The 69583-nt window shown below is 49.8% G+C and overlaps 8 protein-coding genes across 8 annotated transcripts in view; 3 read left to right on the top strand and 5 right to left on the bottom strand.

The window, feature by feature from the left end:
• COCSUDRAFT_21073 (RIO1-domain-containing protein) overlaps positions 1-676 on the top strand; it is a gene marked incomplete at both ends in the record, with an annotated part of 2874 nt that extends 2198 nt beyond the window's left edge. The window contains 2 exons of the mRNA XM_005642500.1: positions 1-23; positions 392-676. The exon at positions 1-23 is cut by the window's left edge and continues 85 nt beyond it. Coding sequence (XP_005642557.1) covers positions 1-23; positions 392-676 — 308 coding nt within the window. The remainder of the gene's footprint in view (positions 24-391) is intronic.
• Positions 677-3699: 3023 nt separating this feature from the next.
• Positions 3700-5917, bottom strand: COCSUDRAFT_68433 (hypothetical protein). The gene is made up of 4 exons (XM_005642499.1): positions 5881-5917; positions 5175-5394; positions 4606-4804; positions 3700-4252 (listed from the first exon to the last, which is right to left on the bottom strand). The coding sequence occupies exons 2-4, from the start codon at positions 5378-5380 to the stop codon at positions 4076-4078; spliced, it is 582 nt and encodes a 193-aa protein (XP_005642556.1). The 5' UTR covers positions 5381-5394; positions 5881-5917; the 3' UTR covers positions 3700-4075.
• A 4669-nt stretch (positions 5918-10586) lies between these two features.
• COCSUDRAFT_34655 (hypothetical protein) lies at positions 10587-11289 on the bottom strand. Its single transcript, XM_005642498.1, has one exon. It carries the CDS (start codon positions 11013-11015, stop codon positions 10815-10817), a length of 201 nt encoding a protein of 66 aa, XP_005642555.1. The 5' UTR covers positions 11016-11289; the 3' UTR covers positions 10587-10814.
• Positions 11290-11355: 66 nt separating this feature from the next.
• Positions 11356-14661, bottom strand: COCSUDRAFT_31894 (hypothetical protein; the record flags this gene model as incomplete). Its single annotated transcript, XM_005642497.1, has 7 exons — positions 14378-14661; positions 13945-14145; positions 13579-13679; positions 13235-13402; positions 12733-13038; positions 12258-12428; positions 11356-11535 (listed from the first exon to the last, which is right to left on the bottom strand). Exons 1-7 carry the CDS (start codon positions 14472-14474, stop codon positions 11356-11358), a joined length of 1224 nt encoding a protein of 407 aa, XP_005642554.1. The 5' UTR covers positions 14475-14661.
• A 1580-nt stretch (positions 14662-16241) lies between these two features.
• On the bottom strand, positions 16242-19516 carry COCSUDRAFT_21059 (hypothetical protein; the record flags this gene model as incomplete). The annotated part of the gene is made up of 7 exons (XM_005642496.1): positions 16242-16360; positions 16630-16771; positions 17145-17313; positions 17658-17815; positions 18613-18778; positions 19193-19299; positions 19424-19516. The coding sequence occupies 7 exons, from the start codon at positions 19514-19516 to the stop codon at positions 16242-16244; spliced, it is 954 nt and encodes a 317-aa protein (XP_005642553.1).
• Positions 19517-21379: 1863 nt separating this feature from the next.
• On the top strand, positions 21380-23602 carry COCSUDRAFT_68429 (hypothetical protein; the record flags this gene model as incomplete). Its single annotated transcript, XM_005642495.1, has 3 exons — positions 21380-22397; positions 23115-23220; positions 23530-23602. The coding sequence occupies exons 1-3, from the start codon at positions 22211-22213 to the stop codon at positions 23600-23602; spliced, it is 366 nt and encodes a 121-aa protein (XP_005642552.1). The 5' UTR covers positions 21380-22210.
• Positions 23603-24627: 1025 nt separating this feature from the next.
• COCSUDRAFT_60635 (hypothetical protein) lies at positions 24628-31611 on the top strand (the record flags this gene model as incomplete). Its single annotated transcript, XM_005642494.1, has 4 exons — positions 24628-25001; positions 25064-25196; positions 31079-31177; positions 31465-31611. The coding sequence occupies 4 exons, from the start codon at positions 24628-24630 to the stop codon at positions 31609-31611; spliced, it is 753 nt and encodes a 250-aa protein (XP_005642551.1).
• Positions 31612-39880: 8269 nt separating this feature from the next.
• Positions 39881-59480, bottom strand: COCSUDRAFT_55049 (putative pleiotropic drug resistance protein 3; the record flags this gene model as incomplete). Its single annotated transcript, XM_005642493.1, has 38 exons — positions 39881-40321; positions 40524-40546; positions 40759-40830; positions 41145-41239; positions 41416-41456; positions 42065-42160; positions 42468-42590; positions 42892-42957; positions 43103-43167; positions 43383-43479; positions 43859-43932; positions 44430-44585; positions 45067-45176; positions 45719-45872; positions 46295-46402; positions 46680-46765; positions 47205-47340; positions 47834-47961; positions 49310-49483; positions 50012-50101; positions 50507-50667; positions 51367-51479; positions 52224-52300; positions 52509-52527; positions 52680-52857; positions 53405-53462; positions 53622-53706; positions 54470-54597; positions 54870-54948; positions 55226-55344; positions 55630-55705; positions 56111-56256; positions 56883-56964; positions 57140-57217; positions 57593-57688; positions 58627-58747; positions 59128-59191; positions 59423-59480. 38 exons carry the CDS (start codon positions 59478-59480, stop codon positions 40075-40077), a joined length of 3879 nt encoding a protein of 1292 aa, XP_005642550.1. The 3' UTR covers positions 39881-40074.
• Between the last annotated feature and the right edge of the window lie 10103 nt (positions 59481-69583).

The raw sequence follows: 69583 nt of genomic DNA, 5'->3' as shown, positions 1-69583 counted from the left end.
ACTTTAACGAATTCAACATCCTGGTATGCAACCCTCCTCCAGTGCTGTGCAATCGTTCTTCTTGTGACTGGGGTGGCATATAGCTAAACTTGCAGCACATGAGCAGGTTCACACATGGTGACATATGCCGTTTGCATTGATTGATATGATTGTCCCTCCCTGACAATCTGGACTCTTGCTGGTCTAGATCCACCTGCAGCTATTTTCTGTATTCAATCTTCGAATGGCATCCCTTCCTTTACTGCTCATGTTTATGTTCTGTCATGTGCATCTCTTAAGCTGGTTATTTTGTTGCAGAGGCATTTCCCCTTACCTACAGGCAGTCAAAATCAGCCCAGTATTTGTCGATATGCGCAATGGTCACCGACTAATGTCTCTGCCTTCCATGCAGGTGGACGAGCAGGGCGGTGTGACGCTGATAGACTTTCCCCAGATGGTGTCAACCAGCCACGCCAATGCAGAGGAGCTGTTTGATCGCGACATCGACTGCGTCATCCGCTTCTTCAACAAGAAACTTGGCTACGTCTCCGAACAGGACGCCTCCCTGCCCTACCTGCGCCCAGACTTCAAGGCGTGCCCCCATTCTTTCAGTTCCTTTGCGGGCCTTGTGCAGTCGTATGTATCAAGTGGATCAGGTCTCCTTGTGGGCGTGAATAGCACTCCTGCAGGCACTTAAAGATATTTGAATTTGAGGTTGGGAGGCCGTTAGGGAGCAAGTAAAGCAGAGCTGAACGGGCTCCTTAATGCATGCTGTGCTGTACTGTGCTGTACTGCTGCTGCAGTGACGTGGATTGTCTTTAGCATGATCTTTGGGCTTTCCGTTAGGGGAAGATGCGGCTCCTTTTCAGATAAGCAACTTTCCCTAGGTTGTCATCAGGTGGTCGTTCAGCTATTCAAGGGCTTTTTACATGTATAATCGGAACACTGCAGAGCAGATCCAGACATGTTGCGGTATGCATGGCCTTCTGTCCGTTCTCTGCGTTGCCTCATGTGGAAGCCTGATAAGGTGTGCTGGCTTGCTGCAGGAAGCAACAGCGGCAGCTGCGGAGAAACTGGATGTGAAGCTGTCCGCATCCGGCTTCAAGAAGGAGCACTTCAGCGCTCTGGATAGCTATGTGAGCGCCCTGCAGGGCATGGTTGCACCGCGCGACGGCCCCAGCAGCAGCGAAGAAGACAGCGAGTCAGACGATGCTTCCAGCGAATCTGATGGTTCTGGCGAGGACGGCAGCTCTGAGGACGAGGGTGAGGACAGCGAATCTGGGGAGCGATCGGGTGAGGTCAGCAAAGGGGAGGAGGGCGGAAGCGCGGCTGATGTCAGCAGGGCTGAAGCGACGTCAGCATGCGGGGGGTCTGACCAGTGGACTTGTCAAACAGGTGCAGGGCAAGATGAAGAATCATGGGGCACTGAGGTTGATCTGGGCGAGCTGAAGGTAACAGAGGATATAGCGGGTAGAAAAGACACGTGCATGCAGCAAGAGCAGAATCAGCGGCAGGAAGAAACTGATAGCAAAGGGGTCACCACGGTGCCCGTCACAATTACCGACCCTTAGGGCTTTTACAAGATTTGGAATCGAGTGCAGGTTGCACTATGCAGTGCAACAATGGACTTTGATGAACAGAGCTACATGCCTGCAGCCTGCAATATCAACTGATTGGCATGTAACTTGCTGATGATCACAGTAAGGTATCAGGGTAAAAACAGTCCACTGCGAGTGGCCAAAGCTTAGCAGAGCTTAAGATGCCATGGTGGGCTCATCACTTAGTAACTGCATCCAGTCATGCCAGCATGTACGGTGGCCTCTGTATAAGTAAGATCTACTCTGCACCGCACATGACATGACCTCTGAAATGAAAGGTTGTTGCAAAGCTCTACATTATGCTCATACCGATTACTGAGACGAGAAGGACCCCACTGTGCCTGTAAAAATCTACACCTCTTCAGGAAATGGGTACACTGTGTCACCCCTGGAAAGGCATTCTGAACAGCATCGGCAATTGCACTTGACATCATCCAGATGAGCATCCGCTGGGTAGTAGAAGACTCTGGCCATCTCGTCACTGACATCAAAAATGCGAATGAACCATTGGGCACCTGGGAAACGCTCTGATAGTTCCCTTCGCTACCAGCACAGGAGCGCCTTTGCAAACAAGCAATGTGCCAAAACAGCTAAACTGTTCCAGCTGTGCACACAAGGCTTGCTGATCTTCAAATTGCAAGGATAGGGACTTGTCAGTGTCAATGCTCAGGCTAGTCAACTTTGCTGAAGTTGCAATACGCAAGCAAGCTGTCTGGCACTTGACCCACAGGGTGTTCAGCTCAGAAAGCAAGGCACCATCCACCAGCATCAGACATCCTGGGGTACCCACGGCTGGTGCCCTCAGCGACAAAGTTGTCAGATTGAGAGACTGCGGGACACCGTACCATGTCTTACCAAACAGAATCCTGTAGCATGGCCAATCCACAGACTCAAACAGGTGATCCACATGCAAGTGAGCAATGTGGCACTGCTTCATACAGGATGCCCTATTCACCACATGCTTGGCTGAGCAATTGATGGCATTGGAGCATGCCTCAGGAACGCGGACCACAAAGGAAGCATGGTGGCAAAGCACACACTCTGCAGCTGCACACAGCCACGCATGTTCACAACATACTCCTGACCCTTCCACAACTCGGAGCACCACGACCTTGAGCCCTCCACCAGAAGTGTTTGCAGGCATGGCAGGGAGCTTAGGCTGCTCCAGCATTCATCAGATATCATCTCCCTGGTCTTGAGCAGGAGGTGCTTGAGCTGGAGCATAGGCGGGGCCAGATCAAGTGCTCCAATGCTCAAAGACAGCCCTCTAAGCTTGGCAGAGTGCTCAAAAAGGATGGCGTTGACCCATTTATTTATGATGCTGCTGCACTCAGCTCTGGAAAATGGCGGGCAGCAATTGATCAGCTGCAGCAGGTTTGGCAGCTTAGGAATGCTGCCAGGGACTGACACAGACTTTTCCAGTTCATCAGAACTGTCGTCATTGACATTGAGGTAGATGGAAAGCACTCCTATGTCGAAAAAGTGCAAAGCCAACCACTTGGCCGCCATTCCTGTCTTTATGGCCACGCTGAGAGTTTGGCCATTTAGCTGCACCTGTTCACCCACGCCTTATTGATTTAAAGCTCTCCGGCATGCCTACCGTTTGGAGAATTTCTGAATCCAACACAGATCTGTCATATTACCTTTCGGAATGCCTTGCACACACATTGTGCTTTCGCCCAATACTGCAGAGGAGTCTTGCTTGCTATGAGGGCCCAAACCTCACTCGGCAGGGCAGGACGACTTGCTCGTGCCTTCATCACGAAGATTTCGACACTGCTTCAGCATCTCTTTCTTCAAAACAGGCGTCTGAACCATCCGCAAACTTCATGAGCAGCAGGTCATGGACTCCAGCTGATCCCCAGCTGGTTGAATTATCGATAGAGTAACTCCCTCGTCATGCCTAAACAGAATGTAAGCCTCTGATTTCTTGTGGCTGCTTGCAATATGCGGCACTCCAAGGGCACAGATAATATCCACGTTCTGGCGCTGGCCCCCTCTGCACCTGTGAGGATTCTCCCACCCCCTCCTTCAGCCCTGGCTAAATATGGTATGGCAACCGTTGCCGGCAGACGGTGACCGTTGCAACTCAATTGACAGTTCGGACACGTGCCAGCATAAGTAGATTTGCAGTTGATAATTTTGCATGCCATGCAAGCAACTTTTGAATCAGCAATGTGTTTACCCTCAATTTCTAGCTGCCAAGTACCAGAGGTGGCTCAAATCATTTGTGAAAGGACCACCCAGTTCAGCCGTAGTACTACTATAGTACCCACTGCCAGTGTCACACTACATCCATGCCAACGAGCTCGTTAAAAGTCTCACCGAGGCTCTGTCAAAGGCGCAGCTGCCCAAAATGTCAAGTGATCGATCAGATATCTCAGTGCAGATGCCTGTGCAGCTGCTTTGCGCACAGCAGTCAGCTGATCACGTCTTTACGCATGACAACAATTGTCATTATGCACTTTGCAATCAAACATGCGGACTGCTTGACCCTCTCAGCTGCCTTCCTTGTTTTCTTCCCCACCCTCCTGCTCTTCCTCTTCCAATTCCTCTATTTCCATAGGCTCCCCGTCGTCCGTGTACAGAGTCTCGTACTCGCACACAAAGCTCCCGCACGCCCTCAGCTCGCTGCAGTGCTGCACCTTGCCCGCAGCCTCCAGCCTCGCCATCTCCTGCAACCACCATTGCAGGGCAACCCGTCACAAACAGCGCAAAATAGATCATGCATGCTATGCATGGACTCTGCACCCTGCAGTCACAGCCATTGGGTGCCGATTCTACTAGCCATGCTCTGAAGTCCGATCTGCAAATTGCATTAAACTTGTCTTAGCTGCCGCAGGCAAGGAATGTCTGAGCACTGCTACATTTGGAGAAGGGCATCTGCCATTCCACCTGTGCTCGCGCAGTGCCCATATGCGTCTTGCATTAATTGTTTCAACTAGCAGTAGTCTTGGCCTCAGGAGTCCAAGGTGCCCTCGAACCCAAACTCATGTTCAAAATCAAAGTGGGAGAGAACGCTGCGCACCTGATGCCAGACGGGCACGCGGTCGACCTGCTCCCGGCAGGTGTGCTGCGCGACTAACCCCATGCCCCAGGCAGGTGCGCGGCCCTCCGCGGCACATGCCGCCATGTTGGCGCAGCTGCACTGGCAGCCCCCATTACGGGCCCAGCTGACGTTCCCGTAACGGAACGGCTCCTTCGCCGGCGAGTCAAACACCACCCACCTGATCCACCCAAGAGACACCCATGCGCTCACTCTCACTTTCTAGCTTGGGTAATTCACTTGTCTGATCAACACGGCAACATCACTTGAGAGACTGACTGCCTGTGCAGTGCCCATGTTCCAAATGCAGCTCCTATGCAGGGAACGACATTTTCTATACTGTTGCATACTGCAACAGGCTGCATGTAATGTGAGCCACCAAAGCCAACTGGTGCACACCTAAGATCCTCTGACCTAGTGATCAGCAATGGATCTCTAGTACAGATTCTCTAGAGTCCACTGCAGAAGTCTCGACTTTGAAGCACACACAGCGGCCTTCCAGTTAGAAACTTCCAAACAAACCAGGCATACAGAGTTAAAGCTGTGCGCGCCTTCGGCGGTCGTTCTTGGGGGTGAGGTCGGAATAGTAGATGCTCAAGTAGTGGTCAATCTTTATATCCTCGCCGTCCAGCTGCCAGGCAGTTGTGTGGAAGTCGTCCGTGGGATGGCGTGCCCGCGCCACCATCAACTCAGCCGTCAGCGCCATGCGCTCGGCCTGCCTCGCGTTGATTATGTAAGCGTGGGTCCCCCACGGCATCGCCTCGGGCGCCACTGCATGCGACAAGCATGACTCAGCTCAGTCCAACCCACTGAGTTGTGTATTCAAATGGAACTACCCACTCAACCAGAGAAATTGAAAGTTGGGGTCATGCGCTCCCGCTGTGCACATTCATGAACTCTTTGCTGAACCAGCCCGTTTGCAAGCCAATGAGAGACTCACTGCCCTGGTGCAGTCACACGTGCAGTCACAAAGACCTGGCTGCTGTGCATGCTAGTCCTGCAGCAGCTTTGTGACAGAGGGCTCAAGAGCTTCACCGGCCAGAGCTGTCAACAATAAGCAAAGTGTCTGCAGTGGTGAATCACCAAGCTCTGAATGATAGTCAGGTGCAACTGCTGGCTTCCCATCGCGTGAGGGTCTCTCACTGCTTCCCTTCACTCAGCTCTGGCCTACAATGATTTGCCGACACGATTCAAGGGCAGGACATCCTTCAATAAAGCACCCTTCAATAGAAGGAACAAAAAGAAGGGGAACCCCACCGTAGACAGCCTCTTTGGACACGTTGAAGTGGCGGGGAATCATGCCCACTGCGATGTACTCATAGTTGTGGGGCACCGCCGCCCAGTACTTTGGGAACAGCGTCAGGAAATCGTCATGAAATACCACGTCATCCCTGCACATGCATGCCGGCTTTTCATGTTCTCTGCCTTGCGAATGACGTTGCTTAGCGGCCCACACTCTGCAGCACCCTGAAGCTTCAATCAGTACTACAAGAACTTGCATTGCAGCAAGACACCTACATTATTTATCTGACAGGTGACATCGGTGCTCTTGGCTTTATTGCAGCTGGCCAGACTTGGCAATGGCCACCTTGAACTCTGTCCAAACCAACCCCTATGCTGCACCTACTTTAGGTCAAGCTGCACTGTGTTGAATGCCCTGCTAAAACTCGCCTCACAAACAGCGCACTACTTGAAAGGAGAGCCCAGCTGGACAACTTTTGCAGCTGTCTCCCATAATTTCCTTATCAAAGATATCCCAACATTGCCTGGGTGATTGAACGGGTGTACTACATCTAAATATGGCTTTGTATTTTAGGCAGTGTCAGAGAGGGAGCGCACTCGAAGACCCAGGCGGCCTGGTGCTGGCTGGCGGCGAGTGCCTTCCACACGTTCATGTGTGATTGCGTCAGCCCAAACTGACAGTCGTCCGCCGACCCAGCCGGCACACACTCTGTGAATTCCTCCAAGCTGCCCAGCTGCGCGCGAGGATACAATCGGCACATCAGCACACATGGCACCTCAGCAGTACGGGCTATAAGGGTGCAGCCCAGCGTTAGGAAGAGACATGCACAAACCCAAAAAACCAGAGTTGAAGTGGCGCTGATACTGAACGTATGCTTGCATGGCATACTGAGTCCCTTTTATGTGATACTCTGTACTTCACCTTCTCACAAGCCGTAGCACAGCAAGGTAATTGTACAGTGATCTTGATTGAAGAGCACTCCCGACCAGCCCATAAGTGCAGACATTGTTGCAACATACAGCGTGCCACATTTATATATGAACGGCATTCTGCATTACTGAGACACTGGACTCGAATTGCCACGCTCTGGCGCAGGTTGAATATCTCCCATCTCTTGTCATCCAGACCAAGCCAGGACTGGCTTCAAGCATCCCTGCTTTGCATATTATGCGAAAGATTGGCACTGAGGCCTTGGGGCCCAGAAAATCACAACACACAGCAAGCCAAGCGGACCGCGCCCACTTGCACGCTCTTGATGCCGTCGATGACTTCGACATCCAGGCCGAGAGCGGTCAGCAGCTGGAGGGAGTAAGCGCGCTTGGGCTCGTCCGCGGGCAGGCTGATGAGATAAGCCTTGGTGGGCGGCTGCGGGTGGCGCCCGCACTCCTGCTTGTGGCGGCAGAAACCCTCCCACGCCTGCCACAACCCCCATATTCCCCTTCGTCAAAGGGTTGCTGGTGGTAATGGACACCTCTGGACCCCGGCATCCAGACGAGCTGGACAATTGTAGGGATGGCATGCACAAGACAAGCTTGAAAACTGGTGATTGAAGTCCCGGATATTGTAGGATCACTGCATCTGACACTGCATCCTGTTTGGTGCGCAGGAGCCCTGCTCAGATCAACAGCATGCGGACCGACTCCTGCGTAGTCATCACCACGTCCAGGCAGATTCGCTGCAGACTCACATGAGGCATTTCTGCTGCAGCCCGATATTCTGCTCGTCGCAGCTCAAGGCAGCATGCCCGCGAGCATAGTCATGCCCTCTATACCCTCCCCTCCCCTCAAGATGAAATATCTCAATATCTGCACGCCCATACCTACCCCAATACTCCGCCCCTGCAAAGTAAGACTGTGTGTCCCGCATTACAATGAAGTCCACAGGGGGCACACCTGCAGGAGGGGTGACTGTGGCTCTGTGCTGCCGCCGTCCTGCTTGGCTCGGCGCAGCATTGACACTCTGGTGGAGGTGGTGCGAGTTACTGTGCCATCCTCCGCTGTCTGCCAGCCAGATGCCAGGCAAAATAACGACACTGCCAGCACTGCGCAGAGTGCCAGCAGCTTCAACGACCGCACCATGGCCTCTCTATGTGGTTTTCTTCCACTGCCTCCGCTGCTGAGCATGTGCTGATGTCTCTGTCACCTAGGACATCCTGGCTCAGGCCCAGCCTGCAATGGCACAGAAACACTCCTATCGCGCAAGCCTCAGCAGCAAGATCTGTGGAATGCAGGACAAAGTACAGAAGTACTTTGATACTGACATTGCTCTTGTGAAAGCAGAGAAGGTGCACGTGAGGCCAATACGATGCAGGGAGGAACTCACCTGGAGGTATCGCCAAAGCTTGCAGTACGACCACGGGAGTTCAACGGTCCTTACGAAGGCGATTGCATGCCTTTAGCTGTGGATGATGCCTAGCGACAACAACGAATGAAAGATCAATTATGTAGATGCACCAGAAGGCACCATCCAGCGATCTTCCTGGAACAGCAAGAGCGATCAAGAGCCTTCAAATGGCACTATATGAATCTTTGTAAATACCTTACATCTAGCAGCTTATGTGTACTAAGTATTCGTTAAACCTTATGATTAAGTTGGCAACATCTTGTGATATTGGAGGATGTTGGGCAAGTGACATCGCCACTCTCACGCGTATCACCTGTACGGGGCTGTGTGTCGATTTAAACTTCTATTTCTAGGAGCTAGGACTCCTACTATGTCCGGACTGCCTTGCCTGGAAACTGGCTACCAGAATCGAGGCCGAGAGGGGCAAGATCCTACTGGCCTTGTCGTGCCAGTCCGATGATGAGCAGATCGTGGAACAGCATTCCAATCGTATCAAGTTTTTCCCAAATTCTTCAGTCTTTGGGGATGCGGAATTCAGGAATCGACAGGGGGACGTTCCGGAACGTTCCGGAACCCACTCGGGACAAGCCTTCCGGAGCCAAATCTGGCTCACCATGCATGAATGGCTTCGCTTGGAGATTTGCCGCACGATATGAGGTGAGGTGGTAAAGCCGCGTTTCGCATCTAGCCAGGCAAGGTGTGCGGAAAGGCACCCTGAAGCTCACTTTATGGCGAAAGCTTATGAGCTTTCAGCCCGGGCTCAGCGTGCAGACTCTCGGAGAACCCGGCTCCGAGCCGAGGCCCGTGCACGAGACTCCAGCTGGTTGGTGCAGGCATATATATGCATGCGTAGAATGTTAGCTGTGAGAGTTGCCAGCAATAGTTCAAGTGGAAGCTGCACAGTACAGCCTGCAATGAAGTCAATGTTGCAACATCATATGAATGCACTGGGTCAAAACCCGCGATTTCATTCAATTGCAATGCAGCATTGTGGGTACTTGATCGAGGCTACTAGCTGCACATGAGCAAATCCATAAAGCATACTGTTTACAGCCATGATCATGAAGAAAGCAGCGGCTAGGTCTACAGAGAGATAACACAGGAGCAGAACGCATGAATGCTCAACAATTAGTATATACTATAATTGATATATCTGCAATGTGCACAGCCAAGCACTCTGCACTACAGGCGCCTATGCTGCAATGACAGTGGGAAAACAACAAACATTGTCTGAAAGCAAAAGCTTGAACGCATTGTGAAACACTCAGAGGTTCAAGGCTCTGCAAAGAGACCTGCACATCTAGGGTTGGTCTCTGTATAGGTGCAGACCAGTACGCGATGTCTGCAGCAAAGCAAACGCATGCCAGCTGGGCTCTTAGTAAGCAGCCACATTGCCATCAGGTTAACCTCACAGATTTCTAAGAAAGAACAACGGAATTGCAGACCGCATTTATAGTACCTACACAGCTTCGAACCGGGGCAGCGCAAAACAGACACAAGAAATGCTGGATATGAGACCCCTATGGACACAACAAGCGCCACCTGTCAGATTGTTTCCAGCAAAAGCAAGAAAGAGCCCTGTGCAACCAAGATTGGGTTTCTCTGCAAACAGCGCTCTAGAGAACACTGCACACTGACCTGCTGACACAGACTGAGCAGAAGGCAATGCAAGCAAAATATTAGTCATGCATGACAATCTCTGCATGCGCAACTTGCAGTCTACAGCACATGCCACCACTTCCTACACCGCCCCCGTCCCAAATCCCTCTAGGGTCCAGGGGGCACGTGAAAAGGACACAGGGTTGTGGCAGGTGCTAAACCCCCAAGCACTGCTCAAAGAATGCACGGCAGAATTCGCTCCCCAAAATCTCAGGACAGGGGGGCCGTATCACAGGCCCTGTTTTCTCCCATAAGCAACCCGGCAAATTTTGTGGTCTCAAGCGTACTTCTAAGCACATAGAATCAGCGTCCAGCTGAAGATGTAAGAAGGCTTGTTGCCTCGACATCAGGTCTGCTTCTCTCCCAGCATCAGACAGCTCCAAATAGGGGTGCACACGGGCTGCCACTGAAAAGGGAGTACCACATTGGAAGGCAGCGAAAATTTGGTCTTGTATTTCAGTTCTAACAAAGCCTTCCAGTTGCAACCCACGCGGGAGAGGAATTGTCCTTGCAGCGACACAATAAAGAAAGAAATTTGCCCTAAGCAGAAGCCCACTGCTAGCAGGGGGCATCAAAGCAGTCACTGACATGCAAGCCCAAGATGGTTATTAATCCAGTTGCACCGGCCAGCATTTGGCCAGTGCACTAACAGAGGAAGATCTGTGGGCAGAAAAAAGAGAGAGATTTTGTCCCTTGTGTAGCGCAGCACTGAATCAATATCCCAGAAGCTCAAGCTGAAATGCTCACGGCAACAAACAGAGGCAGGGAAATGTGCAAAACACATGACCCAAGGCTCCTGTCAAGCAAAGCATGGGGAGCGGGGGCTTCCTAGCAAGCATGCCTCCCCAGAGAAAATGCCCAGCACAAAACCAGTAATGCTTTGTCTGCAGCGAATTACTCCTACTACCCAGCTGTGGCAAACTTGAATTTGTGAAAAAGGGCGCTCTCATCGCACATTCGTACGTGCACATGCCAGTCCCATCAGCCTATTCTGCAGCCAGCCGTTGGGCCGCCGGTCCAATAATTTATCACTTGCCAAAGCGAGCACAAAGATGAATTTGAAATCGCATGCCCTGGTGTACACCCAGTCACCCACCCCAGTGGGCAGGCCCCTCAAGACACTCTTGCTGCCGAGGAGCTCATTCATGCGACCCTCTGTTTGAACATCATATTTGCACAGACCCTGTCGGGCTCAGAACAAACCAAAAATTGGGTGAATCAGACTGGGCTTTCTGTGGTCCTCTGCCTGTTGTCTGCCCCTGCAAGATGCACGACACCGCCAGTACCAACACTCGTACACAAAGACTCTCTTGCAGCACAGCAGCCGCCGGCATCTCTCGCTTGCCCATCATATTTCTCCAGGAGCCTGCATGCTTTGCAGCCAAAGCACGCCTCATATGTACCCTTGGCCTTTCAGTCCCCCAGCGCAAGCCACATGACCCAGACGTGTCATCACCACCCGGGTGGATTCGCACGGCCGGGGGTGACTAAGCTCTGAGGTGGCTGCCCAGCAGCGCGGCCTGGTGGCGGCTGATGAAGGCGGCGTTGAGCTTCTCCACGTCGATGGGTGCCAGAGGGTCAAAAGCATTCTCCTTGGATGACAGGCCCATGCCGCCCGCGCCGAATCCCGCCCCTGGCAAGCCGCCGAGGCCGCCCGTCCCAAAGCCCTGCATAAGCATCCACAATAATCCGTCACCTTATTTACAATGAACATGCCCCTTGTTCTTGTCCATTTGCACAGAAAACCCTCCCTGCAAGACCCAGGAGAATTGGGAAATAGCCTTTGCAACCAATTCTGACACAGAATAACCTGAAGAGGGCACACAGGACAGCAACATCATGAGGTGAACAATACTCTTCTCCTGAGCTTTAGCTGCCTTTTCCCTTTAGGATGCAACATACAGCACGACGCTTGCTCACTTGACAGGTATGCTCCCATTATATAGCTAGGTGCTGCACAGCGCACCTGGTACAGGTTGGCATCAGGGTTCTGGGAGGCAGCAGCCGCATAGTACGCCGAGTACGGGTCCGAGGTCGCCGTGGCTGCGGCCGGGGCAGCGCCAAAACTGCCATAGCCATTTGCATCAAAAGCGCCGATTCCTGTGCAATGCAGACCTGTGCTTGAACGCTTGTCTCATGGTAAGCCACAAACCTGATGCGAATGCGGTAAGTTTCAAGACTACGAAGCATTGCAGTATTAGATCAACTGATCTACGGCCCTGCATACATGCGCAATATACGAATGCTGATCAGTGCTGCATGAAGTATCCAAACAGTCACACCATCCATCCGCTGGTCATCTCCTCCTGCCGCACATTGACTCAATACGGTCAGAAACCCCTTGCTGAAAAAATCAAACTCAACCTGCTGTTTTCGGGGTGATCAAAACATGCAGTGGCGCCTCACCGTACGTGGCCGCGCCGGCTGCGCCGTAGCCGCCGGCCGCAGGGAACGTCCCCGGGTAGGGCGCGGCTGCGGCGGCTGCCGCATTGACGGCGGCACGCGAAGTGCTGGAGCGGCCCCAGGAGATGCGGATGGTCGACCCGCCCAGGATTTGACCCTGTTCAACCACAGCTGCAACCGTCAGGCGTGTCCGCAGTCAAGTACATCTCATCTCCAGCATCCCCTGTTCTATCAAGATAGTAGTCTCAAGCACACACGGAAAATGTACATGAAGTGGGTATTTGGAGGTTCAGACTCAGTAAAAGTCTCCGTAGTCATCTGGCATGGCATGCACCAGCCAACTCCAAGGGCCAACATCGCCTGGCCGTCGAGCATCAGCAATCTTGGCCCGCAACTATGGCAGTGTGCATGCCATGCCAACAGAATAGCTCCACATAAAATTGTCACACAATGCAGATTACAAAAAGGGAAGGGCTGCAGCGCGCCTGCATCTGCGCCATGGCGGACTCGGCGGCGGGCCGCTGCACGAACTGCACGAAGCCGCAGCCCTTGCCGGGCGGGATCTTGGTATACACGATGTCTCCAAAGCGGCCGAATAGCACGCGCAAATCGTCCTCGGAGACTCCCGATGAGAGCCCGCCGATGAAGAGCGTGGTGTTGTTCGGGTCGTAGTCCGACGGGTGCGGCTGCGATGCCACCGGCGCCGGGGCACCCTGCACGCGCAAACGAAAATTTTCGAAATCAAAATTCTGACACTGTTTTGGTAGCTTGGCTGATGTGCGCGACATAGAAACGAAGTCCATGGTGTGTCTCAAGAGTTGGCGCCACCAAAAGCAGCACACTCAAGAGGTTTGCAGGCCTTTGTGGAGCAGGTTTTTGAATCACAACAATGCAGAAGCTTCAGCCAGGAATGCTAGTAGTGGGACAGCCATCACAACTGGCAATTGATCCAAGTGCGCTCACCATGGTGGCGGTCTGGCTCTTCTTGGCGGTGGCGATGGAGACGCGGATGGGGCGGCTGTTGATGACGTGGCCAGACATCTCAGTCAGCGAGCGATCCCTCTCCGCCTCATTGCCGAAGCGCACGAATCCGTATCCCTTCGAACGCCCTGTCAAGGGGTCTGTGATCACCTGCACAGCGCCACGCAACAGGTCTCAGCAGCCTGCATTCAGTGGCATGCAGATGATTCTTTCCCTCAATGAGAGCCAGAAGGGAACAGCAATTGAAAATGAGCTACAGATCCTGCTACCCAAAGAGCAGGAAGGATGAGGGAGTTCAGTGTAAATTAAAAATGCATGCAGGTCACCTTTGCGCTGCGCACAGAGGCAAAGAACTGCCTGAAGTGTTCTTGGAGAGCGTAATCCGTCACATCTGGGGCCAGGTCGCCAACGAAGACGGAGTAGTCAGCTGCACAGCATTGGAAGGCAGCAGTCAGAGCACTGAAGGGGGCATGCAGCATGGCCGACAGGTGTCTGCCAACCAAATTTGCGCGATCTTTTTGGAGCCAGCAATCGACAAGAAAACTCTTTTGAGTCGGATAGGACCGTAACAGCAGCAAAGGGATGCCCGCAAATAGCTCACGGAGGCCAGCGACTTTGGCTGGTCGCGCAATGGGTGGCACACAATTCTTGTCCCCCCAGCGTGTGTACGATACAGAAAGGTGGGAACTTACAGTCGGTTGTAACTTTGCCGACTCCGAAGGCTGCCCAGTTCAAGCGGAAAATCTGGTCGGTGTTGGGAATGGGGCAGCCGTTGAATGTGCGCAGGACTTGCTCTGCGGCCTCGTGCGTCGCGAATTCCACAAATCCGTACCCCTCTGACACTGCTGTATTCTTGTTCCTGATGATTTTGACGCTCACCAGGTTACCAGTGCCTGCATCCAGCAGCGACCCTGAGTCACAAGAAGAGAGTTTTTGGCAAGATGTACATCAAGATGACTACCACGATCTCGAAAGGGTCAGGGCTAGCTTCTCGCAGGGCATGCATCACGCACATTTCGTTACTTGTGGAAAACATGTCTTAAGGCAAGGCATAGGCCGCTTGAAGAAGGCACAGACAACGGCTGTCAAAACCAATGATACCAGGCCAAGATCCACTGGGCGCACCAACAAAGATACTGTAAATGAAGGACTCGTCCATCCAGTAGGCGAGGTCTCCCATCCATAATGTCTTTGTGCCTTGCTCTGCGGTCATCTCCGCCATGATGCAGCTCTAGGAAGTACAGGCTCCAATGTAAACGTAATCAGAAAGTTCTCTGTTTCACGCACTGCCTCGTGGCTGTACTGGCCTGGCTGAGGAGCCCAGGTGCGGATCTGTCTACAGCAATGCTGGGAGGAGTGAGCTGCAATTGAGTTATGTCATGCTAAAGTGCAGAAGAGCTCCTTTTTCCTTGGTGGCTTTTGTCCTGCTGATTGATGATGTCAGCGGGACACACATGGACAACGTCAACCCCGGGAGCCAAAACAGGCGGAGCGACAAGTGTCATTTCCAGATTTCCCTCCTTGAACCTACCAGGCAGCTGGTTCATGCAGTGAGCCGAGCCGATATTTTTGTTCCGTGTCCCTTCCTGATGATGTGGGATCCTGGAGGGTTTATGAGTGCTGTTACCATTTGCAAAACCGGTGAGCTGCCAACTGGCTACGAATGATAGGGCATATATTGGACGGGCGAGGAACAGCCGAAACCCCCTATTTCGGCCAGACTTCGGCCAATGCCTATTTGGCCGAAGTGTGGCCGGGAATTGCCCATATTTTCCTTTGTCGGCCATTCCTCGGCCAGGACATAGGCCAGAAATAGACCAGCAAGTTTTTCGGTTTTAATGCACGATATCTGCAGATGTATGCTGTGCAATTGCTCTACAGGATGCGTACACGCACTTTCTGAAGGATTGTGGCCGTGCGGGAGCCTGGCAGCAACGGCAGACCATCACTTGTCCATGTATCTTGATGTACTTTGTTACAGTCTTCGAATACAGCAATAATAGCTTCAGCCCCTCGCTGAATGTCTCCACAATTGTTTTTAGAGCAGCACAATCAAGCAATCTCAACTCTCTGCAGAAAGAGCAACAGTGCACATAGCGCAGGGCCCTTGTGTAGAACTGTCTGATGTTATCAAGAAAATGCGTGATACACCGTCGCTGCAACAGCTGGGAACCCGCGAAGGTTGTGAAAAGCGGTTACGTATCTCTAAAAGGCACGAGAGAAGGTGGGTGAGAACCCACAACGTGACTGATTTGTTTGAATGTTAAGCTACCACCGCTTTTAGTCCTGGGCATTTCCTTACCTGTTCTACCTTGCGAGGCACAAGCTGCTCCTGTCCTGAATTCAACCGTGTTCGGACTGTGTTGGAAGGTTTCTGTAGAAGTTATGCAGTTGTGTGCTGCTGGAGCTTTTTGGCAACAATCGGTTCCGGGGCATGTCATCAGCCCAACAGGGTCTGCAGATTTCTACCAGTGGTGAAGGATGGCTTCCCTTGCAGTGCTATGCAGGCTCAATCTTACCATGCACGGCGCACATCGCACGAAAGCTGACATGAAGGAGAATGCCAAGGGGGCATTGCGCAGATGTTATATGCATTTTTAATGGCGTATTCAAGTGATCTCTGCAAGCTTCCTTTGCATGGCCGATTTGCAACTTGGCTGCAAAAACAGCACAATGCATGCTGCAGCTTCCCCATTGAGGAAATCTACCCAGTGCCTGGGCAAGAGCTACTTGTCAGAGCTGATATCCAATTGTAGACACACATGCATGCTGTCTATGTTTAGAAGTGCTTGCAGCATGTCTGCTCTTTTAAGGTCAGCTCACTGCCTTAAGCTAGGACTAGGTCTTGGTGGATCTACTGGCCCAGAGAACCGGGATTATTCTATACAGTAAAATAGAAGGCGCATGTCTCTTCACATTGCAACACTGTTCGCGGTACCAAGCTGGCCGCTGGGCCGCGCAGAACTGCCATTCAGGAAAGCCTTCTGTCCTATTGCGCTATCCCCGCCGAGGTGTTTAGATGCCAGAGCCCCAGCCACGAGTAGCCGATCAGGATGGCCGCCATCTCCCATGTCATGTGGACTATCGACGATATGGACACCTTGGATCCTGCGCACCATGAACAAATACTTGTAATTTTTGTTTTGTACTGTAATTCAAGTATAGTCCCTACAGCATATGAATGGCCCAACCCGCTCCTTCTGTTGCCTCTGTTGCAACCGCCGGGCTGTCTGCTTCTGCTTCTGCAAACGAGGCGGAGCCAAGGTTGCCAGCCCATGTGGTGTTGGAGAAACTAGGCCATCGTCAAAATCACACACAAATGTAGACAAGAGATTTCAGCAGCCATTGTCATATTTGGTAGGTAAAACAGAGCGCACCGGGAATTTCTGTCCAGTTCACAGAGGTTTCCACGATGGGGATGCCCAGCCGCTGCGCCAGAAATATGAGCTCCACATCGAAGCACCACCGCTGCAGATGCTGATTGCTGTAGAGCGCCCGCGCCGCCCCTCTTGTGAACAGCTGCGCGCATGCACGCAGGGCACATCACCACATGAATAGAACATCGGTCTTTCGTTGAGCCATGTGCAAGTCACCCGTTCTGATACACTCTTGGTGCAATGCACATCATAAGAATACCTAGAAACATTGCCAGGAAAGCAAGTCACGCCAGTTCGCGCCGCAACAGCATGCACTTGTTGAACTTAAATATCCTCTCGAGGGAGAGAGAGCAAATGTCCAGGGCTCTGTGGCGAACTGCGGCTGCTTGAATGAGGGTACATTTATTGATCCCCACAGAGCAAGCCAGGCGTCTCTTTGCGTCCTCGCCTTTGATGTCAGGTGAAGCAGATCAAGCACCAGATTCCAGCGATTTGCAGGAGTGAATAGGAGGCACCTTGAAGCCACACTGGGTGTCCTTGACGGCGCCGCCAGCGACGAGGAGAACCACAAAGTGGAAGCCATGCATGAGGAAGTTGCGGTACCAGGTACGCCGCGATATGGCCACCGCCTCCAGATGCGCGCGCGAACCCACCGCCACCGCCGCGCCCCCCGCTCTGTCCACCCTCCTCACCGGGGGCCCCTCCCCATTGTCCGCCCCTTGGAGTGTGCAATATAGGGATTTGTTTTAGTACCCCAACGCGAATGATTTTCTTCTGTAGTTGTGCCACCTTATTGGAGGATCGTGGCCCCACATTGTGTCAGAATGGCAGCTTTGACACAAAGATTGTTGCATGTCCCAACATGCAGCCATGCGGCCAAGTATGTATGAATTCCAAACATCCTAATCAGAGATGCTCAATATACAGTACACAACATTAAAGGATAAGCCAGCTGAATATTCAGCATCCATGCACACTGGCAGTGGGACATTGCAGCGACATCCCCTGTGCTGCTTTGGGGCTTTGACCAGTGCACAGTTGAGGGCTGCAGCTTGCCTTTGCCGCTGATTGTGGCGAGCGCTGCTTCCAGCTTCTCCACGTCGGAGACTCGGGTGGCACCATCCGCATCCATGAAGAGCAGGCGCTCGCCGCGGCCCGCCAGCATGCCCGCCTTCACCGCATACCCCTGCAGCAGAAGGGTGTTTATTGTCAGAGCTGTAGCGGATGCATTTAGCCTTTGTAGCTTCACCATATAGAGTGTCACAGGTGGGCTTTTTATCTCCTGACACCTGTTGCTCGTGCTGGATCATCAAGATCACCGGTGGTTCCCAAAGCTTGCGTTTGCTGAAACCCCTGTAATGCATGCCTTCAGATCTTCCTCCCTTCCTGGTGCTCTGTCGCTCTTCCTTCTGGACTGGGGAGTAGCTTCTGCAGTACTGACAAAGGTGCTGGGCTCTCATGGCAACAACAGCGCCTGTCCCCTGCCATCAACAGCATTCTACTCCATGCATGTTGCCGCCAGTGACTATTTTTAACAGAGCACTGAAACTAGAATAATGCCAGACTTGATGAGCCCTGCGCCGGCATTTTTGTTCCACAACATGCAGCATGCATTACACATCCTACAGGCTTGTATTCCAATCTTTATTGGATGTGAAAGGTGGCATTAGGCATGCCCACTACAGCAAATGAGACCATCCATCTGGTCTGTGTACACACTGTCGTGGATGGTTAGATGCCAGCCTGTCGAAAATACAATGCCCTCCATGATGAATCATGCCAGCATTGCCGAACTCGCCGTAGTTTGGACCTGCAGAGCTGAGCAGCTGTGGTAATCTGAATCTGTCTGCCTAATTTGAAAACCGACACGTTTATATGGATATCCCTGACACTACTTGCTGTGGTCCTGTTTCAGTGGCACATAACCACAAGTTGGACCCGCAATTTGAGACAGCCCCGAAGCGGTTGATTGCGCCGCCGCACCTTGCCGTAGTTACGCGGCAGCTGCAGCACGCGCACAGCGTCCACGCCGTGCTTTCGCACGTACTCAAATGCCGTCCGTACAGTGGCGTCCATGCTGCCATCGTCCACCACGATCACCTCGTACGTGAAGTTGGGCCCCTGCCTGTCCCGCCTCCCCTGCAGATACCTGCATTGGCAGCACAAAAGAGAGTCACAACAAGAAGTTACTTGAGTGCAGGATGTCTGCACTGTGTGCCTGTGTCCTGTCTTTCATGACTCAAAGTGCTGATCCCTTGACTGATGCGGGCCTGGCAGTGCATGCGTGCCTTTCATTTCAGGTGCCTTCATGTGAGCTGCCTGGCAGGTAAAGCTGCTACCTCAAGATCTGATGGATCAAAAGGGCTGTTTGTGTTCCATCAGGAGGCTTATTACATTGAATCAAGACAGAATGTTGTGCATCATCCTCTGGATGATCTCATGCCGTGAAAAGGATGGTGCATTTGCGGACCAGCGGCAAGTCGTGGGTGCCTTAGGTCAAAACCCATTGTCTTGCATGCAAAAGAAAAAGAGCCCCAAGAGTGTGGACATGTTTGGTTCTCACCGAAGTGTCTCATCCAGGGTGCTAGGTAGCCGCGCCTCCTCATTGTATGCAGGGACCACAATAGTCAGGGACTTGGTCGCCTCGCTGAATACTGACGGGGCGGATATCTGCACCAGCCAGCATCTACTATTGGATCTTTCATTCTGCTGCATTAAAGAGAGAAATCGCACAGAAATATTTGACAAACTTACCGTCACACGATTGATGGCATACACTGCAGCTGGTGCGCACCTTTTGGAAGGACGTTGGGCTCACAAAGAACCTCTCTGACACCTTGCTCGCTTCCTCCTCGTGTCTCGCAAACCAGGTGGCGAGAAACCTCATCAACAGCGTCAGAAGCACCACCTGCACGCACATAGCATCAGGCTTTGCTTCATCTTGTTTCCATTGGGAGTGACCTGCGATGGATCTACTTATTCTATCGCTATACCATCGCGACACAGCGCTGCCTGTATAGCGTAGGGGAGGATGTGCATTTAATTATCAGAAGAATCAGAAGAGGTTGAGGCCTCGGCCAAAGGAAGGCTGTGTCAGAGTCAGAATCCAGTATTAAGAGAAAACGAAGTGCGCACCAAGGCTGCAATGACTAGCCATACGGCGGTCATTGAGGATCAAAGAAAGGAGATCAAGCTGAAAGGTATCTGTTGATTAGAAATCTAGAGCTCTCCTTCTGAAGTCCTTCATGTGAAGGAACGCAAGCCACTCTACAAATCCTCCTGTTCAGTGTTCTCATACCCACAATCACACTGAAGCTTTAGCTCAATATATAAATGATATAGATAAATGATAGAGTCGGGAATGGAACTCACGATCCTTCACACCAGCTCTGAGCCCTAGGCAACATATCCCTCTGCTTAGAGAGAAGGGGTGGTAAATATATATAAGTCCAGATGTAGAACTCCCTGCTAGAGCCAGTCCAGGGGTTGCACCCTACAGATTACTCTTCATGGGAACGTTACACCATTTTGAGGACAGACAAAGTGAAGGCACCTGGAAAACACAAGACTGCAAGTTTTATTTGAAGAGTGATGATTGTAGCATACACGTTCTGCCCTTTTGCAGTGACGCTATTGGACGAAGTTGAATGCATCATGCATCATGATGAATCTCTGGCCGTGTACGTTTGGGCACTAGCAATCCTGATTGGGTTCCAGTGGTGTCAACGTGATACTCCACACTTTTAAACTGCTGCCAAACGCCTACGCACGCAACCCTGCTGCATATTGAATGACCTGCTCATCTCGCTGACAGGCCCCCTGACGTACTACGGCGGTAGTACCGGCGAATGCAAAAGCAGCGCGTGGGATTGCACCCAAATCTGAAGCTCAAGCTGGTGCACTGGGACATCCGCAAAGACAATTGTCCCAAGCACAGAATTGGCAAGACGGAAACACTGCTGAAATTCATCTGTTGGACGTCTTCATCTTCATAGGCGTGGCGATTGTTGTCTCGTTCGTTGCTGGATGGGTGGCGCATGACGTGTCTGACGGACACAAGCCAGAAAAGATGCAGGCGGTGCAGCGCTCCGGATGGCTCGGCCCATAGAGGTGGCCATTGTGGCTTCTGTCAATGCAAGGCTTTGCAGGCCCTGCCAGTGGTGGAATGCCGCCAAACATCATGCTCGCTGGTGAATTTTCAAATTATGCCTAGCAGGCTCGTGTGGTGATGGGCTTCATAAGTTCAAGTAGTGTTACAAATTGGAAACTTGAAGCATTCAAGTTTGCAAGTTGCCGTAAATATGCTGATCAAGTTTAGAATGTGGAATTTAGCCGCATGACCAACTGGTGTGCTGCCCTGGCTATTTGGGGTTGCTAAGAGTATTGACATCAAGGTTGGGAACTTGGAGTTTTATAAAAAGTTGGAAGCACACTGGCTGTGCCACAGGGATTGGCAATTACCACTGCGGCTGCTCGGACATGCATGCACACAGTGCTTCGAAGGAATCCCATGATTTTGTCAAAGCTTGCAGACTCTCGCACTGGAGCATTAAAATCTGCCCACTACTAGTAATGGCAAGCAGTCATTTTCTCAAATCACATCCCTGCGATTCAGGTTGCATGAGCTTCCTGATTCGTCTTGCAGGTCAAGAGTGTTGCCTGTGTAGGGTACTTAAATGCCCTTCATAAGTGCATGCAATGCCTCCAGTGAAGCGCCTGTGGCGTGCCACGGCATCCATTATGCCGGTACCAAATTGTATTATATATAGTGCACTTTGCGTCAGCTTGCACTTCGGCCATCCCGTCTGTCTTCACACGTGCTCGCCCTGGTCTTTGCGTTGCTTCCCACCACAGCTGTTCACATAGTGTACCTGTATATTTTCGATACCATTTAGGGTGCCTTGTGTCTTTTCCGTGCAGTTCGAGTAGGTTTCTGTGCGCATCTGACGGTTGGTAGTTTTGTCCCTCGTCCCCCTCTCACGTTCTTGCCTCCTTCACCTTTGTGATAGTGTCATGTATCCTTATATCACTTGTTACACCTTGTGTTGCATGTCCATCCTTCCTGTGCGCCTCTTGTGTGCGGTTTGTGTAGGTGACCGTTGGCTGTCGATGCCCTTAGTGCCCACACCTCCATGAGGCAGACACAGCCTGTTGCAGACGGAGATTAAGAGGGATACATTGAGGTGCAGCTGTGGTCGTTTCGGCTTCGTAATCCTGCCAGACTACACTTCAAGTTTTGCACTCAGCCATCTGCAGTTGTGGTGCCCTGTGACTTTCGTGAGAGTGTCTGGACGAACATTTGCCTGTTCTGACTACCTAAAGCTGTTTATTAGTTGTTTTTGCCCCACTCTGCGATTCCCTGCATGATATCCTCGACGTCACCCACAGGGTGTTGCGTCGCTGGCGGGCCAGAGGTGTCAGTTCCAGAGGGATACTGGTCTGAGACAGGGATTGCTTGATTGTACATGCTATGATATGCATTTGCTTGCTGTGCTGTGTAGCATTGTTTGGCGGTGGGGGTGATGGTATGTTCCTTAATACGCACGGCTCACTTGGACTTAGACTTTTAGTGTGATACCATATGGGCTGCAGACCAGACCTTCAGGCCCCACAGATGTGGCTGCAGACACTCTGCGTGTATGCCCTATGGCCTTCGGGCTTTGGGTTTGCCGACACTGTGAAAATAATAATAATAATAATAATAATGAGCTTCCTTTACTCTGGATATCAGCAAAACCTAAGCAGGTCTATTCGCAGGCGTGTCAAGGGTGCATGGAATGTTGCACAGCTCCCTAGTGGAAATTGGACACCCGTTTCAAGGTACCATTGTTGCTTTTGAAGACGCACAAGAGAACCAATTAACTAGAGGAATCATCAGTGACACATCTCAAGTACTAAATTGAAACTTTGTGAGGGAGGATCGACTGAGACTTTTAGAATTGACTGATCCGCTCAAGACGGCCGGGCGCGAGCTCTTCCTTGACTTTTGATGCTGTGGAGATGAATCCACACGTTCTCTGCTGTGCACTCTTCGCTGCTCTTGCATCTCGTCAAAAATTCAATGTGAGTTACACTGGCCGATGCCACAGTGCGCTGTACTTGTTGCAATAATCTTGCCGCATCACTCGAACCTCGGACGCAAGCGCTTCCTCCATGTCCAACGCCCATATTCAAAGGCATCGTGAGAGATTGCTTGAGATGTGCAAGGTTCTCTTGTATTACTGGAGCAGAACGTCTGCCATGCTCAAAATGCATTCCTTGCTTGCGCATGCATACCCGTTCCAGACAAAAACCCTCGAGATATCTGTGGGAAGCCACGGTGCAAGTGCTGGGATTTGAATGGGCTGTTTTTTAATTACAGGTGGTCACAATGCTGAGGACGAAACGTGAGAATGTCCTCCCCACCACTTTGGCAGCACCAAATCAAGGACCTGCAACACTCCCTGGAGGATCCCAGGACAGCGGCGGTACCTTTCGCTGCGCAGTCTGCCTCGATGATCACCCCCTGGAGGAACTGTTCACAGCCAGCATGTGCGGCCATGCCTGGATGTGCCGGGAGGCTGCCAGGAAGACAGTGCTCCAGGCCATCAGGTGAGCATATACATTGTTTTACTGGCAGTGTGGATCAGTCTGGGGAAAGCTTTGCAAGGAAAGGCGGTCAGATTTCAAATGGGAGACTGCAGAGCCCTTGCCTTGTACAAGCCGTCAGCAGGACTGGCATTATCCATGCGCGTTGCTGTAGAATCTATTCTGATCTTTGCGCAGGCTAGAGACTGCAAAGGTGTCCATGGCATATTCTGTATTTACCTTGTGCCCACAGCGTTGCTGCGAAGAGCACGTCTTGTCAGATGCTCTGCATGGTTTCACCTGTAGCCAACAGATGCTGTGATCCCTCTGCAGGGGCTCCAGCCTGCCCATCCCCTGCCCGATCTGCCAGGCCGGGGGTGAAGCACTCTGCGCCAGATGCACCTAGCCATTGAATGATCAATCCGCCAGCACCGGCAAGGAGTGCTGCTGCCTAGACCCAGACATGGCGCAGCTTCTCACTCCAGCGGAGCATGCACAGTATCAGCAGTGCAGCGTCCGAGCAGGAATCAATTCTAGCCCTGACATGGTACCCTGCCCCCAGCCAGACTGCAACGGAGCAGCCGTTGACTGTGCAGGTGAGCTCTTAAATTTAAATTCAAACTTTGAATGCTCTGCTCGAGCAAAGACGGCCCACATAAACTCTGTGCTATTTGACTGATCAGGTGAATCAGCGATCTGGTGCATAGCTGGCTGTTGTCAGTCGTTGCATTCCCTGTTGGGTTGTTTTAGAGTCATCACCTGTGAATCCTTCTTCATCCAAGCTGTAGTAAAGTCTTCCATGCGGCTCTTGCACAGTCTTCATGTGCAACATAATTGATACTACACCTGTGGTGTGGCAGAGGGAGAGGCTCCAATGCTGGTCTGCAACGTGCGCGAGCATACCTGGTGCAAGGCATGCCAGGTGGCCTGGCATGGCGGGCTGAGCTGTGACCATTACACCAGGCAGAGGGGTGAGCAGACATTGGACAATGCTTTTCAGCAGTACACTGCCGCAAATAGGATTGTGCGCTGCCCCACCTGCAACAATGGGCTCCAGAAAATTGACGGCTGCAATCATCTACAGTGTGTTTCCAATAAGTTTCTTTACCCTGGAATGTGTCAGATTTCTGATTATGTCCCAGTCACACATGCTTGGAGGATTGGTGCTAGAACCCATTTAATCTCAGCTAAAGCACTCCTTACGAAGGAGAAAGGATCTTCAATGAACCAGATCTGTTTGGCAGACCGCAATAAACAATATGTCAGATCTGCTCAGACTATCTGTCCAGCATGCCATCAGTGAGTGCCAATAAACAGGATCATGTTGGTCAGGCCTCCCCCGGACTGATGGGAAACTTTTGATAAATTGTCATCGTTGTTGATTGGAGGGTTCCCTGCAGGTGCACGGTCTGCCACACGCACGTCTGCTGGATGTGCGGCCAGCGCATGCCGGCGCGCGACCCCGACTCCCACTTCACAGCCGCCGGCTGCCAGGCAGTTGACATCCCCGGCACCGTTCATGCGCAGCCGGCCCCAATTGCACTTCCAGATGCAGTTCCAGAGGAACCCAGGCCGCGCAACAAAATCCTGGCAGCTGCCGCTGATGCATATTGCGCAGCCAGCCAGCTGGCAATCAGAGCAGGCATTGTGCGCACGAATGCCGAGTTCAGCGCGCTGGTCATTTCAGTGGCGGTCGGCGCTGCAATGGCGGATTTCCACTTTGCGAATCCCGGCTCGCGGCCGGTTCTGGTGGTCACTGTCAGGAATGTGAGCGCCACAGGCTGCGCTGTGGGCAGGGCGGCAAGGTATTGTGTGATTGGTGCTTCAAAATGGGGCGTCTTTGGTGTGAAATGGGTGCTGATCAAAGCGCGGATGAGAAGGCCGAGGGCAGAAGCAAACAAGCCCTGGTGGCTGAAGCGGCGTCTGAGGTGCAGCAGTGGCGGCTGCCGGATATGCCAAAGCCAAAGCGTCCGCGAGTGAAGTGCGTCAAGACCGGCTGGGTGGAGCACTGCACAGTGGAAGGCAACGAGAGTGTCTCTGAGATTTCAGTGCAGTTCTCAAAAAAATGTTGTTCAGTGGTTGCATGAGAAGCAAGATGAAGACAAGGAGGAAAGCAGGGGAAAATATTGACCGTTGAGTATCGGACGCTGGGTTGGTTTAAACCAACAAATTTGTTGAAGACCAGCTGCAGCTTTGTTGACAAGCGCTGCTACAAAGGACATGGCCAGTATTTCGTGTAGATAATGCATTGATGTCCAAGAATGTGGAACACCTTAACGTACTCACTGAGAGGTCCGCCTTTGCATGTCCAACGGACTGTGTGGCACTAAGCTGCCAAATTTGAAAATCATACGAAGACGTGCTCCTTGCAATCGGCCCCAACTTGGGATTTGGGATTTGAAATGGGACCATGCTGGCATTATGAAACCTGTTGGAAAGTCAAAGGCGCAGAACATTTCTCTTGAAGCTGTGGTGTGGGAGCATCAGAACAAGTACAGTGGAAAAGGGATTAAAGTGGCATTTTCTAATGAGTGAATTTCAACTAGGTCAAAACCCATGTTTTTCCAAGTTCCCTAAGGGGCACATACAAAAACTCCAAGGTTCTGTAAAAGCCCTGAGCCGTGTTTGACGAAAGAAAGGTCCAAGAACTTGGCACTCTGAACTTCGATTGAGCTCAGAATACGTGGAACTCACAGTGTACGACGCCCCTGAACATATCGAGTGCACAAGATGTCGACAGGATGGGGATACTCGTCTTTCATCGCCGGTGCTTGTTTCGGCGCTGCTGCTGTGATGCTGCCGACTGTCTCGGAGATTGCGATGAAGAATCTCCGCCAAGTGGGCCCTCGCTGATGCTCGAAACGTGCAATTTTTGAATCGCCGATGGCAGCGCAAGTCGTTTGTTCACATGAGGTGATGTCCTCACGTTCGACCAACCCGGGCCGCCCGTCACTGGCCGGAAAGACCGAACCCAACATTACTAATTTGGCAAAGTTTCATCACATTTTAAATGTGCCAAGTTGACACGCAACCGTACATTGTGGAAGCATAATAACGCACGTAAATCTAATTTAAAGATGTGGTGCACTGGCAGTCATGTGTTTCCGCAATGATCTACGGGTCCATGATAATGAGGCATTGATGGCCGCAAACAAGGAGTCGGATTTCTTGCTGCCAGTGTATTGCTTTGACAACCGACAGTATGACACACGCTACAACGGCGTTAGCGTTGAAGTGAGTCACCTTCCGAAGGAAGTTCCAATATTTGGTGCTTCTAGAAGTTCTTGCAGGTAATGCTGAACAGCCTATGGCCCACAGCAGCGCTCTTCCATTTGCAAAGTGTGCAAGGTGCTTCTCAGTGGAGAGGTCCATGCGCAGGTTCATCCTGGATTCCGTGGCGGATTTGCGCAAGAACCTAAGGGCTGCCGGCTCTGACCTCATTGTGCACATCGGCAAGCCTGAGGAGGCAAGTTTTAAAAGAGTCGTGCATCCACAATTCAGAAATATACTGAGCGTAGCAAACATGGACATAAAGCCTGCACTGAGTACAGTTGATTTCCCTGTCACAGATTGCAAGTCCGACAGCAAGATCAATGATTGCAAGCTCACTGACTACCACTACTAAAAGAACTATTATTGGCGGTAGCCATACTGGCAATTGCAACCAGCTAGTCACAATTTGCATCCCTCCAATAACTTATAATCATTGGTGAGAATGGTGAAGAAAGTGGGCGCCAGCAAAGTTTACTGTCACCCAGAAAAGAATTTCGAGGAATATTTCACGATGCCACCTCATTCATGAATGAGGTGACATCAGCATGGCAAAGAGAAGATGTTGCTCTGAACATGAGGTGGGGGACGACCTTATACTCACCTGATGAGCTGCAAACCAAAATAGAGCGATTGCCATCTACACAAAGTGCGTCCCATTTATCTTTGAAGGCAGATGACAATTTCAAGCCACCAAAAATTTCCTGCGGTAAAAAGACTTATTCACTGGAATTACTTTTAAATTTTCACACCACTTGCTCTAGAAGTTATCAATACCAAGTTGTGTGTCCAACAACCGTGATAGTCAAGACACCATGGGGTCAGAGGAGCATACATAATGTCAACAACGGCTCATCGAATCATTCATCATGATGATTCATTGATCCGGATGCAGGACACTTTCAGGCTCTTCTGAAATCTATACCTGTCAAGCAGCCACACTTAGCGCCACCTAAGCTCAAAGGCAAACCGCTGCAGAGCAGAGACATACCTTCCGGCAAAATACCTACTCCTGAAAACTCGGGCTTGCAGATAGTCCATTGCATGCCTGACAGCCCAAAAATCAAGGGAGGTGGGGCAGCCATGTAGCTCATGTTTCATGAATGCACAGCTTTAACTGTTTGAATTTTGCTGCATCTTGAGAGTTGTGCTATACAGAGCTTATAAGTAATTACTGAGTGTTCACAGCTGCCGAAACAAGTTACCATTTCTAAAAAGGATACAGCAAGGGCATGCAACCTCTACATGTCGACTTGCTAGAGCTTTGATTTGCAAGCTAAAGTGCGTATTTGTTCCAGGTGAAACTGAGGCGCTGGCACAGCTCAAGCGTCTCTTGTATACACAAACTAAGAGCAGCGGCATAAGGGGCAGCTATGTTGCATTCTCATACACCGAAATGCCCTGGTTGGAGATGGGCTGTCTTTCGCCGCGGCGTATGTATGCGGAGGTGTGCTAAAATATTCTTACTTTTGTTAAAGTTTAAAGCGATTGAGCAGAATTAATTTCTGGTGTTGTTGCCCTCATGTATTTGCTAATCTTGAGCTATGCACTTCGTGGTTCCATCTATATGGCCAGTGGAGTGAACTATTGTCGCGCTACGTTGCATCGTAGCACGTTGTATGTACCTCTATTGTGCACATGCGCAGGTTGAGGAATCATCAACAGATATAGATCTTCTGAGAATTGTTCACGAAGAGTTGATCCAAAGGGATTTTTGTTGCTTTAAAAATGGGGACCTTTTATAGGACCCCTTAGAGATATAGAAATATACTTTTGCAATCGAATTCCAATTGCATTGAATGATTATACTATAGTATACTATAGGGTAGAGTCTTTACTCCAAAAAATTTGCGTGGTGTGTGCTAAGACCCCCTGGTGGACCCCGGCCCTGGTGGACTCCTAGGGGACTCCCAACTAACGAGATCAGATTCTTCCTGGTGGACCCACTGAATAGGGGTAGAGGATTCTAAGTTGCAAGAGGCGTGCCACGGTGGTTTCTCTTCTTCCGAAGGAGAAGTCTGCCTTTTAAAATTGCACAGGGCAGCAGAGCATATGCGTGCATTTCATGTTAAGATTTGACTTCAGTTTTTTTTCATTGCTTTCTGCTGTAAAAGTGAAGATGCCCTCTTATGAAAGGTTTTTACTAAAACCCCCTTCATTGGGGATTATAACCCTGCCCGCCTTCCAACCTTGTGCGACAGCGGAACACCAAGCTTGTTCCACACCATAGTCCCCTTGGGAACACAGTCCATTTCCGGATACTACCACTCACAACACATCTGGAATCGTTTGGAACGTCTTGTTGGTCGAATTCCTACGGATGCTGGGCACCCGGCGGGCAGAACTATTGCGTAGGACGATTCTGTCAAGCGAGGCAACTTGCCGCAGTGCGGTACACCGACAGCTCTCCAAACCGCCATACGTTTGCTGAGGTCTGCTTACTGAGTGTATTCCGGGCAACACCAAACAGTGAATAATAACTGGAAATGCTGGTTAGCCGTCAACTTTGAGTGTTTTTCTTATTCTCGTGAAATGGGCGAACTGCTTCGTGCAAGGTCAGAGGATGTCACATCACTGGCAGCGTCCGGCATGTCTAGAAATGTTTTTTTGTCCCTGATACTCTTCAAGATTGTCTTTGGCACAGTGGCACATTCAACAACAACCTAGCCTAGTAGGGACTGTGACGTTCCGTCTAAGGAAGCGCTTGGTGCACATGTCTTGCAGTGCATGCGCAATACTCTTCTCTTACTCTAAAATTTGTGGTCACGCAGGTGCTTGTTGGTAAAAGGCCTTTGATGCCGCTAGCAAGTCTCCATCAGATGCCCCCAATGCGGCGGCACAAACTGAGGCTCGCAAGCTTGCCACGGTTTTCAATGCTGTGATAATCCTCACCATCACAGGCATGGTGTTGGGTGTCACATGTGTACAATGGGAGTCCGTAACCGTGGTGGCATTGCCGCATTCCTTGCAGCAAGACTGGCCATTGCACGAGAGAGCGTGACAAAGAAGCTATCCATTCCAGTGAATTTCGTCCCTATAAAGCAAGGCGTGCCAGTGGCAGAGGTGTTTCATATTCGTGTTGAGCACGTCCGCAAAGGGTGTATTAGTCTTCTCTGCCCCCGGGCCGGCTGTGGAGCGCCGTTCTGCAAAGGTCGCTGCCTGAGCACTGCAAGATGATGAGCGATAAAGGCTCGCTAGGGAGCATTGATATTTCTTGCGCAGCATGTCACAGCGAACATGGTTTCAACGCTCAGGATGCTCAGCTGCTGGAGTATGCACCAAAAGGCACCACTGGCAAATTGATATGAGACATCAAATCGCTCCCTCTGGACATGGCATAGCCTAAGAGTGTGGCAGTCACTGACTTAAACCTACAATACTAGTACTTTGGCTTCGCCGCCTTCAGCTTTTTGAATGTAAACATGTTGTACAATTATATTATAGGACATAGTATCTCAAATGATCACTCATTTCTCGGCACTGCTTGGTGGCACCATAGTGCCAGCCACATGCGTGGAGAATTGAACGTTTCGTTGAATGCAATTGCCAGCTGGCTTGCAGGCCCGTAAAGCAAAGAGCTAAACTTAATTTTATGTGCAATGCTGCGCGCTGAAATGCATATGGTGAGCTCCAGATACGGTACTATCCTAGTAGGTTAAAAATGCGGAAATGCAAATAATGTCCATTTCTTTGAACAATTGAAGGGCACTTGTATTGAAGGCCATCAAGCCTTGCCAACACATTGGAACGCCATGGCGGGCATTAGCACATCTAGATCTTTTGTCTACATATCTGTGATTATGATGAGCATCGCTGAGTATCCTTTATTGCTGCCCTTTGCTTCAAAAACGATGTCCACCGACTAGGGGTGCAAGATTTTTCTGCACCGTGCACCGCGTTCATTGCGTATGGATCAATTCTGGTTTAATTTTCCAACCACAAAAGGTCAAGGACCCATTATAATAAGAAATGAGACATTGTCGAGACTAGATTGCTTGAAATTAAGTGCAAGTCAGTGAACATTCCCTTTCTAATGGTGATATATGGTGATCATTAATCAAATGATCTCCATGCCATTAAAAAATGTAATGGGGTAAAGGGGTGTTTATGAAGTGTTCAAGCCTAGATCGTATCCTTTTCTGCGTGAAGAGGTGGCCACCTCCTATTTTGGAACCTTGGACTTTGCAGCTCAGGACAGCTTCGGGGCTTCGAAAGCGTCATCATTCTCGTATCTTCAGGCATATCAACGTGAGCTTGTCTCCTTATGGCACCTAGAATTGATCCAACATAATGTTCTGTAGTCCTCAAGTACCGCAACTTCGGCTCCGTTCATTTTCCTACTAAGCTAGTTCGGTGTCTCGAGGCACAACATGGCAGGACTCTTGTCGACAGAGCAACGATTGGGTCTTTGCGTCGGAACTCTCGTGACAGCAACCGCCGTGCATTTCATCAAGAACGTGAGGATGAGCCAATTCTTTACTCACTAGGAACAGACATGCGAAGTCAGGATTTCTCGTTGGCACTCAAACGGACTGAAACCTTGGGGATGGATAAGCTCCCAGTTTATTGGCTTGGACTGCGTTTTGAGAAGCAGAAAATGGCCGTGCCGCAGGTGCACGAGCGCCACCGTGAGAAGCACGCAGCACAATCTACTGGAGGAACAGCAGAGCACCTTCCAGAGGCAGTCCAAGACGAGCCTGCAGTGGAGACCGTGCAATGTCCTTGTTGCAATATTGAACTGCGAAAAGGGCCCGGGAGGGGCAATCTTATCAGGTACGTGCCAGCTCACCGTGGCATAGATTAATCTTTCTGCAGTCCTATTGGTCCAGAAAGTGCTGCCTGTTCCGTGCAGTCCTGCAAAGCAGGCCCCGTTGACACGCGCCTTCCATTCCAACGTTTGTGGCGGCAAGCTGTCTTGCACCCAAGAGTGACTCCTTCCAGAGTGACCAGATCAGTACAATGCGTGCTGCTTGTGTAGGTGCCTGGCCTGCCGCACAGGTTTTTGCTGGGAGTGCAAGCAGCTTCTACCAGAAAATGATCCAAAGCCCCATTTCACCAATGAAGGCCGCTGCCCACGCAAAGCCGGTCACTCCAATGCCCCAAAAGTTGCCGCAGCTATCGGCGCTGCAGCGCTGGTGTTTCTAACATTCAAACACAGGGACGCTATCCCAGGCGCCCTTGGCATTGTTGGATCGGTGGTTGATTCTGTCAAGCGCTTTGCCACAGTTGTCGCCAGTGCCCTGCAGCTGAAGAATGCATTCCTAGAGCGTTCGGCAGAGCTAGCACTGCCTACAATGGCTGATCCAGAGCCAGCAGAGCCTGCTGCTGATGTGGCAGTAGCAGCTACTGCGGAGGGAAGTTCCTCAGAGGAGACAGGCAATTGGCATCACGGTGTGTGGCATCCGCGCAACCGTCCCAGCCAGAACCCTGCGTGCCAGTTTCATTTGCAAAGCAATGGCCAAGCGGATCCGGTCCGCGAGCTTGAGTGTCTTGAACTGTCCAGTATTATCAACATGTGGGACGAGATGTACTACTATGGAGGAAAACCCAGTGAGCAAAAGCCATGAAATGGCCTGATGGCTGCCGCACTAGAGCATGGACACCAAATTTTTTTGGTGAAATTAGATTTTTGAGTAAAGGCTTGTTGATCAGACAACCAACTTGTGATTTAATCGCCACCCTCAGGGCTCATTGCTGCCTTGCGCCTTGCAATCACGACTGATCAGCAACAGGGTGGTGGCTTTCCACAAACCAAGTAGTCATGTCAGAATTTACTGATTTGAGCTACAAGATGTGGCTCAAAAGCATATTGTGCTTGTTGTACAGGCACGGCAAGAATTTTTGGACAAGGCAGCCTGAGGAATGCGGCTTCAGCTGCACCATGCATTGAAGAATCTGAAAGTGAAGACCCTGATTCTGGCACATAGGATAGTACAGATTCAGACAGTGGAGACCCACTCTTTTACGGGACCCTGGATGACCTTGTCGACGACGCACAGGCCTCCGTTAGGGACAATAAATAAGAAACTGTGCGTTTGGAGCATGGCCATTGATTATATTCATGAGTATTCCCCTGCTAGGCTATGCAACCTTGAGTCAGCCTCTTCCTTAATTATTACTGGAACTTATTTTCTCAGTGGGGAAGCCAGTGGCTTCAAGCCGCAGCTTTCACAGGAATGGAGTAAGTTGCAGAGCTCGACTTTATATAAATAGCATAAAATCAGAACATCCCCATGAGTTGAACTTCAATCAAGTTGCTTGTGTAGTCAGCAGTCCAGTGGAGCAATAATTAGGAGCGCTTAGCCACAGCGCATGTGCACTTTCAACAAAATAAGCTTTTTTTACATCAGTTGCCAAGAATTTCATAGTGCCAAAGAGCACTGCAGGCTGAAGAATAAGAGAGGACCGTCCGGGTGACCCTGACATTCAAAGTCCCGGGATAACGTTATCCCGGTTAACCCTGCAATTTAAACTTATATTTCAGGGCGCCAGCCGAGAGAGACTCTTTAGGATTTTACTATTCAAAGAATATATATTGATGGTCCAGCAAAGCCGCCAGGATTCAGTTGGGCAGCAAGATGTACAGTGACCCTGGAGTTGTTGCCCTTGCCAGGCAGCCCTAGATGCAACCCTCATTTTGGGCATACACTAATCTTAGAACCCAGACTGGCACTCTTGTTTGTGCGTTGCAAGCTCTCTGCAGAGTCTGAAGTGTGCTTGGTTATTTTTCATTACGAGCACACCCGAACGGCTTCGTGGCGGGGCCGAACTTGCAGTACTTTAGCGCAACTTGAGCGCGACGCTGAGCTGTAATTCATACGAGCGCGTCACGTGGCAATTCTTCCGGAACCCTTCCGACAGACACGCTCATCGGACAATGCTTTCGTGTTTCTTTCCGTGTTTCTTTCCGTTCTTAATTGCGAAGCTCTCGGGCTATGTGGCCAATGTGGGCTACACATTTCTGGGAATTATAATTATAAATAATTATTTCCGTCAATTCTTGCAAAACCTTCGGGCCATACCTCGGAGATTGTTGACAATATTGACGACATATTTCTGCCATTTTCGGGATCATCCGGAAAATATTTTTAAATCTCTTTTCAACTAGTCTGTCTTATATGTGTGCGAGTCCTGCCCAACAAGGGCAGCTTGTTGGATGCTGTAGCATGTGATTAAGGAATTCAGCCTGATCGTAAGGGCATCTAATGATCATCATGATATTGAACTCGGTAAAAGTCTCTCATCATGATCATCAACGTTCATGCACACTGGTAGAGGGGCGGCCATCAGAATGCTAAAACATGCATGGAGTCGTGGCTGTTCCACGCCTCTGGCATGCAGATGAGAACGTGCAGATGACATGAATTGTTCGACCCCAGACTCTATAAATGAATGTTGATATCTGGGCGAAGACACGGTACTACCTAGCAGTAGGTTCTAGGGCACCTTCTCATTCGTTTCTTGGACCTTGCTGCCCAATGTTGGCAGGACAGCGAGGCAAGTGAGATCGTAGCAGAAGAACCTTGATATCGGGGCGCATATGTACGATCCAATTCAACTTTCAAAAGTATGTTCTTGCTGGCCACCATTCAGTCTTTGTGCGGATTTGGCGGACTGTAGCCTGTCTTGCCGATGTCTGGTCTGCTGTCGACGCACCAGCGTCTATGCCTTCCCATAGGAGCGCTGATATCCGCCACGGTGCTTGCGGCAAGCACCGTGCACCTCCTAAGAAAGGTGATTCCACCATGGTCGTTTTTTGCTGAAGCCCCCACCGGGCGAAGCCCGTATTACCCCTGTTACAAACGGGGCTCATACAGAGCGCCACGTGGCAGCAAATTTCTTAAGAGATTTCCGGTCTATTTTGTCTTCGGAATGCAGTCCTTATAGTCACGAACCCGAGATACAGCTTGTGTCGATCGCTCCTAGAGCGGTGCTGCCATTTCATCCCAGTTCCTGAGCTATTTCGACGTCTTTCAGAGTGATTCACGTGCTACCACGTGCGATTCTTCGCTGAAAGACTTCCTCGGGACTTTGAGAGCAGCTGCTATGTAGTGAAGACGTCAAGAGAGTCTTATGCGACGCGGTGGGGGGTTTCGAGGGGCGCAGCCCCCCAATAAGGCGTCAGAGTAATCTTTAGAAGAGATTGCCCACTCGATGGCACAACAAGGGGGGGCTTGGGGGGGCGCAGCCCCCCCAATGAGGCATTAAAAAATCCTTCAGTACAGTTTATGCACAATGATCGAGACGACAAGGGGGGGTTTGGGGGGCGCAGCCCCCCAATGAGGCTATCAGGTTGACCTTCAAATAGAACAGTTTGAGCGGGGGGGCCGGGACGGGGCTTCAGCATTTTCCGCGGCCAGCAGGCCGCCCATAACTTGTCCCCAGATCTCTAGAGTTTGCCTCTCCAAGTTGGCCTGCCTCTGCCTCAGAGCTGACGACTATCTGCTCTCGAAGAAGTAATTCTTCTTCAAAGTAAGAATCTTTATTCAGACTAAACCCTAAAACCTAAAATAAACTCTCACTGCTGCGTGATTTACAGGGCCGCAGAGCCAGAATTAATCGGAGAGCAACCGATAGAAACAATGTGCAGCTCGAGCAGTCGCCATTGCCGCTCGCCGTCAAGCCATCTTCTGCAAGCAAGATTTGTCCTAGTTGCAACCTTCAGCTGCAGCAAATTTCCACAGGGTGTAACCTTGTAAGGTACCCACCAGAATCCCACCTGTTCATGGTATATATCATCAGGATCTCCTTGCTTTCACATCATTCAAGGTGCGCATCAATGCATAAGCCAAAGCACAATATTGAGCCTTCCCTAGAGACAATTTTGATTTATTTTCAGGGATATTATTGCCAGATCCTGAGATCACTGACATTTTGCATGTGGCGTGCAAGTGCTCAGCTTGCCATACCTGTATATGTTGGCAGTGCAAGCGGCGCCTCCCAGCTCAGAACTTGAAAACCCATTTCACTGCCAGGGGTTGCTTTTACGCGCTTGAGGCCCTCAAGCGCCCTCAATCCTGAGGAGTCCAACGCGCCGATGAAGATAGCCAAGGTCATTGGTGCTGCAAAGCGGGTATGGATGGCAGTCAGGTACCAGCACGTCATTGCTGGGATGGCCGGCGACGCTGAATCAGCTGTGGGACATTTAATAATATCGTCACAGCTACCGTTGCATCAATCGGTGCACAGCTGAAGTCTGCGCTTCCAATGCGGCAGCCAAAGTATGCACTGCTTGCGTTGCACAAGCAAGCACCATAAGTAGAGGTGTGGCAGGGCAGCGCATCGCACGGGCACAGGACCTTCTCTTGCCCTTTGTGCAATGCGCATGCCATGTGCAACGCGCATCCAGATTATCTGGGAACCTTCCTGCAAGGGATTGGCCATTGGGTGGGTGAAGTGACCGGCAAGCAGCTTGCAAAAGCATTCTTCATTGGCGTTGGAATAAAGCAGCTTGGGCGCACCTGATATGCAAAGATAGGTTTGAGGTGTTGATTGAACTGCATGATAACACCAGCGATTTTGGGTAAATTTTAAAATTCAATTGACTAAAATTGCAATAGTGGGATATGACTGAAAATATCGCAAGCGGTCCCTGTCACTGTCATTGGCAATGCTGCCCCAAAAGGGGAAGCCTTTGTTACGATGAGTAAAGTTCATTTTACAAAGAGTATCTCTAGAATTTGGCATGGGTGTGTGGTGTACCTTTTTGTTTCATAACACCTGAATCCCCAAGTACGATGAACTTCGGACTCTTGAAATGGGCAGCCAGCAGGAACTGCTGAGGTGGTCCAACTGGAACAGCAACATTGACACCAAGCTCATCAATGATTCCATAGTTTGTCTGCTAGTGGCTGAGCACTGTTGACTGCATATTGGGCGTCTAAATGACTGCAGCATTAGCAACCCATCCTCATTACATGCTAATGGAATCTGAAGAGCACTCATGAGGATTAAAAACTTTTGGGCCCAGGTCTGCCTTGCATATCATACAAGTCCAAATTTGTATTCAACACTGCTGCATTTTTAAAGCGCGTAATCCTAGACCTTAAATTTGAACCATGGTTTTGTATTCAATGCTTACGTTATACATTCACACTTTCGTACGTTGCACATATTTCGTCCTCTGAGTTCAGCTGAATGTATATTACTACGGTATCGGTCGGAATACAGTCTCTTTAAATCAAACCTCACCTTCTACTTTTACATATGCAGACAATTGAAGCTCTGCGGGAATCAGAAAAAATTACAAAGAGAATGAGTTGCGATCTGGAAAGACGCGATATTAATATCTTCATGCAAATGCTGAACAAAGAGAGTGGAAAATTACCCATACATCATCGAAGGTGCGCATTTACTAAAATATATATAGTATACAACATTCCCTACATTGTATGTTGTAGGTTGAAACCAGAAACCGGTTCTGCCTCGATTTCCTCCACAACTTTTGGATAATATATTTGGCATATGCGTAATCAATATTGTCATATTTGCACGAACCTTTGTCTGATTAATTCACTGCCAGTGAGCACAAAAATCTTCAGTAAGGGATATTTGGAATTGGTGTCTATTGGGATCCAATAGGCACTAACAGCCTGGTTGATTGGTTGGGATTTTGACCCAGGAAAATCCAATAGAAAAATAGAAGAATTCGTTCAAAACATCTATTTGTACTTTCAGTGTATACACATGCGTCTTGAATGCTCTCTGTGAATGTGTGCGTAGGTTTTTCTAGAATACTGCCTTATAATTCCTGAATCACTGCTCTATTGAGACTCCTGATGGCTCACCGAAGGGTTGGCACCTAGGATATATTGATAAAGAGGAATTGTACGCCACGATCATTGAAAAAGGTGCAGCTATCAATTGCAGCCATGTTTTGAAATTGTAGACAACGCCAGTATTTAAAAATGGCTATATACGGAGGACCAACCAGATTGCTGCGCTGTGATTGGTCGAATTGGGATCCCCGGCAGGGAATAACTCTACAACGTTGACATTCTCCCGGCAGTAAAAAATCCCGTGTTCCACGGTGTCATCGGAAAGTGCAGCGTGCTTGGGATGGGGATGGGAATTGCATTGACACAATGGGCACTTTTTCAGACGTAGTTCAGCTGAAAAACTGAGCAAACAGGTCTCAGGGGTGCAATTTAAGAGCAGCAACTATATAGCAGCAAACATATATGCCTGCTGATCGATGTCCGCAACACAGTCATTGCCAGCCTGATGTCACAGCACGGTGCTTGGCTACTGCAAACTTGTAAATAGCTGCGCTTTCTCAGCTGAGATGATACAAGAAAATTGCCCGCCTGGCCAGGACAATGCGTAAGCAAGCCATGTTTCGTTCTTGTTCTTCTAAGGAATATTATGGCTAAAAGCCAATGTGGTTTTAGAGATGTCACATCTGGAGACGGTCTCAAGATATGTTCTTGAAGCCACAAAAGTGGCCGAAGATAGGGGTTTGAGGCAATTCTTGGCTCGAACTTGTGGTTTTGGGGACATTGTAGCTCAAAATGCGCGAGATATGGCTTCTGCAGAACTGTTGTGCTTTATTAATTCAACGCCAATTTGTGGCTTTTGTGCAGACATCCAAAATCCTACCAATGGCCACAAACAAACCTTCTGTAATTGCTTAGGCCTAAGTCCTATAGGACCGCATTGGCTTTTATAACCCACGAAGGAAACACTGGGAACCGCATAATCTCACATGTCTACCGAGTCCTTACCGAGTCTAAAATCGTTTGATCCGGCGGGAAGAGGCGGCGTTGCCGGGGCGGTGCCCTAGTGGGGGTGTAATATTTGCAAGGAAACCAGGAAATGTGTGTAAATCTATTTACGCATACTATGCTAGTATCCCCTTTTTATGACCTGTTTGGTCTAGCCGCTGAGACCATACAGCCTGTTCAGCACTTCATGTGGCTGTTGGACATCGTCAGTGTTGCACACTTCAAGTTTGTCATTGATTGTTATGATCATTTGGATGCTGTTGACAGCACCACATTTAAGCAGCCCTGGGCGGCAGGAGTTGACATGTAATGTTCCTTCCCTCTTTTCTTCCACCATGGCATGGCCAGTCATATGCATGCTCAATAGCAAGGTCATCCCTTAGACCATCAAAATCAGTCTAGGTCGTCTAGACTATACTACAGTTTAAGAACCCCACAACTAATTGCACAACCCATATGGCACTTGTGATGGCATCCAATGAGTATGAATGGTCTACATTCTTTTAATTTTCTGCAACAAATTTTAGGGGCTCATAGCCACACCTCACAACGCGAGAATATTATTAGGTTTGGATGCTGAGGCAAGCCAAGCTTGAGCCCTTAAAGTGAAGGTGTTGATCAAAATTTTGCTTGAAATCAAACATTGGAACATCCAAAGGCTTACAGGGGTCGAGACATACAACCTAAAAGCTCTGAAGGCTTTGGCAGCATTGGATAGTCTGGACGATTTGGGGGCGCTGGAGGCTCTCCATCCCCACGAAGATTTTGGTTGTCTGGAGGCACACATTAATGAGAAATTACTGATCTCTTGTTAACGCTCTGTCACAGAGCCACGGTCGGGCTCTGCCAGTGGTTGCTCTAGAGGCTCTAACGGTGAAGCTCTTGCCAAGAACTTCAGTGAAACGATGGAAGGTCTGAGAAACGGGAAAGTGCAAGACGGTTGCGGACCGTCTTGCACTTTCGGGGCAAGACGGGAGGTTTCCCATCCTAAGCGAGTATTGGAACCAACCTACCGGATTTTGGACAATGCGGATTCACATTGGAAAATTAAAATGACAAAGCAAGTCAGGGACTTGACCAAAGGGGCGGGCCAAAAACAGTCGTGTCGGAAGAGCTGTCGGTTCGAGTGGGGCAAACGGTGTTCCGTAACCGGCACGATATTCTATTAATAGCCCAGCTAGAAAATAAGCAGATCATATTTTTGCATTCAAGAAAACTGTTTTGGCAGAAAAGCGCAGGCCTTGACTGTTCAACATGAAGTTTTACTGGCGCAAAATTGATCTGTCACTGGCCAGCGTGGCCGCCATCATTCTTGGACTCGTCTTAAAGGATTGGATTGCAAAGAAGAGGAGCAAACCCACCATGGTGACTCCTATCATCGTTGCGGGCCTCATAATGCGCTTACCTTGGACCATGTCTGCCTGTGGCCTCTTCGAACGACCTTGGTCGGTCAAGACACTGTGACGGAAATTTGTCGAGACCTTCGTGTTCGTGGATGATTTCTGAAGATCACGTCAAGTTGGATAAATGCTAAAGGAATTTAGTACAGCTGAAAGTTTTTTTAAAAGCACACAATGAGACGTTCTGCTGGTCCGAGCGACAATACCTATGGTCGCACTGGCGTCATGTGCCCAACGGTACTGGGTACTGTTCACCATTTTAATCATCACATTTTAATCGTCACCACATTTGATGATATATATCAACACGGTACTAATAATCAGGTAAAATTTAACTGTGCGAACCGAATTAGAATGAAATATAGGCGCAACCAATTTAAGCCTCGAAGAGCTGAGCGTTGTCGCGCACACCACAAATCTATGCATTCAGCAAGTGAGTGCGACTATCATACCAGGTTCAACTGTTCACCATGCCTTTGATTCTCTCAGCGTTTTTGGAAATTGAAGAGGCGCAATGAGCCCATCGTGATGACAGCAAATATAGCAGTGAAGCCCACTAGGATCAACACGTCCCAGCCTATGAAGGACCGGTCGATGTTGTATGCCGTCTTCAAGTATTGCGCAACGCTCTGTCGTTCACCGTTGTAAACAATGTACTCGTCGGTCACGTCCCCCAGTTGGCTGCCCAGCAGTCCTTGAATGCTGTATGACAGCGGGTTCAAGTATGAGTACCTGCGCAAACACAACCCATTCTATGCATTTGACAAGAAGTTCTTCGGTGACTCTGAATCATAAGATGAGTGGTCTTGCAACGCAGCTCAGAATAGAACTTTTCACATCTCCAACACTCGCTCACAAAAGTTGCTTCAACATACGCGACGTTTCAAGGACACAAGACGCATGCAGGTCAATTCCAGAATCAGAGGTCACTTACCATGACCACCATGGCGGCATTTGCTGCAAGAAAGACACACAGTAGAATTAGCACTGGTGCCAGCCTTGACATACTTCTTGCACAGAGCAGGTCTGCAAAAGAATCCACGCGGAAGTTGCTACACTTCCAGCCCTCTTCAGGGACTCGCTTGCTTCAGAAGCAAGCGAGGATGAGCAGCAAACAATACCACAACAAAGTAGGATAGCAAGCAGAGCAGGCTGCAGAGAATGCTCACAGATTGAGGCACGATGAAGCCGGCGAAGAGAAAGAACATTGCATAGAACGTGGATGACACTATGGATGCCACCTGCACACACATAAACAGAAACCTCCTCACAACCTGCTTCACTTCCATTTCCAGAATAGCAAGTTGCAGGACACTTGTTGGTCAGAGTATGCGCTGAATCCTCAGCAGCTAACAGATTGACCGGGTGATTGGGGAAGGCTGCACTGCTGGCTGCCTCAGCGTATCCTTTCAAGGAACCATGTGAAGTCAACTGGGTTGCAAGCGGTGCATCCTAAACCAATCACCTCTTCCTGTAAACTATGTTGCGAGTATAACGTGCAGGATAAGGTGCGCTGCAGACAAGCCGGGGAAATTAGCACAGAAAAAGGGCTCGCCTGAATGTTGGGCACCAGGGAGACGGTCATCATGCCGTAGAAGGTGAAGAACGCTAGCGTGAGGAAGATGAACAGCACGTACCAGAAGAATTTGCCTGCGCAAAAGTGGGCAGGCGAAGATCAAGTTCAGTCTGCATGTTGTCTGTGTGCGAGAACCCTTGTTGCTGGGATTCCCAATTCAAGGGTTCCGGACATTGGGCGGTCTGTGCAGAAATAACAGCAGCTTCAATGTTTGATTTTGAGAGAAGGTTCGAGTGACAGCGGGACCCACCTGCGTTGATCTCAAAGTACACCATGAAGTATGTCGTCACCCTGTAAGCACAGCAGCACTTTGGTCACAGTCACATTTGGCATTCACTCCCAAGACCTTGGCCGTTCAAGTACTCAAGTACTATGCCCACTAGTGGACTGGGCATCAAATCCCCCACAAGGAAATTGCTTCACGCGTGTCACAACGGGCACTGGGCATGTTCTGACAAGACATTCCGGGACAGCATCACATGAGAAGCAAACCATGCACATATTTCTTGCTAAAACTCCAGGCAACAGCTTATTATCATCATTAGTACTCTGAGCTATTTGGTACTGCACCACCTTGTTTGCAGGCATTTTGGGGCCTGAACAGTCAGTAATACGGTATTAGGATTGCACAAATTTTGGACAGGATGCAGACAAATGAGAAATATAAACAAATTATTGATATGAGGATGGGCAGCGACAGACTGCCTACTAGACCAGTGACCCTCAGGTGGCTCCCAAAAGAACTCTAAAATGTATTTTAATACTAACATTACCACACGCTATTCCCTGCCAGAGGCAACGTGCGTCTCCAGACAAGCTGCAGATGAAGGGAAAACAAATTCAGGCCGAAAATGCACAGCAATTCTGCCAGCAAAGAAATGTGGAGAGCGGGTGCGCACGAGAAGAGGATGGACTGAACGAGCAGGTATGGCAGCTCCACGATGGCTTGCGCGGCCGCGAATGGGTACTCCGAGTAGTACCCGGCTGCACGCTCCCTGCGACACCCACAATTGCCTTTTCACACCCTCTGGGACATGTGATCCACTAGGGTCCTTCTATTTTAGCTTGACTCAAACAAACAAATAAGTAACTGATAGCAAAAGCAAGAAGCGAAGAGAGGCCTACTAGGCAGCTAGTAGCCCATTCATGCGGCATTCAATCTTTAAGCAGTGAAAGATCTTAGACACACCAGGCAGGAAATACCACTTTGCACCTGAGGAAGACATGAGAATCAAGAGTTAACATAAAATCATTTTCCGGTTGAATCACTTAGTGATAGAGCTCATTTTGCTCGCTGCAGACCTGTAGAAGACGGTGCGTTCAGTGTCCACAACCGGCTGCACAGTGGATGCGTTGGAGGTGCCGATGAACATTGCGGAGACAACAAGCGCGCCGATGATGTTTTGGATGGTCTGCGCGTTGTCTCTGCGCGCACAAATCGAGGCAGAGTATGAGAACGCTTCCTGTGACTCGAGACTGGTGGCAAATCAAGACACTGCTCAAGAGGAAGATAAGCAGTTGTTCCGGATCCTGCCGTGGAAGGAGACAACATCAATCAAATGCTGGAAATACAAGCCAAAAATTGTTAAAGTATATTGATCGTACTACAGAAGGAAAGGCTATATTGGCTAGATATATCTCATCAAATTAGATACATTTCTCAGTGATATTCAGAAGGCTGCGGAAGCAAGGAATCACTCATGGACCCTTCCAAGAGTGAGCGCACCTTCTACCGCCAATGTGCCAATAAATGGAGCCGAACAGGAGGCCCAGCAGCGTGGTTGACAACATCCTGTTGAAACCAGACACAACTGTCAGAGTTGCCACACACAGAAATAAAGACACTTACCACTACCAACTGGCATGAGTCATTGACACCCACCACAACCTAAACAGGCAATCATGCAGGCAAGGATGGGATGTGCACATGCTCGCACCTGACGGCGTTGTACTCGGGTGTGCGCCAGTAGACAGTGAAGTTCTTCAAGAGGAGGAGGCGGAACTGCAGGCAAATGAAAGAAATTAGGGGCCAGAGATATCTTAACCAATCACTTAGGCCAAAGGCAGCATGGTGACCGGTGGTCTCTTGCATGGTCATGGTGCCGCCTTTCCAGGCAGCCAAAAAAAGCATGCAATGAAGGTCTATTGCGTGGTCTGCAGACAATTGGTTTTGTGCTGTATTTCCAAGGAGCCATAAAAACATGTAATCTTGCTCACCTGGGAAAGAAGGCTGCGCGAGAATTGCTTGTCGAAGTGCAGGGGCTGCGAGTTGGGGTCTGGCACTTGCAGACGCGCCACCATCTCCTGTGTGCTCCTGCCAAACGAATCATGCCCCAGCTTCAGCACAGCATCAAGGTGATCGGCTGCCAGTACGACGTGAAATTGTGATGAAGCCAGAAATAAGATGGTTATATGTCTAAGAATGCACCATTGCAACCAGCCAGGGTGTAGTTCTTTAACCATTTTTTGAACAATTAGAAAGCTTCTTATATTTTTGTTGATTTTTTTTTGAGGTCAGCATAAAGCCCTACAACCACTTCAATTGCAGGGCCGGGTTTGGCTTCCTTGAAATGTACCTGGCCAGCTCACAACACAGCCTCGAAACTTATCACACCAGTAAATCAAGAATTATCTGCATATGGTCCTGTCACCAGCGCAGGATGCAGCGCCAGGTTAGGCATCAGAAAGAGCACCTGGCCAGATCGGAGTGAGTGTACAGCTCAGAAAAATCCACGCCCAGCTTCTGCTCAGACCCCAGCGACGTCACCTGCCGGCATATGCACAAATCTGTTCAAGAGGGTTAGTGTAAAAGTACTACTCTTATGCCCAACCTCCCCCTTTGTGCATTACCACAGCTGCTGTAAAACCTGCATATCTACAACAAATGCCCAGCTAAAATAAAATCACCTTGTTCACAATTTACCCACCAGGCGCAGTGAGAGAAGAGCCAGTGCCCAAGAGAAGCCAGAGGCTATATTAGCAAGCCTAGAGTCACAGAACAAAGCAAATACATCCACAATCATTTTGCTTTAGCTTCTTCTCATTCTCTCTTGAGGCGCTACATCCACACAGCACTCAGTGACTGGGGCGCGCCTTGCAAGTACTTACAAGTACTACTGCAGTGGTGTAAATCTGAGTGCCCCACCGTGCCAAGATGCCCAGCTCAGAGAGATGACACCATTGTAACATCTCACTAGGGTAGAATAATCTCATCGAGTAAAGACCGACCCCACAAAATATCCCTTGAATGCAGCACCAACGCACCTCGAGCATCCAGGTGGCTGGGTTGACCCCTGCTGACACGGGCGGCACTCCCGGCACGGCCTGGAAGTAGCTGACCAGAAGCCGCGAGCAGTCGCCCGTGGGTCCGCCGTAAATGACTCGCCCTCCGCGCTTCAGCAGCAGCAGCTCATCAAACGCCTGAGGGGTGGAGACAAGGACTATGTCAGCAGAAATTACCTAAAAGGACAATGTACTGTGGGTTCTGTAGTTTTGGAGTCCAAATTGCTGGAAAGATGTTTGGTAGCAGCAAGTTAGAAAGCTATGCTAATTTTTGCCAGCCAGGGAAGCCTAATTTGCGTCAAGTAGTACTGATTTTCAAGCTTGAAGATCTATGTCTTCACCGTCCTTGCTAGCGTGACATGAGGCAAAATGTCATATAAGGGCTTCAAACCGTTAATTTAGATTTAGGAAAGATGTGTCCATTGTGGCAGACAGGCATTGCTTTTAGAATTTAAAAATTATATTATATAATTCATTTTCTCTATATTTTTGATTTTGGGTAACACTATTTTGAGGGTTACACATATCTTTATATTGTGTGACCCTACATTGCTTAATATATTTTATTAAACTATATTTACACTATAATAGGGCAGATATAAGTCAGTGAAGGCCCCACCTCAAAGATGTCGATGGATGGTTGGTGGATGGTGCAGACCACGGTTCGGCCGGTGTCGACCGTGTTCCGGATCGTGCGCATCACTATCGCAGCCGCACGCGCGTCCAGCCCTGACACAGTGCAACAGGTGTTTAGTAATGAGACATTATTGATTAAGATCCCTGTGGGCTACGTACGCGGACACAATTCACGCGGACACGCTTCTCAACCGATAATCTTAATACCCTCAGTGAGCGTTGAGAATGCAGGCCTTTTGGAGCGCCATAAAACTTGGTGCATCCATCCCAATCATGCTTATTGTGCTGCGAGCTGTATTATAATTGCTCTAGTAGAAGCATCTCCAGTCCAGCCCCACAGAACTTGCACCTTTGTACAGTCTCTGAATGAGCCTCAATCCAAGTGTGGACAGCTTTCCCCTGAGCGGCTGCGCACCAGAGGTGCCATTACAGCCCCACAAAACTTGCAATCTCTGTCAAAATTGATGTGCGCAATCAATGACCATATCCAGTATCTATCTGCAGAATCTCCAGTCCCGCATTACAAAAGTTGCGACCTCAAGCCAAGACCAATACTGCTCAGGTGTCTCCCGAAAGGTCTCAGCCTGAAAGCTCGTTTATGGCTTCCCTAAAATCTTCCCTGTGAGCATGCGCACCCGAGGTGGGTTCGTCCAGGAAGACGATAGAGGGGTTGGCAACCAGCTCTACGCCAATGGTGAGTCGCTTGCGCTGCTCGACGGAGAGGCCGCTGCGGCCGGGCACGCCCACCAACGCGTTGCGCAGCGGGCCCAGCTCCATCAGCTCCATCACCTGCACACATGCATGATTCCCCTTGAGAAAGCATTGATTTGTTTGCTGACGATTCAAGCAACTCTGCAAGGTCAGAGGGGGGGGAGGGGTGAAAATGTTAAATTAGTAATTTAAGTCGGTTGCTCGAGCTCGACTTAGATTAATGAGTTAAGAAAATGTTTCACTGCTCTCGACCTTTGTAACGCGGGAAAAATGAAAGGCTCCGACTAAAAGTATCATTAAAAAACAAAAATTTTCTTTCAAACTAGTGCAATTCTCCTCGAAAAGGGATCTCTAAAAGCTCAGTAGAAGAGCGGACGGCTGTTACCGTTAGGTCGTTGGTTCAAATCCGCTTCGGAGCTGCTGTTGACTGGGCGCGAATGTGGAAGCACGCGAGCAAGGTGACAGGTCTGGTGAGCAGGAATGAAAAGCATTCATCATACCTCGTCGACGAAGCTGTGCAGCTGCGCTGGCTGGACGTCCGCCAGTCGCAGCTCTGCGCTGAATGCCAGCGCCTCCCGCACAGTTGTTGCCGGCGAGTGGATGTCAAACTGCGTGCGACATCAGAGCGGGACATTCTGAGCACTCAATCTTGTTCACTTTTGCGGGCAGGGCATCGGCTTCCTCGGTTTACGTTTTAGCAGTGGGCATGCATCAGAGGAGGGGCCGACTCGTTCTGTGCTTTTAAGTGGAGAGGCACACTTTCTCTGATAGAAGCATAGTGCATGCCTTATTTTATGTAAATGTATTAATGATAACGATAACAAAAACAATAATAATGATAATAATAATATTGGAATGTTGCAAGCGAAGCAGAGTGCCTTGCACCTGTTCGACGTAGCCGGAGATTCGCGCGAAGGTGGCCTGCTCCTTGGGGTGGCCGTCTACCGTTATGGCGCCGCGCACCAAGCCGCCTGTGGGTCAAATGGACAGCTTTCTTTGTTTTTTCAATGCACCATGCTGTCCATGTCGAGCTCAACACTCACTCGAGGTCCAAGATCTCTGTATTCTCAAGTGGTTGGGTTATTGCTTTTGCGGAAAGAAACAAATGAATCCCATCATGAAGCTTGCCGTTGCCCCGCCTGAATTTTGTGAGCACATCACCACATTTAAACGCACGGCAGCGCCCTAAGGTTGCTTTCCGTTTCTGGGAAGCACCCTTTGCAGCAACATGACCAACTGCTAGTCAGGGCTGTTAAATCTTGCATGCACACTGCAGCACAACGGCAGGTGCAGCGGATACCGGTCTTGCGGCTGGCGAGCACCCTCTTGCAGCAACAATGGCCTTTTCAACACAGGGCTGCTGAACCGTGTCGAACATGCATCGCAGAACAACGCAATCTGCGCGCGCACCAGTCTTGCGGCCGGCGAGCAGGTCGAGGAGCGTGGTCTTGCCGGCCCCCGACACGCCCATGAGGCAGGTGAGCACGCCCGGCCGGAACGCGCCGCTGATGTCCGTCAGCAGCGTCAGCTGCGGCTTAGAAACGCCCTCCACAGTCTCGCCTGCGCCCGGGTGGCCCTGCGCATAATCACATGGTTTGGGTTTTTAAGTTCTTAGGGTATGCAGTTACCCTAAACTCTATTTCATAGAATAAAAAATAAAAATTCAAATAAACAGTAATCTAATGATCTAAATAGGTCTGGATACATTCTATACACTTTGTCTACTACATCAGCATGATAGTGTGTTGCTTCAGGCCCTTGCCTGCATCCTAACCGGCAGACACATATGGCACGACGAACCAAACATTTGTGTCAGACAGTCAAGGCCATATTAAGAGATTATCTTTATATCCTGTCAAAGAGTTTGTTTGCTGGGATGTGAGGCTAGCACACGTGAGGCTCACTGGGATTTATGAGAAGTCCTTCCATTTTAAGCTCAGAATTGGCACAACAAAACACCCTACATGATATAGCAGATATATCTGGCCTCAAAAGTTCAGAACAAGACCACACAAGAGATACGAGATGAGGGTGCGCACGGGTGGCAGGTCGACCGAGTAGTAGACGTGGCTGAAGGCCAGGCTGAGAGGGCGGAAGGGCAGCACCATGCCCTTGCTGCTCGCCACCACCCCCGTTCGCCGCCGTGATGCCAACGCCTCCACCTCATCTGCACCGTGTGCTGACCCCTGCACACATACACACAGATGTTTTGACTTCCCCCCCGATGACTCAGGGTTCGTAATTCAACCCTAAATACACCAAAACCCTAACTAAGAATATTCTATTTACCAGTATCACACGCTTTTCCTGTCTTAATAAATATCGCAGTCAATGTATTGCTGGTAATGTAGACTCCGCGCGGGTCAGCCAACATCAAACTGAAGGTGTCTGCTGGCCCAACCTCGACTAGCAAAGCCACGGCTATCTTATAGGTGGTTTTGTCTTGCACTGCGCTTTATCAGGAGATGTCGCTTGCACGCTAGGAACACAGCTTCCAGCTAACTGTCTGCAAACCTCCTGTCACGATAGCGTCATACATACAGCGGGATGCACCAGTTTAAATTTTTGATGGCGCACCTTGCTCTGCAGAGCGGCTGCCTCAGGTAGAACGCCCATCTCTATGTCAGATCCATCGGCCGCGGCAGGCGCAACCCTGCTTTGCCCGTTGGCGGCGGCCGCGGCAGGAGCCGCATGTTTCGATGGCGCCAGGCGCTTGCCGGTGCGCGTGAATTCGCGCTCGTGCAGCAGCTCCTCAGGCATCGAAGCCGGCTTCTTGTCCGGGGCTGACACAGCAAATAAGATTTGTCACTTGGTTGGGACACAATTGCTTAATCATACACTGTGGGTATTTACTGTTGAACGGCCTACACCCTAAGTTACTGTAGAACATGTCTGCCCAGATGTGCTCTGGAACACATGGACAGTTGGGTCACATCTCAAAAGAGATGCTAGACCTTGAAGCACAGGCTGTCCGAGGCTCAGCCAGCAAAGCCTAAGTGTCATTGCATGCTTGGAACACTGTGAGTGCAACCTGGAATAAATGTACTTGCCTCACTAAATATCTGTGAGTGTGTTACCACACCCAAAAACATAGCTGCGGCGTCCTTAGATCGCTCTTAGAATCCTGCAAGCACGCTCTTACAGGCACCCACTGCCAGCCATGGCTGCATGAGTAGACTGTCATCGTCTATAGCTGCGAATTGTGAAATGTTTATCTTAGGGGTTTCAGGTTACCACAGACCAAACCCATAACTGCCCACACACATGCAAAATACAATTATAGAAATCTTTCAATTCCTGGTCACAGCCCTGCAAGAGATACCCTACCTCAAACCACGCAGGTCCTATCTGTCCTTCTCACTCACTTGCAAGCGTCAATTTGAGCCCCAATTTGTGCAAGCTACTAGGCATGCCGCTCCTACAGCCACAGCTATGCGGGCTTGCAACGGTCAGTGCCTGTCTGCCATCTCTGCCATGTGTTGCAGGAGGTTTCCCATCAGAGAAAGATGACTCACCGTCCAGCAGCATGAGGGCGAGGGTGGTTGCGATGTTGAGAAGCACGATCCAGCCCAGCACGACCCCCACGCCCACCCAGATCCATACCGACCCCTTGTGGAACGCAAACTGCCGGTACAGCGACTCGGCAAGCGTCTGATCCGGGTTGGCCGGGTCCGGCTTTGCCCACCGCTCTGCAGTCACATCAGATGGAGGTTGATTGTTTTTAGAGGTTTCACTTTTTTATTACAATTAATTCAGGGTTCAGGTTTAGGGAAACCCGAAACTCCTTTCAAGATGAAAGAAAAAAAAAAAAAAAAAATACCTTGCCCACAGGCAATTCTGAAGGCCCCAATGTGGCCTTGCTGGGGTCGACAGAAAAATTAGGTGAAAAGTGGCCACCCGTTTATAATGGCCTGTACGGCTTTGGCGCCCGGCCGGCAAGTAGTTTGGAGGGGAAGCTGATTGCATGATGATATAGCCCATAGGGAATGCCCGAGCCGCTGTCTCAGAGCGGTCTTGAGAGGTCTGTTCCTGTCAAGAGCGTGCAAAGTGCCAGGATGAACAAAATAACCCTGCTAGACAGGAAAAAAATGGGATAGCCGCTGCGTGGATGGATAGCCGGATGGAACTTTTGATCTGAAGAGCCTTCGTTTAATCATTTGCGAAACATGCACCTGCCTGAAAGACAGCCCAAAAGATGCAAGAAGTGGATTGCTCACCATCCTGGAACTCGTTGTTGATGATGGCGTTCACGAGCCACTGCAGCGGCAGCGCCCAGTAGCCGCCCACGTACCACGGCGGGATGTCCGCTGCACAACACACCAAGGCACAAGGAGTTTGCATTGATCGCCAACAGAAGATTAAAACTCCTGAAAGGAGCTCCTCTTATGGCCGACCTTTCCTCACTTGCAATCAGCGCATCATGCATCTCCAGGGCACCCTCTTTCAGCTACAAATACAGTAGGTGACTTTGCAGTGAGGACAATCCCACACAGAATACAGACCGGCAGAGCAGGGCAGGACCTGTAAAGGGTAATTTTATTTAGGATTTAGGTTTAGGGTACGTACTTTTCATCATGCATTTTTGATGCATTCCTAGGGCATGCTTGTTGGAGGGACTTTGCTGTGCATTCACAGCAACGTCAAGTGTGAGTACAGAAACACGCAAAATGCGGACTAGTGATAACCCAGGGACCAAGGTGAGGGGTATTTACGTTTGACGAGGGTGTATCCGCAGAGGAGCATGATGAGGATGAAGACGACCCAGGCCAGGTTGAAGGCGATGACGACCGAGCGGCCGATGGCGCCGATGAGCCTGAACAGGTTGATGGCCACCTGGTGCGACAGCAGGCACAGCAGCCAGAACACAAAGAACCTGCAGCATGCACACAATGCCCAAATTCAGACAGTGTGGCAGCCTGGAATCTATAGCACTCTGCAGCCCGCACGCGATTGCCACTCCTCAACACTCGCTGAAGGAACCTGGCAGCCAAGTTCACGAAGCATCACTTTAAGGCTCACAGATCAAAGTTCCCTGCCGCCAGACCATCACAAAGAATTTGCAGCACGCATGGAAATTCCACTCCACAACACTTGCTGAAGGGAGCAGGCACCCAGGATTGTGACGCGCTGTAAAGGTCACAGTTCAAAGTATTGCATGCAACCCATGCCTTCTGGAGGAGGCGCAAACTGTTGCATCACTGCCAGGCATGGAAAGTGAGAGCTCGGAGTGATAACATCACAAGCAGTTAATTCGAAAGCCGAGTTTTCACATCAGAATAGGCCGGTCCTACGCACCCAACCCTAAGCCCTAAACCTCAAAATAAAAAATTTAGGAAAAATATAAATACAATATGATATAATAAAATATATTCAACAAATAAAAATAATAATATTAATAATAATAAAAACAAGAAATAAAGTAAATAACAATCAAAATAATATTAATTAATAAAGAATGTATTACTCATGGGTTTGGGGAATCTGCAGGAAGTGATGATTGCCCTCCTGCAAAGATCTGCCATGCATACATATCTTACATAAAGTAATAGGTATGGAGGAGTCACGCGCTGACCTGGCGGCAGAGGGTGCGAGGCCGACAGACCAGTAGATGATGATGGACCAGACGAAGGACTCCACCAGCGAGTAGGGGATGCGCAGCAGCGTCACTGGCAGCGCAAAAGCCCACTGCACGCACACATTTTCCTCTTCCATATATTTTGATTTATATAAACTCTAAACCCTGCACCCTAAACTTTGGCACCCTAGTCACATGGACAGCTCTCCCTTGAGATAGGGAGCAGAGACGCCCTGTTGAGCTGTAGTTCTGTAGTATGTGGCAAACTGACATTCAGCATGAGCGCAGAGAAACACCCCGGTCACGGTAGATGACAGCTATCGCCCTTGACAAATGGAAGCCAGTGGCCACTCAACCCTACCCAATGTGGAAGCAGGGCCATATCATGAGCTGACCATCTGATGCTAAAGGCAACTTGACGCTCTGAACATTGGACAGCTACCTCCCATGACACATGAAAGCAGGAAAAGGGTATAAGCTGGCACTCTGTTGCACGTGGCAGCTGAAATCTGTGCAGAGAGGCCGTGCAGGGACTCATAGCCTGTCTGACAGCCTATCTGGCAGTAATGCTGGAATGGACAGCTATATCAGATGAGAGTAGGGACATGGTATAAGGTAGCGTTATGGTGCACTTGGCAGCTTGACACTCTGCATACAGGCCATGTAGGAACACCGAAATATTCAAGGTCATAGAAGACAGTTGTCTCCTTTGACACATGAAAGCAGGAACATGTCATCAGCTAGCATTCTGGTGCATGCGGCAACCCGTCCAACCTGACACACTGGCACATACCGTGGCAACTGGACACTCTGCACTAAGGCCGTGCATACAATAAAAAAGATTTTGGACTCACAGCCGGGTAGAAGAGGTTGTCGCGCTGCTTGTAGAAGTCCGGCAGAGACTCTATCAGCATGCTCATCTCCGAGAAGCCTGCGCACGTGCTTCAGCTCCCTCAGACTATCACCGTCCATGCCCAGTAGTGTGAAACTTGCAAGAAGGTCACAGCCAGCCTGGGTTGGGTTGTATGTGGTAGATTGCAAAGCTAAGAGGTTGATTATCAAGGACAGCACATGGCCAGATCGGAGAGGGCCTATTTGTGAATGTGACGCCAGAGTTGAGGAGTCGCTGAGCAGCTCACCGTCAAAGAGCATTTGCACCTGCAAGCAAAAAAAAGCACTTGTCAGACTCTGCGGGAAGAAGTACCCATTTGTTGATGCCATTATCAGCAATTCACATCGAGCCACAACAGAGAGCAGGAGAGCACCGCTCATTTATGCCATAACAGAGCACTAAAGGGCACGGCGCTCACCAGCGCGAAGAAGAGGACGCCGGAGAATTTGATGGCGTCGGCGGCAGTGTCGGTGTGCATGGTGGGCTTGGCAAACAGCGTGCCGGCCACGAATGCCACAAACAGGTTCTGGGCGGTGCGGAACTTGTAGGTGAACGCGTGGCGCAGCATCAGCACACCCTCCCGCTGGCCCAGCGCCCTGCGCAGTCAGTGAAGCCATTGCCTTAATTTTGCAACATTCTGTTCTGGAGAAAATGTAAAGGCAGGGAAGTTTGGGCGAACTCTGTAGAAATGCTGATGGAGCGCACCTAGCCTTGGAAGGCTGGAAAAGTGCGGAATAAAAACAACATATTTTCCATGAATGTTACTTATCATGCAGGATAGTGAAGTCTTGCTACCAGGCAGCACATGGCTTGGCACTTCAGAGGACTGGAAGAAGTGTCAAAGGCTTGGACAGGCAATTTCAAGGATGGTCATCTATACACAGCAGGTGGGTGCTACAGAGCTCTGATGCCTGCCGAATGCTAATAAGATGCCGAGAGAGCCCGAGAGGATAGTGCTTTAAGCTATGGAGTATGAATCCTTCTATAAATTGGAAGTTTCCATATGAAAAGGACAGTTGATATCAGCGGGGCAGAAATGCGCGCACCTGAACATCTGGAAAGCGCCCAGCGCATACCTGCACACAGACAGCACACAAGTGTTAGTACACAGATCAAAGTGAAAATTCACCTCAATACGCAGACTTAATGCAAATATATGGGGTCCAGCGTTTGCCTTGCATTTCCTGTTCCAAAATGTCAGCTACGCAATGCAAAATAAGGCCCTAAAAGACCCTGATAAAATGCCGCCAGATATCAAGGTCAGCAGGGAACGCGCAGAACCTGGTGCGCACGAGCGGGTCCATCTCAGCGCATGCCTTGCCCAGGACCGGGGGGTCCCTGGCGGCTGCCGCCAGCGCACGGCCGCGCTCGCTCGCCTCAAACGCCGCTGCGAATTGCGCGACCGGCACAAAGTCGTATGGCTTCGCCGTGTCCGCCCAGTATTGCTGCAGGGCACAGAAAAGATGGAGAGAATCACATCAGTGTCCAACTTAATCACAGGAGCCAAGCTTTAAGTAACTTGGCCACTAATTGGAGGCTGCGGCTCTCCAGCAGATGCAGGAGTCTGCAAGAGTGATATGTGATTCTGCTCTCCTTTAAGCCGCTGTCAAAGGCTATCTAGATGAGAAGGTTGGCTGACCTGCTTGACCTGCAGTTGCCAGCACATACAAAAGGGGTATGATTGCACTCATCGTTCAGCCAGTGTTATTTCTGTGCCATGGCCAAGGGTTCAGAACAACCATCAATCGCACTATGTGGACTGTTTCTCAGAAAGTATCGATCTAACATAAAGTCAGAGAAGTTTCTCAGAGTTATCAGTCTCACTGGTTCTGAGAGCGCGCTCGTGCTTGCAGCTGGCCTGCACACTGACCCACGGGAGGTTGGTCTCATCAGGACAAGGGCAGATCTGCTGGTCCTTGGCGTCACACCAGGGTCAATGCGTGTCACAGGGCCACTTTCCGGTATGCAAAAACATCCATATATATCCCAATATCTTGGAAGCTGCAGCTCTCCAGCAAATGCACTGATGAAGCAAACCTTGCTCTCCTGGAGAATACTTTTGGGTGCCGCGGTGCTACCTTTTGCCCCGGCGCTTTTGTAGGCAAATGCATGCGTGCTGTTCTGTGTAATGTAGGCTTTTTAAGGTTGTAGGATTACACACTGACACTTAGGGTTTAGGGTCTCAATGATATGAGAAGTTTGACAGACCTGCTGGTCCTTGGCGGAGGTGACTTCTTGCAGGAAGTCTGCGACGCCCTTGCGCTCCGGCAGTCGGAAGCCCAGGCCGCTGAAGAATGGCAGCACCTCTTCGCGCGGACCATGAAACACCACGTGCCCTGCACCCGCAGCCCATTTTTTGAATATTTTACCTCCTTTTTTCTGCGGTGCGACGCAGGTGAAGAAGATGAAGCAAGTTAAGCTTCACTATAGCTTTGCATGCTCCGCTTCCTATCAAGTGAGCTCGAATATACTGAAACAGAGCCCAATCGCGCTTGACCTTGGCACCCTGAAGACCATGCGACGTTTGCCCACAAGCAGGTGTTTGTCACGCCTGTGCAGAATGACCACTCTGCATTGGGTGTCAGGGTGGCGGAGCAAGAGAAACCACCTTCACAGAGCAGCAGGATGTCATCGAAGAGGTCGTACACCTCTGGCGGCGGCTGCAGCAGTGCCATCAGCACAGTCGCCTGCATGCAACATACCACAGCCAATCAAATCATGCTAGGGAAGCGTCCACCTCTCCTTGCGTTACACATGCTGCAGCAGAATAAAAGCTACAGAATTGGATGGGCTGTTCACAGCAATCACTTGGAGTATCTCTGACGCTGCACCCACAATCGTCTTTAGCTGCCAAGAGAGCTCTTTTGACCAGCACAAGCTTGCTGCCGCATCAAGTAATGATGTCTTAGTCACTCCTGCCTGGCACACACTGGCGCACTGTGATGCAAGTGAAAAGTCTCGTGCCTGCAAGGCTTTGGTAATGTTGCGTATGCACTTGACGATGAGGAAGGTTGTGGACGAGTCGAGCCCTGTTGATATCTCATCCAGGAACATCGTCTTCTTGGGGCCCACAATCATCTCGCCTGCGCCAGGTCATTGCATTTGAAATGGCTGTGGCCAGTATTTCCTCAGTTGCGATCGCTCTTACAGCAGAGGAGCTAGTATGTATGATTTGCTATGGATGCATGCCTCGAGAGCACAAGACTGGCTCAGGATTGTCACTATGTTCTCACTATGTATTGGCATGGGAGTGGTGGGCAATCATTTCTTCAATCTGCCCTTGATCCCTAACGTGGTCCCGGTTAACATCAATGCTATTGTACACGAGGATAGATTAGCAACCCCTGTAGGGCAGAGGGTGAGCGCACCGGTGGTGACTCGCTTGCGCTGGCCGCCGCTGATGCCGCGCACCATATGACTGCCCACCTGAGTGTCCTGGCACACCTGCAAGCCGCACATTCCAGCCTATTTTCACCACTACAAAAGGTATGCAAAACTGTGCGCTTGGCACAGTTGCATGAAGACTTTGCAGGAAGCATCCTGCGACAGAGGTCCTGCAGATCAAGCCACCCCCCGGCGGTCATGAGCACCCCCTTTGCAGCAGCTGCGCAGCTTTGGGATGCCCGTGTTTGACAACTGAAACTTCCTGAATGTCTCGCAGCAGCAATGCGGTAGCTTCCATAGATCTTCAGTATGCAACGTCTAAGCCTTCATACATGCGAGGGCCTCTAACCTGCACATGTCCATGAGTCTCCTGCCAGGGCCTACAAGCCAGCAGGTCTCTCCGGCCAGCTCAAGACTTTCATCACTCTTTAATATCTCACAGAAGCCACCGGAGCGCGTGCGCACCTCGAGTCCCAGCAGGCGCATGATGAGGAGGGTGCCGGCGTTGGAGCGCTGGCCGCTCAACGCGCTCGCCTTCAGGTAGCCGTCCAGGTCAGCGTCAGGCTGGATCCTCAGCTCGCGTTCCCTCCGCCGTATCTCCCGCAGCATCGCTGCAGTGCAGAATTTTCTTTGTACGTTACAACCTAATGTTTTGTACTCTGCTGCCAAGCAGCATAATGCATGGTTGCTCCAGAGGAGTTGCACAGGTATTACCTTGGTGAGCCCTCTACAACAGTTTCAGACACGGCATCAATCGGTATCTCGCTAATTCATGCAGCGGCTCGAGAGCTTTGAATGGAGTCGTTGACCCCTTCAGGGGCGATCAAAGCATTGCTGCAGCGCGGGTTTTGTAGTGTACGTCAAAACCTAATGTTCTGGACTCTGATAATGCTAAGTATGCACCATGCAGGAACATCTACAGAAGTGGCAGTATCTTCATTGCTTCATGTTGAATCTAATGAAGTGGGCGCCTCTGCCAAGCAAACACCAATTCAAGGAGCTCTCTGAAAGCTCCACACGGGAGTGAAATGGGTTCAATGCAGCGGCTTCTTGCAAAGCATGCCTTCACTGCTTCCCGAGGAATGCAACAACACGGGGAAGGCAAGAAAACACCGGTTCTTTCAAAGGTGATCCAAGCAAATCAAATCCTAAACTCTGAACTTTAAGAGGCCAGACCCAATGTGATAAACATTAAAGGCAGAACCGTAAGGAGGGCAAGGCCTGCTTAAAGGCGCACCTCGTTTGCTACCGGGCCCCTGCACGCGCGAGGCAAAGTCCAGCGTCTCTCGCACGGTCAGCTCCGGCAGGTGACTGTCCACCTGGCAACATGTCACACTGACAGCTGTCAGGTCATATTTTGTGCTAAGCGGACAGGGGCAAAACCTGTGCATTAAAAATTGCACATTGCATCCTTGGCATTGCTGTGAGGCACTGCCACTGCCGGGCAAGCTTGGGACAGCTTGGGAGACCTAAGACCTTACTGGGATGAGTCACCTGGTCCACGTATGCGGCTGTCCTCTGCGCGAAGAAGCTGTCAAAGGTCTCGCCGTTGTAGGCTATCCTCCCGTCGACCTGCGCCAGGCGCAGGAAGATCATGAATGCGCCAGCAGATGCCAAATGAAGCATATCTAGGACTCTCTAGCTGCACTGCAGATCCCGTGCACCTGGCGCATCTGATTATCACATCTGGCAAAGTAAGTTGCCCAGGACAGGCATGGAGTACTTTGCACTCAGCACACGCGCTTCATCCAGGGGTAGCCCCAGCAGGACCCCACTCTGATCCCAAAACTCTAGGTGAAGTGCAGGCTGCAAGTCTGGGCACGCGATGAAAGGCGCTCAGATCAGTCCATCCGAAATCCTAAACCATAAATCCTAATTTTAAAAGGATAAAAAACCCAAAAAATACACAAGGAAAGTTGGGTGCGCTGGCAATTGGCGTGGCCGCACCTGGAGGCCGGGAGCGCGTTGCAGCTTGCCGGCCAGCGCCTTGAGCAGAGTGGTCTTGCCCGCGCCGGGGGGACCCAGCAGCAGCGTCAGCCGCCCCTGCACACCAGCAGCCTCCCGTCTCTGCTGGGCCGCGGTTTAGCTACATATTTTCACATTACAAGTCACTCGTCCAAGATGCCAGTCTTCTCCAGTCATCAAAGCATCAGCAGCGGCTGGTAATGCGCTGCGCTGTGTAATGAACAGGGTGACCCGACAGCAGGATGGTGTTGTACAGATGCAAGGCTGGTCCAGCCAAAATCACATGAGCACTTTGCGTCAGCCCTCAGCTTGCTCGCATGTCTGCCCCTAACGCATTCCATTTGGATCCTGATCTGCAAATTGTGCTTTGTGCATGACCTTACCTCAGGCTACATTACTTGGCTGTACTAAGTACATCATACTGGCCCCTCAAACCATTGCGTTCTGCAAGTGCAGGTGAATCTCTTCTTCTTTCGGCAGGCAAGGCGCCGCGTGTGGGTTTACTACTGTGGTGTACACATGGCCGCACACATGCGCGGGCTACTTAGGTACACGGGTCAGTTTGCTCTGGTCCCGACAGGTCCGCCATCAAATCTGCGGTAGTTACTTAGTTAGACAGGACGTGCGCAGGACTCGCCGGCTGCAGGGCTCCGTTGACGTTCTTGAGGATCGTGAAGGGCCGCTTATCGCTGCGCTTCAGCCGCAGCGCCACCAGCAGCCCCTGCACCCAAGCAATTGCTCATTGAACGTCTGCCTCCCCTCTGCAAGGGGGTATTACGCACAGCTGTCACATGGAATCCAGGCACAAATGCATAAATGTCCAATCCCTTTGGTGCCCCAGTGCTGACACACAAGGATGCTATCCAGAACATGTCACCTCCCAGAGGGTCTACCTGCAAGTAAGGTGGTCCACGTCACTAGCCAAGGGATCCCATCTGCAGAATCTGCAATATGCTGCGTCAAAAGCATCTCCATTCCCGGGCCAAAGGAAGCATGTATAAGTTTGCAGAGGGCACCTCGATTGCGTTGCGGTATGCGTTGAGGACCGAGGGCAGCGCTCGGCCGCCCACGTGCACAGTAGCGCCGATGTTGAGCCCCTCATACTGCACCGTCACCGTCGGCAGCTCTACTCCAGTCCTGCAGACAAGCCATATCCTCAAAGAGGGCCCCTTCCTGCGGTGCTGCAAAGACGGCAAACCTCCATTTTTGCTCATCCTCGTATTTCCCTCATCATGATGAGCAGACTGTTTATCTGCGATGAATAACCCTATGACATGGCCATGTTGGCATGCTGACTTGACATGCCATGACATGGATACTGCACACAGCCCTTCGTCATCCACTCACAGCTGATCCACATGTAGCGGGAAGGTCTATTCATGTCCCCAAGAGCTGGAGTGGCAGTGAATCTACATGCAGCTCAGAAGCAGTACTGCACATGCATCTGCCATTCCCTCTCAGGAGCAGGCAGCCAATTATCTGATCCCAACACAGGCAGCGCTGCCAAGCCCTCTCACCTGTCGATGCGCGCTCGCAGCTTGTGCATGAACGCCTCGTTGTCCTGGTCCCTCGTCTGCAGCGCTGCACACATGCCAGCAAAATCCCTTCTCAACCGCAGCATCAAATAGATGTTCACCCGGAGCTCAGACTAATACCCTCTCATGGCTTTGCTGCACCTGCATTTCATGCGTCAATGCACTGGTGCAAACCTGAAATTCAGCCCTTCCAAACGACCAGCACTTTTCGCGCGTCAACCATGAGGCAGAGGGTGAAGGTCATGAAGGACCTCCAACACAGTGCGCAGGTCCACACCTCTGTCCACGAGCAGCTGGCGGTGGTCATGTGTGATTCGTTTCAGGTCAACCACCATCACTCCACCAGCGGCGCCTGCTTCTCCGCTGCCCACGTGCGGCAGTGCATGCTTAAATGTGCGCTGGCTGCTTGCCTCGAGCGCGGCCCTGGGCAGCGGCAGGGCTGTTATGGTGACCGCAGGCCTGATGCTGGACTGAACGGGGATCCGCCCTGCTAATGAACTGCTGCGCTGCAAAGCTATTGCACTCCGCAAGCTCTCCTCACAGTGCAAAACCTCTTGCTGTTGGACACCCCTATCGTTCACATTCCCAAAGGGCACAGATAGGGCATGTCTGACTGGGCACAGATAGGGCATGTCCGACTGTGGGCTACACAAGACTTAGGCTTCCAGATGCCAGAAGGGCGAAGTGTGCAGAAACAAATTTCACTGCCAGAAACGCTCCTGGGTCCTTTGGTACGGAATTATTTCTATGGAGCCGTAAGATCACTGCACAGTGTTGTCAGCGCACCTGACCAGTTCTTGGTATTCATCCACTTCTTCTTCACCATCCCTCTGCCTCCCCTCTTCGTCTGGCGGTGCTGCACCGAGGGATCTCCTGCGCCTCGACTGTGGCCCTTGCAGGAGCTCTGCAGGGCTGTGGAGCCCGTTCTCCAGGGTGACACGGAATGGGTGATCACCCATCGAACTGTTTGGCCAAAGGAACCTGCAGCTGTGAATTCAGTGAACATTCTGCATCTAAACTGCGCACAGAAAATGATGTAAACAACAATAAATGAATATCAGGTGCGCAGGCTAACGGTTTGCAACTTAATCGATCAACACTGCACACTTCGGATCGCACGGCAAGGGGCAGGAGAAAGCAACCAAGACCTCCCAAAAATGCCATGCAACGGAACACACCTTTTCAAGACATTTTCTTGTTGCAGATGGATCACTGAATTGTCACCAGTCGCACTTCAAAATGAAAGCGAGAGGATTATAGTCCAAGTGGAACAACGAATTTCGGTAGCCCTCCCATATAAACCACGTTTGCATTAATATGACACCCAGCATACGAAAGGAATAGTAGTATGTACATGTGATCCACACGCTAAGTACGCCGGAACTTATGTAAGTTCCGGAACTTTTGTAAACAGGATACCGTAACCTCCATGTCGGCATAAAGGGCATGAATTTATCCCCTGCCCTCGGAACTATTTACAGGACCTTGTACGGAACCATGTACACCATCATTTTGCGGTCCTTCTTTCCTGGAGGCTGCTGGATCTAGCCGAGCAATAGCGATTCTTTTGTAGGCCACTTTCGTGCCATGGAATCATGAGTATGGATAGCTCGGAGACAGCCCTATTAAGCCAGCAGACGTCCTATTGATGTGTAACCAAAACGTGCTCTCCCCCACCCCCTGAGACGTTCCCTAGATAATACGGATGCATTACACAAGGTAAACGTTGCAGATCTCAGCACCAGGACCACGCAACTCCTTTCCCTAGGACTACAGCTCCAATTTCAGGTTCAAATAACCATTTATCTCACACCAGAAAATTCCTTTCTCCTACTCATCAATAATCATCATTTGCTAACACAACAGGGTACTTCCGGGACCGTCAGAGTCGTTGCAAGCTGTTCCTCTGACAGAATCACACAAATTCAGCACCCTGACATGGGTGCAGGTCCTAGCATGCAGCATGTTTAGGCAGGTCCACTCAATGTCCAGTCCAGGGGTACATCGTGTACAAATGATTTTCATGGTGGGGAACTCAGATCATGTAGACAACTGCAACCTCCCCCTACTGAAATCGGCGCGAGTCCTCGGGTGTGTCTTAACTTCCTTAGTACTACATAGCATGCATGACATCATCAAGATGCATCATGGTCACTGACATGATTCTCTTCAACTCGAAGGCCACTGCTTGACGTTCTCCGTGGATTTAATCCATTGTTGTCCCACAGAATCTTCCCCCCGCAGCGAATCTCCCCCCCGCAGCGGCGCGGAAGGGCAGCACCAATTTCAGCCGAAGATGCAGCCACGAGCGCTGCTATGGCGACGACACCGCGCACGCTGTTCACGACGCCATGGCTGGGGCGGCATCAGCTTCGCAAGGTGATGCCTTCAACACGGGCCAGCATGTATATACGTATCAAGAAGCGCAAGGGCTTGGGCATGCCGGACAGCTTAAATCGCCTCAGTTCAATGTCCGAGAAATCCACAGCAACTATGTATGATCCTCAGCAAGACTCTGTGCGGGACGAGATCCAAGCCGCAGAACGGCTCTCAGAAGGCACCAATGCAGCCTTTCTGAAAGTGCCCCTACTGGGAGGAACCTGCTCCCGCATTGCTTACTCTGCTTACGGCCGATTGATTTCATAAGGCTATCCATGGTCTGGCATGCACATTTAGAGCGTGCATGTGCCGTCTTGCAGGGGTGTGAGCAGGTGGCGACTGCAATCACTGGGGCTTCATTTGCGAAAGACCTTATAAAGACCATATATGAAAGAAATGCTGGACAGGGGGCATTGTTTTGATGAAGTGCTGGAGAAGTTGCAATCTGCAGGACTGCTGCAGCTGCCCAGAAATGTTTCTGGCAGCATCTGACAGGATTGTACAAATATGACAGCTGTAGAGCAGTCACGATCATTGCCCTTCTTTTTGTTGGTTGCATTGGCAAATCGGCTCAACTGGGGCTCCACACCTGGATTTCTTTAGCCAAAGGCATGTATTGCAAGTATACCAAAGGCAAAAATGATTATGGCAACTTGTGAACAATCTGATACTGATCTGAGTTTGTTGTATTGTGACACCAGTGAATCATTCAAAGAAAATTGAAGGCTGATGTAAACATGAGGGCAATTGTTTATATTATTACAACACGCCTACGCGTTACACGCATGCAAGCAGTCAAATGTGAACAAATATGACCAGAAGCCACTAACTGGCAGGAACCTGAATTAGTTTGTGAAAAAGTGCTAGCTTAAATGGTGAACTCACTTCTAGCCTAGCTAATCTATTCAACGGGCTCCCAGCCTGCTGGCTTGATGCGCACTGCATATGTGCACAAGGCTGCCCTGATCTGCTGTGGGCCCACCCCGGGGTACCCTCAACGGCTTCCCCGAGTGCGGCATCAATGGCAGCCTGCTCTGCCATCGCTGTCGCAAGTGCTGTGCCCCGGCGCGTCAGCCTTTCTGCGTGGTGATTCCATTGCAGCAGATCCATGGCCTGCCTCTCATTCTCACACAGATTGTGCAGCACACATGCAGACCCCACAATCTCGCAGACACCCTTCATTGAGTGGCTGTCAAGATCTATGTACAGGATTCTCCACCTTTCCTTCAGCCTGCCATAGCACTTCTCAACCACCATTCTACCACAGACAGCTCATTGGATGCCATCACAAGTGCCATGTGGCTCAGTAAGTTGTGGGGTGTCTTATAGAATAGTATAGTCTAGACGACCTAGACTGCTTTGGATGGTCTAAATGCTATTGGGATGGCTTTGGGTTTGCCGACCTGTAACAATAATAATGCATATGACTGCCCATGCCATGATTGACTACACATATGTTTGTCTGTGATTGTCTGCCCAACGCTGGGTTTTCCTGCAAGATACCCTCAACGTCACTGACGATGGTGTTGCGTTGCTGGCAGGCCAGAGGCCCCGGATATCATATCTATGATAGAGGGGTACTCATCCGGGGCAGGGAGTGCATGCATGTATATGATGAGTGAGTGATAGGCTGCAGACTAATGAAGGCCCCACAGATGTGGCTGCAGACGCCCTGCGTGTATGCCCTATGGCCTCTGGCTTTGGGATTGCCGATCTGTAATAATAATAATGCCATGGTGGAAGAAAGGAGGGAAGGAACATTACACGTCAACTCCTGCCGCGCAGGGCTGTGTAAATGTGGTGGTGCAGACAGTAACCAAGTGATCAAAACAATCCATGACAAAATTGAAGTGTGCAACACTGACGACTCGGATGTCCAACTGCCACATGAAGTGTTGTATGGTCTCAGCGGCTGGACTAAACAGGTCATCTGAAAGACTTCAGTATAAATGTAGTGAAAAGGGGAACTACCATAGGATGCGCAAATAGATTTTCGCACATGTCCTCTTTTCCTTGCAAACATTACACCCCCACTAGGGCACCGCCCTGGCAATGCCGCCTCTTCCCGCCGGTTCAAATATTTTAAGACTCGGCAAGGACTTGGTAGACATTTGAGATTATGCGGTTCCCAGTGTTTCATTCTTGGCTTATAAAAGCCAATGCGGTCCTGTGAGACTTAGGCCGTTATAGTACAGAAGGCTTATTTGTGGCCATTGGCAACTTGAAGATTCAGGATGTCGATGCAAAGCCACAAATTGGCGTTGAATTAACAAAGCACAACAATTCTGCTGAAGCCACATTTCGCACAATTTGAGCTACAATGTCCCCAAAACCACAAGTGTTTACAAGTCTGCGGTAGCCAAGCACCATGTTGTGACATCAGGCTGGCAGTGACTGTGTTGTTGACATCGATTAGCACGCATATATAGTTGCTGCTATATAGTTGCTGCTCTAAGATTGCACTCCTGAGACCTGTTTCCAGCTGAATAACGTCTGGAGACGTGCCCATTGTGTCAATGCAATTCCCATTCCCAACCCAAGCACGTTGCAGTTTCCGATGGAACCGTGGAACACGGAATTTTTTTCTGCCGGGAGAATGTCAACGTTGCAGAGTCATTCCCTGCCCGGGAACCCAATTCAACCAATCACAGCGCAGCAATCTGGTTGGCCCCCCCCCTTACGTAGCCATTTTAATCACTGGCGTTGTTTACAATCTCAAAACGTGCCACGGTGGTCGTCATTCATGGAAGAACCTTTCTTAATGATCTTAGCGAGCATGTCGTGCACTATCTTTTTATCAATATCTCTTAGGTTCCAAACCTTCGTCGGAGGGCGTTTCTCCTTCAGGAGGAAGAAGACTGCTCGGTGGAGACCCCTACGCACACATTCAGAGAGAGCATTCAAGACACATTGTATGCAATGAAAGTAGAGATATTTATTTTGCCACATAGCTATTGTAGTAGAATGAGTATACCGTATTCCAGTACAATTATATGTTTTGGACAGCATTTTCAGTTTTCTATTGGGTTTATTGGGTCAATATTACAACCAATCAACCAGGCTATTAGTGCCTATTGGATCCCAATAGACACTAACTCCAAATCGTTTGTGTGACACCCTTTACTGAAGATTTTGTGCTCACTGGCAGTGAAACTATCAGAGTAAGGTACGTGCAAATATGACGATATTGATTACGCATATGCCCAGTATATTATCCAGAAGTTGTGAAGGGAATCGAGGCGGTACCGGTTTCTCGTTTCAACTGACAACACACAATATAGGGAATTTTCTATACTATATGTACTTCAGTAAGTGCGCACCTTCGATGATGGGATTCTGTTTTTTGACTCTCTTCGTTCAGCATTTGCATGAAGACATCGATATCGCATTGTTCCAGACCGCAGCTCATTTTTTCTAATTCCACATCTTCAATTGGCTGCAAACGTAAATGTAGAAGATGAGCTTTGATTTTACTGTATTCAAACCGATACCGTGTACTTATACATTAAGCTGAACTCAGAGGACGAATACGTACAACGTAAGAAAGTGTGAATGTATAACGTACAAAGCATTGAATACAAAACCAGTCTAAATTTAGGTCTAGGTTAAGCGCTTTGTAAACGCAGCAGTGCTAAATATAAATCTGTACTCAGTATAGATACTAGGCTAGTATGAAATGCAAGGCCTTTGACATTGTGTATCGTGGTAGAAGCTGAAGGTGTACCTTGTCATTCTTCACATAGCGATTGGTGGCATAATACATTGGCCGTAAGTTGTGAGGATGGTCCGTTCCTCCACTGCATCTTGGCTTCCTATGGTCGAGCTCCATGGCGCAGATTGTTCCAGGTTCGGCGTCAAGCAACAAGCAATTTCCATATTCATCTACACTGCATGCGTATGTAAACACCCCTTGTCAATTGTTGTCCATTCCGATAATGAAAATGTCAAGATTGGGTACGTGAGATGTATTTGTTCTTATTTAACACCCAATTTTTTCATTCTTGCTTGCCAAATTTTAAATACATCAGGCTATCTTACGCCGATGACTCAAATGAAAACAGTCAAATTGGGCCAAAATTGTTTTCATTGTATGTTATCATAGCATATATCCAACATACCGGAATATATTGCGGTATTTTTGAATCACGAACTTGTGTGTCGCCTTTGAATACTTTATCTTTGGCAACTTTTTGAAAAGCGCTGCGCGGACGGCCGCAGAAGAAGGATTCGGATACTCCTTGCCGAGAGGCTCCGATCGGATCTTTCCAAGATCACTACGTCAAATACACTTTTATAAGCACAAAGTATCTTATCAATTTTCATGATGGCGTACTTGCCGTTCTCTTGGCAATATGACGTAATTGGCAACTTGCAATCTTGGAGATATACCAAAATTGAATCAGTATTTCATAAAGTAGGACGTTGCTCTTACGAAGCCAAGAAAAATGTTTTTAAACACAATCTTCGCTATGCAATTTTTTAACCTACGTTGTTGCATGTAAGGAGTAGGCATTTCCTCCTTCGGGAAGGTCCAAATAATTGGCTCTATCTATTGAAGTCACAATCACATCCACATTGGAATCCTACACAAACGGCATGAGTCTCACAAATGCAAGAACGCGGTACTTGTGACCTGCAAGAAGTGCAATAAGAACAACAGACGCCGACATTCAATGAATGGCAATGCGATATTTAGTAAAATGTCAAGAGCGATGTGCATAAGAACCCATTCCAATAGTATTGAAGGTAGTCCAATTTCAGAACAAAAGAAATTTGATGAACAGAATTCCCTTGCCTTGCAATCACTGATTGTGTGTATATCTACTTGCACCTTGGAATCTCCCTTGGAATCTCCATGTCTGATTACCTGCATGCAATGCCAGATCATATGGAAAGGATCTTTCCATGTGCATGTCAAAGCCATTTTTGAAGTGCTTCTAACAAATTAAAAGTACCTCATGTCACGCATTTGTTTTCTTCTTTCTTATTGTCGAGTATAAAGCATTCATACCGAGAGGTCCACACATGTCAAGCAAGGTGCATACATGTACATGTATTGCGCAGTATGCACCCATAAACCTAGTGTACATGTACACAGGTAAGCTCTCCAGGTTGATTATTGAAGACAGCAGGAAGTGGATACTACAGAAGCGCACCATGTCGTCATGCAGAGCATCATCATGCGTGTCGTTTTGTTGAGTGCTTGCACCGCCTTCGTCGGCATTTTTGATAGCCTGTGTCCACACATCTCGTGAAGTGGGCATTGCTGCAATATTCAAGCTGCTTCCATAGAAAAGTTGTGACATCCCATCATCAGACTTTGGCCTAGTGATTGAGTTGCCAGCCTCAGCCAGATCGCAACTTACTTTCACTAACTCGTCATCACTGAAGCTTGACACCTACATTACCGTGATGAAAGTCAATTCACTGAAGTCAATTCGAGTTTGTTTTCAGTTCGACTTCTCAGGCACTATAAGCAGGGCTGCGCATTGATTGAAGCATCATGCTATCCTGAAAATTTATCGGTTTGATTTTGAAAAGGAAATTCCTGACCATTTTATCACCATGACATTATATCAATAAAAAACAGTCACTATGAAGACTGAAAACTTCTCGATCTCTTCCCAGTGGGAGGGGAATATTTTTCAGGGGCAACTGGATTCTGCAACAGGACGGTCCCAGGAAACCCACAGACCCAGTACCAGAAAAGTACAGCAATATACAAATACTAAATCAGGAAAAGAGCATGAGTGGAGACCGCAATGCATGCGTCGGTCAATATTAAGAAGCTCTCCGGCAAGATTGGCACACTTGTTCCGAAACTTCACCGTGACACACTCGCTTTGATGCATCTTATGACTTCAGTGTTTTAGATATTGGAGGTCCGACCCCACAGGTGCACTCCCCTCCATAATCCAGTTGATGGACTTGGTGCATTTACCTCTTTGCGTGACCGAGGCTCCTGAGGACCTTTTGATGCTTTGGAACTCCCTGGACTCACGGTGCAAAAGGCTGGGACGTTTAAGTTCGGAGCCACAGCACTTTCGCTAGGCTCTCTGTATTGTATGCATGAAAGCGTCTGCACAAAAAGCAGAAACCTTTGTCACAGATGGGTGTAATATGGCACATGAGATAGTTACAAGAACCTTCACTGTTAAGTATACCACATTTCCTTCAAGACTGCGCTAAGATTACACAAGAACACTGTTTGAAACTATATGCAACAAACCGTGGCCGTGTGCTGCACCTCCGCATCAATTTCATTCCGCCGTGATGCAACTGTAACATCTGAACAGTCGCTATTAGCAGCATGTTTTGCCTCAGATTCTGGAATTGTAGCATTCGGTACTTCATCATTTGAAGGCTGTCTTGTGTCGTCTGGGATTGTGTCAGCCTCGCGCGGTAGTTTAAAGACAGCACCTTCAGTTGCTGCACCTCCTTCTTTTGAATCTTTATCCCTGAGAGAGACTGGAAGGTGCGCATCAATGAATGACACGACTGCGCTTCCGATGGGATCTCTTGTCAGGAAGCTTTCTAGAGTGTTTGTGGGTGTCTCCAGTGATTTTAAAGTCTGAAGGGTAGCTGATACTTCGCGCCAGTCCTCTTCGCTGAAGCTCGACAGCTTCTTCTCAAGCTGCCCGTTGCCCTCCGACATCACTTGAGCCTGCATGAGCAAAGTAGGCAGTTGACAGCCAATATCTACCCATCCGTCATGACCCACGATATGTTTGTACCGTGTGCTGTATGTCTTAATTCTGAACTTCATGATATATACCTGCCGGCTCTGTGGATACAAGAACTGCCATCACTGATGCCGGTTGGCATGGCATGATGCCGGTTGTTTGCAATATGCAGGTAGAACAAGCCTTGAAAGCCATGCACGAAAGAAATCTCCTGATGCTAATGATAGCTTTCACAGATTTGGTCTGCCACTTACCACAAGCTCCTCAGTCGGTTGATGAGGATGGTTGTGAAAACGATATTGTACCCTTGAAGTTATCTGCGCAAGCGGTGAATCACTATTTGGCGTATGTGAGTTTCGATGTATAAGTGAAAAGCGAACTTAAGAATCAGTCAGCCCTGTTTTGGGTTTGCTTATCCCTACTTCTTTCAGATCTTCGACTCTGCGCCTTGAAGCAGCTCAAAGCACCAATAGTGAATTTGGAGTGTAGCATACCCAGCCAAATATTGTCGCGCCGACGACCGTGGCAAGGACCACAGCTACGCCTGGTGAATTGTTAGGTTCCCAGGCCTCTTCGTCGTTGTCCTCTGAGTGCTTGTGAGGTTCATTTCGGTCAGAGGAATCTCCAGCGTTTTCGTCTTCGCTGCTGCTGTCGGAATCCTATCGACAAAGAGACGTTCACGGATGCAGAATTGGCCGACAAGGATTGCAATTATGGACGCTTCAATGACGTGATAAAAATCTGGCAAGCAGAGGTGTTTCTGTTGTTTCGGCGTGAGTCGTTTCGATGATAACGATAATACGATGGCTGTGGCAGAAACGGCTGTCGCCGGTTGCCGGGACGAATCGGCGCTGGTCTTTCCTATATTTAGGGTTTAGGGTTTAGGGTTTAGGGTTTAGGGTTCAGGGTTCAGGGTTCAGGGTTTAGGGTTTAGGGTTTAGGGTTTAGGGTTCAGGGTTTAGGGTTTAGGGTTTAGGGTTTAGGGTTTAGGGTTTAGGGTTCAGGGTTTAGGGTTCAGGGTTCAGGGTTCAGGGTTTAGGGTTTAGGGTTTAGGGTTTAGGGTTTAGGGTTTAGGGTTTAGGGTTTAGGGTTTAGGGTTTAGGGTTTAGGGTTTAGGGTTTAGGGTTTAGGGTTTAGGGTTTAGGGTTTAGGGTTTAGGGTTTAGGGTTTAGGGTTTAGGGTTTAGGGTTTAGGGTTTAGGGTTTAGGGTTTAGGGTTTAGGGTTTAGGGTTTAGGGTTTAGGGTTTAGGGTTTAGGGTTTAGGGTTTAGGGTTTAGGGTTTAGGGTTTAGGGTTTAGGGTTTAGGGTTTAGGGTTTAGGGTTTAGGGTTTAGGGTTTAGGGTTTAGGGTTTAGGGTTTAGGGTTTAGGGTTTAGG

This window comes from Coccomyxa subellipsoidea (assembly GCF_000258705.1).
Source record: "Coccomyxa subellipsoidea C-169, whole genome shotgun sequence".
In the NCBI taxonomy this organism is placed as follows: Eukaryota; Viridiplantae; Chlorophyta; class Trebouxiophyceae; family Coccomyxaceae; genus Coccomyxa; species Coccomyxa subellipsoidea.
Note: the sequence above shows the minus strand (reverse complement) of the source record. Positions and strands in the feature narration are given on the sequence as shown.

Coding starts and splice junctions, on each gene's coding strand:
- COCSUDRAFT_34655 (XM_005642498.1), bottom strand. CDS start 11,015: ATGAATGAGCTCCTCGGCAGCAAGAGTGTCTTGAGGGGCCTGCCCACT.
- COCSUDRAFT_68433 (XM_005642499.1), bottom strand. CDS start 5,380: ATGCCGTGGGGGACCCACGCTTACATAATCAACGCGAGGCAGGCCGAG. Junction 4,805..5,174: donor CCCAAGAACGACCGCCGAAG/GCGCGCACAGCT, acceptor TGGGTGGATCAG/GTGGGTGGTGTTTGACTCGC. Junction 4,253..4,605: donor GCGTGCCCGTCTGGCATCAG/GTGCGCAGCGTT, acceptor TGGTGGTTGCAG/GAGATGGCGAGGCTGGAGGC.